We start from the raw sequence: 72,089 nt of genomic DNA on the forward strand, positions 1-72,089 counted from the left end.
AGTTATTGTGACTAGAGATGCAATAAGTGGATAAAAATATCACCCTAATATATTGATATCTTTCACTGTGATAAATACCGAGCAGTGGAATTGCCACAGTATAGTAGTTATATCATTTGTTTTATGAGACAACACAATACTATTTTCAAGAATGGCTATACAAATTCACATTCTCAGAAATGGTATATGACCATAACCAGCTGTTTGCATGGTCACCACCACCTGTTATTTGTCTTTTAGATGTTTGTTTTAAATGAACAACATTCCATTGTGGCTTGAAATTGCACTTCCTTGATGATTAGTGATGAAAATTTTTACATATACCTATTGGCAATTTATGCCTTCTTTTGATAAATATTTGCTCTAATAATGTATCCTCAAAAAATCAGATTATTTGCTTACCTTTTAATGATGTGAATATATATTCTTGTCCCTGTAAAAAAGTTATCCATTTTTTTCCCATTATGATTTGTCTTCACTATTTTCTTACCTCCATCATGCAGAGGCATTTTAGCTAGATGTAGGAACAAATGTCTATTTCTGATTTTGTTGCCTCTGCTTTTCAGAGCTTACCAAAAAATCTTTGCCTAAACAAATATCCAGAAGCATTTATATAAAGATTTTGTCTACCATTTTTATACTTTCAGACAGAAGTATTTAATCCATATTAATTTTATTTTTACATATGGTAAAAGATTCATTCTTCTGCATATGATTATCCAGTTTCCCAGCAAATTTCATTGAAAGCATTATTCTTTCCACAACATATATTTATGGTGATTTTAAAAAATGTGGTTGTTTTTGTAAATGTCTGGATTACTGAGCTCTTGATTTCATTCCATTGATCTACGTGTATATTATGCCAATATATTACATTGTGTTTACAATGACATTGTAATATCTTTTGAAACTGTCTACTCAATTTTAATTTTTTTCTATTTCTATGAAAAATGTCATTGGTTTTTAATACAAAAATAATGAATCTGCAAACTGCTTTAGGCAGTAATACTATTTTAATTATACTTACTTCAAAAGTTTGACTATTTGACTTTTTTGTAGAGATTCCAAATGAGATTGCTTTCTTGATTTCTTTTGAAGACTGTTCACTGTTGGCAAATGTAAATGCTACAAATTTCTGTATTGCTCCTTAGAATCCTGCAACATTATTTAACTTATTTTCATTTGGATGTCCATTATTTCACTTGTTTAATAGCTCTGGATAGAATGTTATGTGGCATAAAAGTGGGTATCCTAGCTTGTTCCAGATATTAGAGGAAGGAATTTCAATTGTTCTTCATCATATTAGCTGTAGACTTGTTATATATGAATTTTATACTTTTTTTATTCTGGATTTATCTACCACTAATTAGTTCACTTGTTTATAAAAATCATATAGGTTTAAATACTATGGGTACATGATAGTTGTATATATGTATATATATGGGACACATGATATTGGAATACAAGTGTGTCATGTGCAACAATCAAAACTAGATAATGAAGGTACACATTATCTCATTTCTCTGTGTTAGGAACAATCAACTACTATTGTAATAATTTTTGAATATACAATAATTACTTCCTATAGCTGTCTTATTTTTCTCCCACAAAACAGATGTTATTCCTACTTTCAAACGGCATTTTGTATTCCTTAACCATACTGTCCTTATTTCCTTTTCCTAATACATAAACCCATTACTGATAACTGTCATTCCACCCTCTGAATCCATAGGTTCTTTGTAGCTACCACGAATGAGTGAGAATACACAATCTTTCCATGCCTGATTTATTTTGTTCAATATTATGTCCAACTGTTTCATACATGTAGTTGCAAGTGACAGGATGTAATTCTTAAGTATGATTGAATATTCATTCTACTGTGTATACATATCACACTTTTTTTTTGAATCAATTCATCAACTGATGGACACACAGCATGACTCTATACACTGGTGATTGTAAATACTAACATAAACATATCAGTGCAACTATCTCTTCTGTATATTTACATCTTTTCTTTCGGATACATATCCCACAGGAGAAATGCTGAACAGTATGGTAGTTTACCAATTAGTTGTTTTAGAAAACAGTGAACATTGGCCAGGCACAGTGGCTCATGCCTGTAATCCCAGCACTTTGGGAGGCTGAGGTGGGTGGATCACCTGAGGTCAGGAATTTGAGACCAGCCTGGCCAACATGGTGAAACCCCGCCTCTACTAAAAATATAAAAATTAGCTGGATGTGGTGGCACGTCCCTGTAATCCCAGCTACTTGGGGATGCAGAGGTTGCAGTGAGCCAAGATCAGGCCACTGCATTCCAGCCTGGGCGACTGAACAAGACTCTTGTCACCAAAAAAAAAAAAAAAAAAAAAAAAAGAGAGAGAGAAGAGGAGGGGAGGGGAGGGGAGGAGAGGAGGAGGAGGAGAAGAAAATACAGAATATTGTTTTCCAAAAGGGCTGTACTATAATTTACCTTCTCCCAGCAGTATTATCAAAGATCCCTTTTGGCTTCTTGCTTGACAGCATTATTTGTCCTTTTGATAATAGCTATATTAACTGCAGTGAGAGGATCTTGCATTGTGGTTTTAATTTGCATTACACTGATTGATAATGTTAAGCATTTTTTTCAGTTACCTCTTGGTCATGCGTGTGTATTCTTTGGAGAAATGGCTACTCTATTTGCCCATTTACAAAATCATATAGTTTCTTTTCTTCTGATGATTTGACAGTGCTGCCACATACATGTTTTCAAAATAGTTTCTGTCCTTCCAAAGGTTTAAAAATCACTCTTTTGATGGTTTCCTTTAGTGTGCAGCTTTTTAGCTGGATGTAATCTCTTATCTGTTTATGCCTTTGTTCTTTCTGCTCCTGAGATTTTACTCTAAAATCTTCAGTTAGACCAATGGCCACAAGAATATTCACAGTGTTTTCATTTAGTACTTTCATATTTTCAGGTCTTAGATGTATGCATATCATCTATTCATGTTGCAAATGATCACAGGGGTCTAGGTTCGTTCTTCTGCAAATGATTAACTAATTTTCCAAGCACTATTGATTGAATACACTGTCCCTTCCCCAATCTACATTTACGGCACCTTTCTTGAGAATAAGTTGACAGTAAATGACTGAGTTTATTTCTGGGGTCTCTGCTCTGTTCCATTAATCATGTATCTCATTATGCCAATATCATGACACTCATTTTTTGATGGGAAGAGCATTCAATCTCTCTACCATTATAGTCAATATTTACACTTTAATAAAATTATACTTCAAATACATGAGCATGGAATACTTTCTCATCTCATTGTTTCCTATTCAATATCCTTCATCAGTCCTTTATTGTTTTCCTTGTAGGGAACTTTCATCTCTTTCATTATTTTACTACTTCACATTTTTTATAGATAGGAAATAAAATTGTTTCTTAATTTCTTTTGCAGTTTACTGTTGGCCTATGTAAATGCTACAGATTTTTGTAAGATTATTTGGTATTCTACATATACTTTAACTTCCTCATTTAATGTTCTTTATTTCATACTATTGTGTACTTACTCTGGCTAGAACAACTAGTCCTCCATGGAATAAGTGTACTTGTCTTGTTCCAGATATTAGTGGAAAATATTTCAGTTGTTCCTCATTCAGTATGATGTTAGCAAATTTACTGTTGTTTTCAATTTTACGCATACTCTATGAAGTTCATTTTAGTGAAAATGATGTATTTTTAATAGTTGTATGTATTATGTAATATATAATAGTTGCATATATGTACATATTTTGGGGACATATGATAGTTTGAAACAGATCAAACCAGGGTAATTGGAATAGCCATTACCTCAAAGATTTTCATTTCTCTGTGGAACAATAACTTCCACTGCATGGCTATATTGAAATGCCCAATAAGTAATTATCAACTGTACTTACCCTATTCTGCTCTGCCAAGACAGATCTTATTCCTACTATCAACCTCTACTTTGTACCCTTTGACCACATTTTCTTTGTCTCTCCATCCTCACTACACTTCCAAGCCACTGATAACCATTACCCTACTTTCTATCTTCCTTAAATCCAGAAAGGCATTTATTTTAGCAAACACAGGAGTGAGAACATATATTTGCTTTTCTGTCTGCCTTATTAAACTTAACATTATTTGAAACCACTTCCATCTATGTGGCTGCATATAACATGTCATTCTTATTTATGGCTGAAGTATATTGCATGGTACATATGACATTTTTCTACATCCATTCATCCACTGATGGACACTCAGGACGACTCCATATCCTAGCTACAGTGAATATTATTGCCAAAAATATGCCACTGCAGGTATGTCTTCAATAGGCTTATATTATTTCTTGTGGATGTACGCCCAACGAGAGAAAAGCTGGATAATATAGTTCAATGATTAGTTGTATTAGAAAACTCAATTATTACAGAAAGGCTGTACTAATTTACTTTCCCCCAACAGTGTATGAGAATTCCCTTTCACCTTCAATAGCACCAAAATCTGTAATTTTTCCTCCTCATGATATCCTTTTTTCCTTTTCATATTATCCATTTACATTGTGGTTTTGATTTTCAGGTCTCCAATGATTAGTGATGTTGAACCTTTTTTAACATTCATAATGGTCATTTTCATGTCTTCACTTGAGAAAGGTTTCTGCAAACTCTTTTTTCATTTCTAAATCCTATTGTGGTTTTGCATCCAAATTCAGTGGTTTGAGCTCCTTATGTATTCTTGATATTATCCTCTTCTTACAAGGGGTTTGTATTGATAGCTTATAAATATTTTATATCATTATGTATATAATCTTTACACACTCATCAGTTTCATTTGCTGTATAGAAGTATTTTAGTTTCATATATCCCATTTATTTATTTTGCTATCACTAACCATTCATTTGAAGTCCTATTCATAAAATGTTTTCCAGAGGAATACTTTGAAATATTTAGCCCTCACATTCTTCTATTAATGTCATTCAAGCCGCTAATATATTTAGGTATTTCCTCCATTTTGATGTAATACATGCAGAGCATGTAATGTGGTAGTCTAGATTCACTCCTCTACAGATAAATACCCAGTTTTCCCAGGACTATGTATTGAAGACAGTCCTTTGCAAATACCATGTTCTTAACATCCAGTCAAAAATGAGTTAAATTCAGAAAAAGAAGACTTCAGGTCAATATCCCTGATGAACATAGATTTGAAAATCCTCAATAAAATACTGGCAAACCAAATCCAGTAGCACATCAAAAAGCTTTTCCACCACAAACAAGTTGGCTTCATCCCTGGGATGCAAGGCTGGTTCAATGTACACAAATCAATAAACATAATCCATTACATAAACAGAACCAATGACAAATATCACATGGTTATCTCAGCAGATGCAGAAAAGGCCTTCAATAAAATTCAACACCCCTTCATGCTAAAAACTCTCAATAAACTAGGTATTGAAGGAACGTATCCCAAAATAATAAGAGCTATTTAATACAAATCCACAACCAGTATCATAGTGAATGGGCAAAAGCTGGAAGCATTTCCTTTGAAAACCAGCACAAGACAAGGATGCCCTCTCTCACCACTCCTAATCAACATAGTATTGGAGGTTCTGGCCAGGGCAATCAGGCAAGAGAAAAAAATAAAGGGTATTCAAATAGGAAGAGAGGAAGTCAAATTTCTCTATTTGCAGATGACATGATCGTATATTTTAAAAATTCCATCAGCTCAGCCCAAAATCTCCTTAAGCTGATAAGCAACTTTACTAAATTCTCAGGATACAAAATCAGTGTGAGAAAATCACCAGCATTCCTATATACCGATAATAGAGAGCCAAATCATGAGTGACCTCCCATTCACAACTGCTACAAAGAGAATAAAGTACCTAGAAATACAACTTAAAAGGGATATGAAGGACCTCTTCAAGGAGAGCTACAAACCACTGCTCAAGGAAATAACAGCAGACACAAACAAATGGAAAAATATTCTATGCTCATGGAGAGGAAGAATCAGTATCATGAAAATGGCCATACTACCCAAAGTAATTTATAAATTCAATGCTATCCCCATCAAACTACCATTGAGTTTCTTCACAGAATTAGAAAAAACTACTTTAAATTTCATATGGAACCAAAAGAGAGCCCATCTAGCCAAGAAAATCCTAAGCAAAAAGAACGAAGCTGGAGAGATGATGCTACCTGACATCAAACTATACTACAAGGCTACAGTAACCAAAACAGCATTGTACTGGCACTAAAACAGATATATAGACCAATGGAACAGAACAGAGGCATCAAAAATAACACCACACATCTACAACCATCTGATCTTTGACAAACATGACAAAAACAAGCAATAAGGAAAGGATTTCCTACTTAATAAATGATGTTGAGAAAACTGGATAGCCATATGCAGAAAACTGAAACTGGACCCCTTCCTTGCACCTTATACAAAAATTAACTCAAGATGGATTAAAGACTTAATGTAAGACCTAAACCATAAAAACCCTAAAAGAAAACATAGGCAATACCATTCAGGACATAGACATGAGCATAGGCAAAGACTTCATGACTAAAACACAAAAAGCAATGGCAATGAAAGCCAAAATTGACAAATGGGCCCTAATGAAACTAAAGAGCTTATGCACAGGAAACGAAACTATCATTAGAGTGAACAGGCAACATACAGAATGGGAGAAAATTTTTGCAGTCTATCCATCTGACAAAGGTCTAATAGCCAGAATCTACAGAGAACTTAAATTTACAAGAAGAAAACACACAACTCCATAAAAAAATGGGTGAAGAATATGAACAGACACTTCTCAAAAGAAGACATTTATGCAGCCAAGAAACATATGAAAAAAACCTAATCATCACTGGTCATTACAGAAATGCAAATCAAAACCACAATGAGATACCATCTAATGCCAGTTAGAATGGTGATGATTAAAGTCAGGAAACAACAGATGCTGGAGAGGATGTGGAGAAATAGGAATGCTTTTACACTGTTGGTGGGAGTGGAGATTAGTTCAACCATTGTGGAAGACAGTGTGGCAATTCTTCAAGGATCTAGAATGAGAAATATCATTTGACCCAGAAATCTCATTACTGGTTATATACCCAAAGGATTATAAATCATTCTACTATAAAGACACATGCACATGTATATTTATTGCAGCACTGTTCACAATAGCAAAGACTTGGAACCCACTCAAATGCCCATCAATGATAGACTAGATAAAGAAAACGTGGCACATATACACCATGGAATACTATGCAGCCATAAAAAGAGATGAGTTTATGTCCTTTTCAGGGACATGGATGAAACTGGAAACCATCATTCTCAGTAAACTAACACAAGAACAGAAAACCAAATGCTGCATGTTCTCACTCATAAGTGGGAGTTGAACAATCAGAACACATGGACACAGGAAGAGGAACATGACACACCAGGACTTGTCTGGGGGTGGGGGGCTAGGGGAGGGATAGCATTAGGAGAAATACCTCATGTAGCTGCTGGGTTGATGGGTGCAACAAACCATTTCTTTTCTTTAAGGTCTCATTTCAGGTTCAGGGTACACATCCCAGATTGCTATATAGCTAAATTGTATGTCACGGGGTTTGATGTAGAGATTATTTCATCACCCACATAAAAAGCATAATACCCAATAGGTTCTTTTTCGAATCTAATCCATCCTTTCACTCTCCACCCTCAAGTTAACCCCAGTATCTGCTGTTTCCCTTTGTGCCCATATACTCTCATTTATTTAAGAGAATATGTATTATTTGGTTTTCTATTCCTGGGTTAGTTTGTTTAGGATCATGGCCAACAGCAACAACCAAGGACATGATCTCATTCTTTTTTATGATGTTGTAGTGTACCATGGTGTATATGTATGTTTTCTTCATACAGTCAACCATTTGTGGGTATTAAGCTTCACTTCATATCTTCACTATTATCAGGAGTGACCCAATGGACATGCACATTCATGTGTCTTTATGGTACTAAAATCTATACTCCTTTTGGTATAAAACCAGTAATGGGAATCCGGCATCAAATGGTACTTCTGTTTGATATTTTTTGCAAAATCACCAAGCTGCTATCCACAATGGATGACATAATTTATAATTCAACAAGCAATCTTTAAGCATTCCCTTTTATCTGTAAACTCGACAACATACTATTTTTTACTTTTTAGTAATAGTCATTCTGGGTGGTGTAAGACAGAACTGCACTGTGGTTTTAATTATCATTTCTCTATGGATCAGTGATATTGAGCATTTTGACATATGAATCCTGGATGCATGTATGTCTTCCTTTGAAAAAATGTCTATGTACTTTTTCCTCTTTTCAATGTGGTTATTTTTCCCTGTTAATTTTAAGTAGCTTATAGATTCTGGATATTAGAACTTTCTCAGATGCATAATTTGCAGATATTTTTTCCCATTCTGTACATTTTGAGTTCACCATTGATAGATTCTCTTGCTGTGCAGAATCTCTGTAGTTTAATTAGGTTCAATTTGCCAATTTTTGTTTCTGCTGCCATCACATTTGGAATCTTCATCATAAAATTTTTTCAAAACCTATGCTCAGCATGGTATTTCCTAAATTATAGCTTAGCATTTTTATGGTATTATATTTTAGATTTAAGCCCTTACTCTATAGTTATTAAATGTAATGAAAGGAAGGGGTCCAGTGCCAACACCGAATATATAGCTAGTCAATTATACCAGCAGCATTTATTGAACAGGAAGTCCTGTCTACATTGCTTGTTTTGTCAACTTTGCTGAGAAGCAGATGACTGTTGCTGTACAGCTTTATGTTCTATATTCTGCTCCACAGGCCTCCATGTCTATTTTCATACCAGTATCATGCTGTTATGCTTACTGTAATCTTGTAGAATACTTTCAATTCAGGTAATGTTATGCATCCAAGTTTGTCTAGAAATTGTCTTGGCTATTTGTGCTTTTCCATTCCATAAGAATTTTTAAAGGTTTTGCTAATTCTGCAAAGAATGTCATTGGTAGTTTGAATAGCAATTAATATATAGATTGTTTTGGGGATTATGGCCATTTTAACAACATCATCATTTTAACAATGTCATTTCTTCCTATTTGTGTCAGCTATGATTTCCTTCAGTAGTGTTTTGTAATTCTTATTATACTGATATTTCACCTTCCTGGTTAAATGGATTCCTGGGTAATTTATGCTTTTTGTGGCTATTGTGAATGGGTTTGCATTCTTTATTCAACTCTGACCTTTGATGTTGGGGCTGTATTGGAAGTTTTGTATCTAATCTAGGAGCTTTGGGGCTTTGAGGTTTTCTATGTATAAAATCATGTTTTCTGCAGAGATTGTTTTATTTCTCTTCCTATTTGGATGCCTTTTCTTTCTATTCACTGATTGCTCTAGGTAGAACTTCCAGTAGTATGTTGAATAGGTGTGGTGAAAGCGGGCATCCTTGTCTTGCTCTGATCATAAAAAGAATGCTTCCAACTTCTGCCAGTTGATTATGAGACTGGCTGTGAGTTTGTAATAGATGGGTCATTATTTTGAGATGTTTCTTTAATGCCAAGTTTGTTGAGGGCTTATAACATGAAGTAATATTACGTAAATTGTATTAGACTTTTCTGCATCTATAGAGATTACCATGTGGTTTTGGTTTTAGCTCTGCTTATGTAATGAATCACATTTTTTCCCCAAAGTTTTGTATGTTGAACTAACCTTGCATCACAGAAATATAGGCTCCTTAATCACAGGGGATTTGCTTTCTGGTATGCAACTGGATTAGGTTTGCTGGTATTTTCTTGAGAATTTTTCCTTTTAAGTTCATCAGGGATATTGGCCTTAAGTTTTCTGTTTGTGTTGTGTCTTTGCCAAGTTTTGGTATCAGGATAATGCTGGCTTCATAAAATAGTTAAGGGAGGAGTCCTTCCTCCTTGATATTTTGGAATAGCTTCAGTAAAAATTTCACTAGCTTTTCTTTACATATCTGGTTGTATTCAGCCATAAATCCATCGGGTCCAGGGCTTTATCTTGTTGATAGTTTTTATTACTGAATCAATTTAAAAATTGGTTATCTTAGTTATTTCTTACCTGCTGCTAGCTTTGGAATTGGTTTACTTGTTTTTCAGTTCCTCTGGTTGTGATGTTAGTGTGTTAAATTCAGATACTGAACTTGTTAATTTCTGCCTTTTCATTATTTATACCAATATAATTAAGGATCAAGTTGTTTAATTTCCATGTAATTGTATAGTTTTAGGTAATTTTTTTTGTGTGTGTGTTGATTTCTGTTTTTATTGTGTTCTGGTCCAATGATCTGTTTAGCATGATTTTGCTGGTGAGGACTGTTTATGACCCACTGTGTGGTCGACTATAGAGTATGTGCCATGTGCAAATGAGAAGAATGTGCACTCTGTGGTTTTGGGTGGAGATTAATACAGATGTCTGATAGGTCCATTTGGTCAAGTGGGAGATTAATACAGATGTCTGATAGGTCCATTTGGTCAAGTGTCAAGTACAGAACCAAAATAAGTTAGACTTCAGCCTCAGTGACCTGATTAATAGTGTCAGTGGGGTGGTCAAGTTTCCCACTCGTCTGCTTATCTACATTTCTTCATAGGTCTGTAGGAACTTCTTTTACAAATGCACATAATCCTGTGTTCAGTGCATATATATATTTTGAATAGTTAGCTCTTCTTGTTGAGTTGAAGCCTTTATGATTATAAAATACCTTTGTCATTATTGATAATTGCTGTTTTAAAGTCTATTTTCTATGAAATTAGAATAGTAATCTGTCTCTCTTCCTTTTTTCTGTTTGCTTGGAAGAATTTTCTCCATGTCTTTACCTTGAATAAATGGGTGCCATTACTTCTGAAACTGGTTTCAGGAAGATAGTATATACAGTTGGGTCTTCTTTATCCAACTTGCCTCTCTTCATCATTTATTAGGACAGTAACCTATTTAGGTTCAAACTTAACACTGATATGTGCATATTTGATTCTATATTACTATTAGCTGGTTGCTGATTATTCTGCAGAGTTAATTGTGCATTTGGTTTATAGTGTAAGTGGTCTGTGTACTTAAATGTGTTTTTTGGTGGCCAGTAATGGTCATTCCTTTCCATATTAAGCACTCACTTAAGGATGTCTGGTAAGGCAGGTCTGGTAGTAATGAACTGCCTTGGCACTTGCTTGCCTGTAAAAGATCTTATTTCCCGTTCACCTATAAAGCTTAATTTGGCTGAATATGAAATTACTGGTTGGAATTACTTCTTATTAAAAACACTGAATATAGGTATCCATATCTTCTGGCATACAGGGAACCTACTGAAAGGTATGCTGTTAGCCTGATGGGCTTCCCTTTGTAGTTTACCCAGCCCTTCTCTATAGTTGATTTGGACATTTTCTTTCATTTCAATCTGATAGCTGTCTGGGAGACAGTATTTTACAGAGTTGTCAGAATTTCCTGAATTTAAATTTTGGTATGTCTAGCAAGGTTGCAGAAAAATTCACAGACAATAAACTAAAAAGTTGCTTGCTTTCTCTGCCTTTTTCGGGAATGTTAGTGACTCATAGGTTTGAATGCCATATTGCACAGAGATTTTGTTCAGTTTTTAAATTCTTTTTAAAAGATTTGACAAGTAATTCAACTAAACAGTCTTGGAGCTCTGAGACTCTCCTCAGCTTCATCTACTCTGTCAATACTCCCAATTATATTATGTAATTATGTAGTGTGCTTTTCAGCTCTACAAGATCAATTTGCCTCTTTGTTGAAATGGGCATTTCAGTTTCTAACATCTGTATTGTTATATTATTTTCCTTAGATTCTTTAGATTTGGTTTCAACTTTCTTCTGAATTTCAATGATCTTTATTCGCACCCATATTCTTAACCCTGTCATTTAACCCATCTCAGCCTGGTTAAGAACATCTGCCAGAGAGCTAGTGTGGTCCTTTGGAAGCCAGAGTTTGGAACTCTGGATTTTACAACTGCCAGAGTTCTGGAAGTACTTTCTTCTCACATATGTGGGCTCATATTCTTTCAATATTTGAGGATGCTGTGCTTTGTATGACGTTTTTCTTTCATCTTCAATGCCCTTGGGGTTTGAGGGGTGAAGTGGGTTCAGCTGAATGGCTTCATTTTTGGAAGATTTTAGGGGAACAAGGCTGACAGCAGGATTCCTGGGCAGCATGTTCGAACTTTGGGGAAGCAGGGTCAAGAAACTAGTCTGTTCTCTGGTCGTTCAAGGTTAGAAACCTACTGAACTGGAAGGGCTGATGTATTCCTGTTATAATGCCCACAGTATTCAAATAGAAGGGTGGCAGCCATAGTATATCATTGGGTTGGTGGCAGTGGAATCAATGCTCACTTGCTTATGTCAACAGTCTCAACAGCGTGGAAGTGTGCACATGTGTCAGATGGGAAGGGGCACTGGAAGAGGAGGGTTTAGCACTGTTCATGTTAGAACTCATGCCAGTGGCTGCAACAGATACAAGGCCCTGGAGGAGGCTAGTTGGTTGCCACCCATGTGCACATTTGCACTTGGGGAAGAATGGCAAGGGTGGAGTTGCTGGTGCTCATTTGCATCAGTAACAACATACAAAGGGTAAGGTTATCATTGTTCATGCACACTGGTGGTGGCCCTGTAGGGGCGGGATTACCAATGCCTATAAATAGATTTGTGCTGGCAGCATGTAAGCCTATGGAGCCTGGTCTGTTGGAGCTCTCTGATAAGCTAAGTTTAGTTTCAATACATGGATTTCTGGTTTGTAGATGGTACACTGCTGTGTATGTGTATGTATGCAAGTCACATTCAGATTTGGTTAGCGTTATATTGTCATATAACTTTAAGTCAGGTAATGTGATAATTCCAGATTTGTTCTTTCGGCTCAGGATTACTGTGTCTATTCTTTGTGTTGTTCCTATTTCTGTGAAAAAAATCACACTGTCATTTTCAAACTATAAATTGCTATACATAGTATGGGTTTTTAACAATACATCTTCTCCTACTAAATGAACATGCAGTATCTTTTGATTTACTAGTGTCCTCTTCATTTTCTATCAATAACTCATAGTTTTCCTTATAAATACATTTTACTTTATTGGTTAAGTTTCTTCCTATATATTTAATTTTATTTGTATCTATTGGGTTATTTATAATTCTCCTTTCTAATATGAGTGAATATTTCTTCCTCTTCTTTCTTACACTATTAAAGTATTCTATATTTGTCTGTGTACCTTTTTCTATGAGTTGTAAACATTCAGACATTTTCCTTTTGCTCATTAATGTCCTTATCATTCAGACTGAATTACACTTTTTAGCATTTCATGTAAGACAGGTCTGATGTTGACAAAAATTCCTCACCTGTTGTGTGCCTAGTAAAGCATTTTTTTCAAGTTTGAAGAATATTTTGCTGGATTTGATATTCTAATTTGGCAGGTTATTTCCTTCAACAATAAATATGTCATCATACTCCTAGACTGTAAACTCTTCACTACCAGATGTATCAGAGCTCCTTTATAATTTTGTCTTGTTGCAGTTTTTAGGACCGTTTAAATTTTCCTCTACCTCTGAACATTTGATTGTTACATTCCTTGACATAGTCTTATTTTAGTTGAATCTGCTTGTTTCTGTTTTATTTGTACTGTCTTGTACCTGGGTAATCACATATATTTCAGCTCACCGTAACTTCTACCTCCCAGGTTCAAGCGATTCTCGTGCCTCAGTCTCTGAAGTAGCTGGGACTACAGGCATAAGCTACCGTGCCCAGCTAATTTTTGTACTTTTAGTAAGAGATGGGGTTTCACTATGTTGGCCAGACTGGTCTCAAACTCCCGACCTCAGGTGATCTACCCACCTCAGACTGCTAAAGTGCTGGGATTATAGGTGTCAGCCACCACACCCAGCTTATTTCTCTAAACTTTCACCTCCAAACTCTCTCTCTTTAAGAATGGTAAACCTGACATTTCAAGATTATTTTCTTCACCTTGTAGGCATGCTTCATTCTTTTTTGTTCCTTTTGCTTTTTTCTCACTGTGCATTTTCATATAGCCTGTCTTTAACAATACTGATTCTTCTTTTGCTTGATCATTTCTGCTATTGAGATCTTATGGTGCATTTCTCCATTCAGTCACGGTTTCTCAGTTCCACTATTTCAGTTTGTTTCATCTATTATTTCAGTAGTTGTTAAATTTCTTTAATAAATTTCTGAATTGCTTTCCTGCAATATCATGGTGTTTGGTATTATCCCAAAATGTTTCTCCTGAATTATTACTCTGATATCACAACCATCACCATCTCATTAGGGTCCATCAGTGGCCACTTGTTCTGTATATCTGAGGAGGTCATGGTTCATAGTAATTCTGAATTTCCTGTATGAGAGGCAACTTAGCTACATCCCTCCAAAACTAGATCCAATAGTCCTTTTAAAGACGTCATGTCTCCTGGATGGTGTTGTGCTTGAGGAAGTTCTTCAGTGTCCAGGCATTTAAGAGTTAGGTATTTATAGAATCTTGCCTGTGGTTCCATAAAACAAACAGTAAGTGGTAATTTTCTCTTGTAAAGTGGCTTGAATCCCACAGGTAAAGCACAAGCAAGCAGGGTAATCAGAAGCCGCTCTGTTATTCTGGAAACTGCAGAGAAAGGGAACCCAGAAACCTGGTATGCCAGCAAAAAGGGACACAATAGGAGAAATTGGTTAATTCATCAAGGCTTTGACCGGAATGGCATGCTTCCTTTAAGGAATAAAAGTTGATTTGTACAGCCAATTAAACCCTGTTGGGGAATCTGGCTTCATACCTTGTCCCCACAGAGTCCCTGTACAAGGTTCCTGACCTGTGACCCTGCACTTGATGGATCAGCTGCCACCACCCAGATCAATAAACTGGCTCATCCGATCTTGTGACCCCCATCCAGGAACTGACTGAACACAAGAAGACATCTCTGACTCCCTATGATTTCATCTCTGACCGATCAGCACTCATGGCTCACTGACTTCCACCCACACATCAAGCTACCCTTAAAAAATCTGCTTCCCAAATGCTTGGAGAGACTGATTTCAATAATACTAAAACTCTGGAGACACACACACACACACACACACACACACACACACCACGAGTTAGGTATTTATTCCAATCTTTGCAGTCTGTGCTACTTTGCAGCTGCTCTTCACAGGGTGTTTAAAAAATGAAATGTGATTGTGTTGTTTCATCTAATAATGTAATCATTGCAGTCATTTCATCACTAGAGGGCGCCCTAGGACCAGGAACACAGACACACTTGAAGAATTCCCACATACACAGCACTGGTGGACTTGGGGAATACAAGGGTACAACTTCCTGGATTACTAGGCAAATACCCTCACTGTCTTATAGTTTGTTCCCCCAATTGGAATAAGCCTCTGTGCACTCAGTTGCCAAGATTTGAGGAAGGGTTACTAAAATTCCCACTATTATTGTATTGCAGTTTCTCTCACATTAGGTTGTTTGCACTTTGCTTTATATATTTTGATGTTCTGCTGCAGGGTGCATACATATTTACAATTTTTATAACGTCTTCCTGAACTGATCCTTCACAAGTATTATGTAGTAATTTTTTTTTTGTCTTTTTCACTTAATAGGTATTAAGTGAAAACTTTGTTATCTAAGTACAGCTACTGTTGCTATTTATTGGTTTCCATTTCTATCAAACACCTTTTTGCATCTCTTCACTTTTAGTCAATGTGTATCTATATAATTTTTTTTTACATGCAGCATATAGTTGGGTCTTGATTTTTTAAAATATCCATTGAGCCACTCTCTTTTATTTCTTTTGAGGGTGGGGGCCCTAGAACAATATTATTGATAAGTAAGAAATCACTATTGACGTTTTGTTTGGCACTTTTTCGTCGTTTTATCAATTATTTCTTCCTTCCTTCTCCCACTGTGGTTAAGTGATTTTCTTTGGTAGTATCTCATAAAAAGTATTTTGAAACAGATGATAATTTTCATCATAAGGAATATAAACAGCCAATCAATTTTATGCTTTAACTCAATCCCCCCACATTTTGACTTTCTCATGTCTATTTTTATATTGGTTATATTTTATGATGCTGCTATACTTTTCATAAACTTGCACCTTACTCGTATTATGGATATGAGAAGCTTACATATTCTTACGAGTATTGATTTCTTCTGAATTTGCCTATTTATTTGCATTGGCCACTGAGTTTTGTAACACCAACCTTTTTCTCTTTGGACATTAACACAATTTTCTTCACGATAAAGAATTTTACATTTCTTCAATGATGAGTCTAATGAATTCTCGCCATGTTTTCTTCCTTTCTGTAAACGATGTTATCTCTTAATCTTCCAAGGAAATCTTGTGTGGATACAGTATTGTTGGTTAAGTTTTTTTCCTTTAGTATTTTATGTCATTTTACCCTCCCCCCCACCCCGATATATACAATTTCTGATCAGAAGTCTGTTAACAAACTTATTGGAAGTACATAATTTTATTTGCTTTTCTCTTGCTCTTTTCAGTGTCCTTTCTCTTTGTAGTATGTTTTTGAGATTACATATAAGCCTTGGGGTATTCTTATTTAAACTGAATCTATTTGGTCTTCAACATTGTTGTACGTGAATATTTGTACCTTTCACTGCATTTGGAATGTATTCTGTTATTTCATTGAATAAGCTTTCCTACCCTTGCTATAACAAAACTACTACTTGAACACCAATGATGACTTAATTTGCTGTTTGGACATTATTCTCTATATCCTGTAGATATACTCTAGACCTTTCCATTCCATTTCTTTAATATCTACAGACTCTCCAATACCCTATCTTTAAGATCACTATTTTTCTATTCTTGATCCATTCTGCTAGACAGCCTCTAATAAATTTTTCAGTTCAAACAATTACTTCTCATTTGCAATACTTATTTGGTGTATTTTATTATTTCAATCACTTCATCAAGTTTCTAATAAATTCTTGGATTTTTTTTTCATTATACTGGGTTCTGCTACATTTCCTTAAAATTGCATTTATGAATTCTTGATTTTTGAGCTCAAACATTACCATATCATTATGGTTGGCAACTGGCTCCATGCTTTCTCTGTTCATGGTGGTCATGGTTCATGGCTTGCTGCTGTTTCTTGTAGACATATGCCTATAGTTTCACACTGAATAATTATGTACTTATTCCAGTCTCAGTGGTCTAGCTTCTTTTGGTCTTCCTAGAGTATGTTTTCTTAGATATTACTTGCAGTTTTTGAGACTACTTAATCTGTAAGTGCTGCCTATTTTAGATTTGACTCAGCTCTCACAAACATTTTGAGCATTGCCCATACTACATAGGGGTACCAAAGTCAATCCTCTGGCTGTACAGGAAGGTTGGATAGGCATTTGTGCAAAGAACTATGAACTCTACCTACTGCATTATAATACTGCTGAACAGCCACTCTGACTTGGAATCTACGTTGTCTGATGTAAAGTCAATTATTTTTCAGGCTAGAGTTGTGAATCTCAACTGGCCTGTCTTTCACTGCCATCATGGGATTTTCTCCCTACAAGCACACACAATATTTCCCGTGTGTTAAGCTATTAACAGTTTTTCAACAAGAGAAACCAAGATGATGAAGAAGCTGTCTGCGAAAATCTCACATTTATCCCATGTTGAATTGATGATTGTGGAGAAATTTTTCCACACATGATGGCAGGCAGATAAGAGTGTCAAAAATACAGAACAAACCCTTTACCATCTGGTCCATGTTTTTCACTTCTCTGTAGTCTCAGGAAATGTCTCAGCTTCAGATTTCAGTTCTGGGATATTACTTGTGATAATATGGGTGCTGAATATATTACTGATGTTCTATGGGGGTGAGTAAAACCAGAATGTTTTTACTCTGAGATTTTGGTGAAGCATTCTATTCTTGATTTCACACCTTACATATATTTATAATCACATATGCCAAAATTACTTGTTGTAGTTATTAATAGTTAATAGATGGACATGATGGCAGGTGTCAATAATACCATCAAATCAGAAGGCTGAGGAGGGAAAAGTGCTTGAACCCAGAAGTTTGACACCAGCCTGGACAACATAGAAACAGCCACCTAATTGAAAAAGTTTTGTGTATTAACCTTAACAATGAAGATATACATTATTTGTATGCCACCATTAAAGTACATCAGTATTGTGAATTTGAGTTTTTACTTACCTTTTACCAGTGAGTTTTATACATTCCTGATTTTGTATTATGCATGAGTTTTTTCTTTCAACTTGAAGAATCCCCTCTAACATTTCGTTTTAATGAATAGTAAGAAAAAAGAGGTGAAGTCTTCAATAATATTTGTGGATCCATTTCGATTTTCGGCTTATTTTGCAGATATATTAAAATTGTTTAGTTCCATCCAAATATTGGAATTTAGGAATTATCCCAGATAATTTTCCCTGTCCTTTATGTTTCTGTTCCATCCATCCATTGGTAAGTGTTCACATTATTTATCATTTTTCTTATTCTTCCGTATAAGCTGTTACTCTCCTGTATTAAAACCATTTTTCTAGGTGCTTGCATATTATGTTAAAATAAAGATTCACAAAATACTGCAAATACAGTACTGTTTACATATACCACTTACCTAATTTTCCCCAATGCTGACATTTTCCATTAATATAGTACAATATCACAAGCAGCACATTGACATTGGTGAAATGTGCACATTTACATATTTTATCACATATACACATTTTTTTAACCACTGCATGACTCAGAATACAGAACTCATCAGTCATTAAAAATGGATCACATCCACTAGTCTTACAATCCACATACAATCCCAACTTCTAGCATCCCTGACAGATGAAAACAATATTCTCTAACTATTAATTTTATCATGTAAAGATACATGAAAATAAGCATTATGTTAGAACTGGAAATTGGTTTTTCCTTCAGAATTGAGACTCATCTAGGGCTTATTGTATAGTAAGTTTATTCCTTTTAATTTTTCAGTTGCACTACACAATATGGAATTAACAGATGTATTTAACTGTTTACCTGGTGAATAGTTGTTTCCAGGTTCTGGCTATTACAAATGAAATTTCTGTGACCACTCAAGTACAGGTTTGCACAACACATAAATTTTGATTTCTATAAAATTGCCCATGACAGCAATTGTTCAGCCTAACTACATGTGTGTTTAGCTTTAAAAGAGATTGCCAAATAACTTTCCAATGTGGTATACGGTTTTATATTCCCATCAGCAATAAAGATTCAACTTTTTCTACATTATTCCCAGCCTTTAGAATCATTATGTTTTAACTATTTCAGCTATCAAAATAAATCTGCTGTAGGTCTGGTGAGGTGGCTCACCCATGTAATCCCAGCAATTTGGGAGGCCGAGGAGGGTGGATCATGAGGCCAGGAGATCACAACAAGCTAAGTCAACATGGTGAAACCCCGTCTGTACTAAAAATACAAAAAAAAAAAAAAAAAAATTACTGGGTGAAGTGGCAGCCAGCTGTAATCCTAGCTACTTGGGAGGCTGACGCAGGAGAATCGGTTGAACCAGGGAGGCTGAGGTTGTAGTGAGCCAAGATTGCACCACTGCCCTCCACCCTGGGTGACAGAGTGACTCCATCTCAAAAACAAAAAACCTCTGCTGTAATGTCCCATCATAGAATTAATTTCCATCATGTCCTTACTGAAGTTTCTGTATCTTTCATAAAATGTTCTTTCACATTTGCTCATTTTCTAATTTAAAGCTTTGGATTTTTAATATTGTCTATAGAGAATTATGTAAATATTCTAGCGATAATCCAGTGTTGAATATGAGATTTGCAAACGTTTTCCATATAGTATTTTCATATTATTTATGGTTACTATGCAAAGTAAAAGAAATAAGCTTTGATGTCCTTCCCTTTTTCAATTGATTTTTATTAATGAACTGTCCTTTTAATGCTTAAGTCTTCTTTTTTTTATTTGCCTGAACACTGCTGATTGTTTTTAAGTATATATTTTCATTATACTTTAAGTTCTGGGGTACATGTGCAGATCTTGCAGGATTGTTACATAGGTATACACATATCACGGTGGTTCGCTGCCTCCATACCCTCATCACCTACATTAAGTATTTCCCCCAATGTTTTCCCCCCAAATCTCCCCACACCTGCTATCCCTCCCCTAGCTCCCCATCTCCCAACAGACCCCAGTGTGTGCTGTTCCCCTCCCTGTGTCCATGTGTTCTCATTGTTCAAAACCCACTTATGAGTGAGAACATTCAGTGTTTGGTTTTCTGTTCTTGTGTTACTTTGCTGAGAATGATGGTTTCCAGATTCATCCACGTCCCTGCAAAGGACACAAACTAATCATTTTTCATGGCTGCATAGTATTCCATGGTGTATATGTGATGCATTTTCTTTATCCAGTCAACATTGATGGGCATTTGGGTCAGTTCCAGGTCTTTGCTATTGTAAACAGTGCCACAACAAACGTAAGTGAGCATGTGTCTTTATAATAGAATGACTTATAATCCTTTGGGTATAAAACCATTTATGGGATTGTTGGGTCAAATGGTACTATTTCTAGATCCATGAGAAATCGCCATACTGCCTTCCAAAATAGTTGGACTAATTTACACTCCCAACAAAAGTGTAAAAGCGTTCCTATTTCTCCACATCCTCTCCAGCTCTGCTGTCTCCAGATTTTTTGATGATCGTCATTCTAACTGACATAAGATGGTATCTCAACATGGTTTTGATTGGAATTTCCCTAATGATGAGTGATGATGAGTTTTTCCCCATTCAGTATGATATTTGCTGTGAGTTTTTCATAAAGAGCTTTTATTATTTTGAGATACATTCCATTGATACCTAGTTTATTAAGAGTTTTTAGAACAAAGGGCTGTAGAATTTTGTTGAAGGCCTTTTCTGCATCTATTGAGATAATCATGTAGTTTTTGTTTTTGGTTCTGTTTAGGTAATGGATTACATTTATAGATTTGCATATGTTGAAGCAGCCTTGCACCCTCGGGATGTAGCCTACTTGATTGTGATGGATACGCTTGTTGATGTGCTGTTGCATTTGGTTTGCCAGTATTTCATTGAATATATTTGCATTGATGTTCATCATGCATATTGGCCTGAAATTTTCCTTTTTAGTTGTATCTCTACCACGTTTTGGTATCAAGATGATGTTGGTATCATTAAATGAGTTAGGGAGGATTCCCTCTTTTTATAATGTTTGGAACAGTTTCAGAAGGAATAATATCAGGCCCTCTTTGTACCTCTGGTAGAATCTGGCTGTGAACTCATCTTGACCTGGACTTTTTTTGGTTACTAGGCTATTAATTGCTGCTTCAACTTCAGACCTTGTTATTGGTCTATTCAAGGATTCAACTTCTTCCTGGTCTAGTCTTAGGAGGGTGTAATTGTACAGGAATGTATCCATTTCTTCTACTGGTTTATGTGCAGAGTTGTTTGCAGTAATCTCTGATGGTAGCTTGTATTTCTGTGGAATCAGTGGTGATATTCCCTTTATCATTTTTTAATGCATCTATTCGATTCTTCTCTTTTCTATTAGTCTGTCAAGTGGTCTATTTTGTTGATCTTTTCAAAAAACCAACCCCTGGATTTGTTTTTTTGAAGGTTTTTTTGTGTCTCTATCTCCTTCAGTTCTCCTCTGATCTTAGTTATTTCTTGTTTTCTGCTAGCTTTTGAATTTGTTTGATCTTGCTCCTCTAGTTTAATTGTGATGACAGGGTGTCGATTTCAGATCTTAACTCATTCTCATGTGGGCATTTAGTACTACAAATTTCCCTCTAGACACTGCCTCAAATTTGTCCCACAGATTCTGGTACGTTGTGTCTTCGTTTTCATTGGTTTTGAAGGACATCTTCATTTCTGCCTTCATTTCATTATTTATCCAGTAGTCATTCAGAAGCAGGTTGTTCAGTTTCCATGTAGTTGTGCAGTTTTGAGTGAGTTTATCAATCCTGAATTCCAATTTGATTGCACTGTGGTCTGAGAGGCTGTTTGTTATGATTTCTGTTGTTTGGCATTTGCTGAGGAATGATTTACTTCCAATTATGTTGTCAATTTTAGAGTAAGTGTGATACGGTGCTGAGCAGAATATATATTCTGTGGATTTGGGGTGGAGAGTTCCGTAGATGTCTATTAGGTCCACTTGCTCCAGATCTGTGTTCAAGTCCTGAATAATATCCTTGTTATTTTCAGTCTCGTCATCTGTCTAATATTGACAGTGGAGTGTTAAAAGCCTACCACTATTATTGTGTGGGAGTCTAAGCCTCTTTGAAGGTCGTTAAGAACTTGCTTTGTGTATCTAGGTGCTCCTGTATTGGGTGCATAAATATTTAGGATACTTAGCTCTTCTTCTTGCATTGATACTTTTACCAATATGTAATGCCCTTCTTTGTCTCTTTTGATCTTCATTGGTTTAAAGTCCATTTTGTCAGAGACAAGGATTGCAACCCCTGCTTTCTCTTTATTTTTGCTCTCCATTTGCTTGGTAAATCTTCTTCCATCCCTTTATTTTGAGTTCTGTGTGTCTTGCACGTGAGATGGGTCTCCTGAATACAACACACCGATGGGGCTTGACTTTGTATCCAATTTGCCAGACTGTGTCTTTTGATTGGGGAATTTAGCCGATTTACATTTAAGGTTAATATTGTTATGTGTGAATTTGATCCTGTCATTTTGATACTAGCTGGTTGTTTTGTTCATTAGTTGACGCAGTTTCTTCATTGTGTCAGTGGTCTTTACAATATTGTATGTTTTTGCATGGAAAGGTACTGGTTGTTCCTTTTCATGTTTAGTGCTTCCTTTAGGAGCTCCTGTAAGGCAGGCTTGGTGGTGATGAAATCTCTCACCAATTGCTTGTCTGCAAATTATTTTATTTCTCCTTTACTTATGAAACTTAGTTTGGCTGGATATGAAATTCTAGGTTGAAAGTTCTTTTCTTTAAGGATATTGAATACTGGCCCCCCACTCTCTTCTGGCTTGTCAGGTTTCTGCCCAGAGATCCCCTGTGAGTCTGATGGGCTTCCCTTTGTGGGTAACCAACCATTCTCTCTGGCTGCCCTTAGCATTTTTTCCTTTATTTGAATCCTGGTGAATCTGATAATTATGTGCCTGGGGTTGCTCTTCTTGAGGAATATCTTTGTGGTGTTCTCTGTATTTCCTGGATTTGAATGTTGGCCTGCCTTGCTAGGTTGGGGAAGTTTTCCTGGATAATATCCTGAAGAGTATTTTCCAGCTTGGATGCATTCTCTTCGTCACATTCAGGTACACCTATCAAACGTAGATTAGGTCTTTTCACAAAATCCCATTATTTCTTGGAGGCTTTGTTCATTTCATTTCACTCTTTTTTCTCTAATATTACCTTCTCATTTTATTTTATTGAGTTGATCTTCACTCTCTGATATCCTTTCTTCTGCTTGATCGATACAGCTATTGAAACTTGTATATGGTTCGTGAAGTTCTTGTGCTGTTTTTTTCAGCTCCATCAAGTCGTTTATGTTCTTCTCTAAGCTGGTTATTCTAGTTAGCATTTCATGTAACCTTTTTACAAGGTTCTTAGTTTCTTTGCATTGGGTTAGAACATGTTTCTTTAGCTCAGAGAAGTTTGTTATTGCCCACCTTCTGAAGCCTGCTTCTGTCAATTCATCAAACTCATTCTCCATCCAGTTTTGTTCCCTTGCTGCTGGTGAGGAGTTGTGATCTCTGGGAGGAGGACAGGCGTTCTGGTTTTTGGTGATTTCATTCTTTTTGTGCTGGTTTCTTCTCATCATGGATTTGTCTACCTTTGATATTTGAAGTTGTTGACTTTTGGATGGGGTCTCTGAAGGAACATTCTGTCTGTTGATGTTGAAGCTATTTCTGTTTTTTAGTTTTCCTTCTAACAGTCAGACCCCTCTGCTACAGGACTGCTGGTAGTTCACTCCAGACCCTGCTTGCCTGGGAATCACCTGTGGGGGCTACAGAACAGCAAGGATTGCTGCCTGTTCTTTCCTCTGGTAGCTGCATTCCAGAAGGGTACTTGCCAGTTATCAGCCAGAGCTCTCCTGTAGGAGGTGTATTTTTGGATATACGGGTGTCAGGGAGCCACTTGAGGAGGCAGTCTGTCCCTTATTAAAGTTTAAGTGCTGCACTGGGAGCTTCATTGTTCCCTTTAGCACTGCTGGGTAGGGATGTTTAAGTTTGCTGCAGCGGAACTCACAACCACCCCTTTTCCCTGGTGCTCTGTACCAGGAAGGTGGGGTTTTATTTATAAGTCTTTGACAAGCTGCTGCCTTTTTTCAGAAATGCCCTGCCCCACAAATAGGGAGTCTAGTCACAGTCTGCCTGCAGAGGCACTGCTGAGCTGCCGTGTGTGGGCTCTGTTCAGCTGCTTTGTGAACTCCTTTGCACTTTTGTTTACATTGGTAAGGTTAAAACTGCCTCGGCAATGGCAGACGCCCTTCCCCCCACCGAGATCGGCCACCTTGGGTCAAGTTCAAACTGCTATGCTTGCTGTAAAACTCTCAAGCCAGAGGGCTTCAGTTTGCTGGTCTTTCTGGGGGCGGGACCCGCTGAGCCAGATCACTTGGATTCCTCCCTGCAGCTCCCCTTATTTCAGGTGAGTGGGAAGCTCTGTCTAGCAGGCATTCCAGGTGCCAGCCAAACGGCCACCCAGATTTGTGCGAAATATTCGAGGTGCCAGCTGAAATGGCTGCTCAGATCTGTGCTGGAATCCCGCAGCACCTGTCAGCCCTAGCAGAAATCTCCTGGTCTATGTGCTGTAGTGACCATGGGAGAAATGCAGGATCTGAACCGGAGTGCTGGAGTGGCTGGAAAAGTCCCCAATGGCCTCCACTGAGTAGGAAGGAGTCCTCCGGCTAGTTGCATTTCCCAGGTGAGGCAGCACCCCATCATGCTTTGGGTTGCCCTTTTTGGGCTACACTCACTGTCCAAAAAATCCCATTGAGATGAACCTGGTACCTCGGTTGGGAATGCGGAGATCACTCTCCTACATCGCTCTCATGGGGAACTGTGCTCGGCAGCTGTTCCTATTCAATGATCTTGGTGGACTCCCCCCAATGCTTAAGTCTTCTAAGCCACAAATATGAGATGCCTTTCCACTTACATATTCCTCAAGTCCTCTACACATATTTTGTGATATTCACATTTCTTTTTTTTTTTTTAGTAGTCAGTAGTGTAATGTTAAATCCAAGAAAGAAAAACAAATAGTCACCTCTGCAGCAGCTCATTAACCACTGGTAACACATAGAGGTCAATGTACCAGAACTTCAAAAAAAAGTGTTGATACAATTGAATACCCTTCCACTATAAATAGGATGGAGGATGGGTCACTGTATCCATATTACCAATGACAGTCACCCCAAGAAACACAAGCAGTCCCATCCACCCTCTTTCAGGGGGTAAAGCCACTATACTTCTCATGTAGATCAGCTACATTGTCACTGGAGACTCAGATCCAGCCATCCTCCCACAGGTGGTAGAGATTGACTGCACCTCCTGAGTAGGCATCTCTGCAGGTGGCTTGGTAGATGGCTTGATGGGCCAGATCATAGGGCTACTCCACTTCCAGGTCATAGGAATAGCCCTGATCCATGACCCATTCACATACACAGAGTGAGAACCTACAAAGAAGGTAGCCCCTGAGATCCAGTTCCCTTCACTGTCCACGTAGTAGAGGCAAGGTCTTCTCTTATCCCAGCCACAGATCATGGTGCCCATGGATAGCCCCATGCCTTTGTAATGATACACCATGTTGGCAAGCTGCTTGGAGGCAGCTGCTACATAGATGCATTCCTTATATCAAAGTTCATAGATTCAATATTGCTCAGCCAACAGCTGTTCCCAGAAGCTGTAATCCACTAAGTCCCCAGCCATGGTGCCTAGTAGGTAGGGGTTTATCTCTATAACCTTCTCCACCATCTGGGAGACAATGTAAGTGTAAGGCCGGTTGCCTCGCCAGGAGCTCGGACACACCCACCCATCTCTGCACCCAATACCTACGTCACATCCCTGCACCCGGAATCTACCTCACATCTCTGCATCCGGAACCTACCTCAGGAGCACATGCTCTCCTGGGAGGATCCAGATGATGTAAAATTCCCGCCCAATGATCTACCTACCAATAGCAGCTTGCCCCGTCTATGTCCCGCTTCCCCACAACCAATCAAAGCACCCTGCTCCCCCTCGCTCACTTTAGCTATAAAAACCCTATGCCTCAGGAAGTCAGTGCGACTTCTCTGGCCCCTCCTGTCGGACAGCAGAACCTCGCCCAGGAACTGATTAAATTTCTTTATTCCAATAACTGGCCTCAGTTGCCTCATTTAAACATTACGAGTGGTGCCGAAACCTGGGAGGAGTTGTAAGACCCCTCCTGGGGGAAACTGACTCCTCCACCCAAAGCCAGACCAGGGAGCTGCTCCGCCACAAGGTAAGACTTCTGCTGCCCATAGCCTCTCCCGCCACTTGCTCCTTGGACTCCCTACCCGTAATCGCGGCCGCATCAGGGACTCCTTCCCGCCATGGGCCCAGGGCCCCAGCTCCATTCCGAGGACCTGAGAGTAGAGGAGACATCCCTACACTCTTGTCTTCTCCCCATAAGGGGTTTCTCAGGGTCAGGAATCTGAGGGAGATGTCCCCACCTTCCTGAACCCTCCTGCAGCCTCCTGTGCTTGGTGTCACGGCCCGGGACACTGAGCCGCCCTTCTGATCATCTCTGCGGCGGCAGCCAAGGCTTGGGTAATCAGAAGGCCCATTTGCAAACCCAGGCCCTGCCCAGGAGCAGGACCAAACCCCCAGCCTGCCACTTTCAATTTCTCTTCCTAACCTCAGCACAAGTAAGTGGATGAGTAAGTAAATTCTAAGCAGCAAATCCAGATTTGGCTGTATTCTTGGCTCCTGTTTCTGCTCCTATCTTCTAACTCTCTGTCTCTCTATCTCTCTCTCCCTCTCTCAAGATGGCAGCCGTTTCCCACTCCTAACTCTCTCTCTCCCTCTCTCAAGATGGCGGCCGTTTCCTGCTTAATGGAGCAACTGTACCTTCAGTTTCTCTTCCTAACCCCGACGCGAGTGAGTGAGTGAGTGAGTGAGTTTATGTGTAGTCCCACGGCCTAATGGCTACAGGGCTTGTGTGGGCCTCAACCCGCGGTTCCATGGGGACGTTGTAAGGCATAACGGTGATTCACCTCATGACAGAGAGTTCTAAGGTGACCAGGCCCAGGGGTTATACGGGTACACCTTAGCCAAGACGCCCTGAAACATCCTTTTGGGGATGTGGCCAGGAAGGCATCAGACTGGTCTCCCATCTGGGGGGCACCCATCCTTTGTCCGTCAGTCCTGTATGCGGTTCTGTCTTTATTGTAAATTCGCCAGTTTTGTTAGTAAATCATGGGTAATCAGGAGTCCTGCCTAGACCCCAAGTTGCCATTGGGATGTCTAGTCCAAAATCTGCCCAAACTGGGCCTCTCCATAAAAAAGAAAAGGCTGCTCTTCCTCTCCACCATGGCCTGGCCACAGTACTCTCTGGACAACCAGTCTAAGTGGCCTCCAGAGGGCACACTCAACTTCAGTGTTCTGACAGATTTAGATAACTTTTGCCAAAAAAACGGCAAGTGGTCGGAAGTCCCCTATGTCCAGGCTTTCTGGTATCTGCGATCCTGACCCGCCCTCTGCTCTTCTTGTTCCTCTGCCCAGGTCCTGTTAGCCAAAACCCCGACTTTGCCCTCAGCCCCTCCTGGCTCTGCACTCTCCAAAAACCCAGAAGACCTGTCCTGCCCCGCCCGCTTTACCAACCCTCCTCATCTGGGGCCTCAACTCCCTCTTCCCTCTTCTCCTTCTCCTCCCCAAAGCCCTAACATGACCTCCCCCATCAGTGCTCATACCCACTCTCACGACCCCCCACTCCTCTGCCCTTTGCATGAGGTAGCCGGGGCCGAGGGAGTTATATGAGTCCATGTTCCGTTTTCTCTCTGTGACCTATTGGCTATCGAAAAGCGCCTAGGGTCTTTCTCCACTAACCCGACTGCCTACACCAAAGAATTCCGCTATCTTACCCAGGCATATGACCTAACCTGGCATAACATGTATGTAATCCTATCCTCCACCGTCACCCCAGACGAGCGGGAACGGATCCGTACAGCAGCCCGGGCATACGCTGATCAGGTACACCTAACTAACAATCAGATGCCGGTGGGGGCAGCAGCAGTCCCAAAGGCCGACCCAGACTGGAAGTATCAAACTGGTCAAGATGGCCGCCACCGCTGAGACCAAATGCTACAGCGCCTCCTAGCGGGCATGCAAGGCGCAGCCCAAAAGTCAGCGGCTGACATTAGAAAGAAACTTAAAAAGGCTGAGGAGGGCCCCCAAACTCCCATACAAGACCTGGTAAACATGGCATTTAAAGTTTTTAATGGCTGAGAGTAAAAGGCTGAGGCAACCCAACAGGCCTGCTTACAGCAAAAGGTAAGCCTCCAAACCCAAGCTCTTGTGGCAGCCCTGAGGCCGGCAGCCCACCAGGCACCTGGTGGGGGGGGGTCCATCGAAACCCAGCGCTCTGCCTGGGCACTGCTTCAAGTGTGGTCAGGAAGGACACTGGGTACATCAGTGTCCATGTCCCCGACCACCTACCAAGCCCTGCCCGGACTGCAAGCGGCTGGGACATTGGCGCAATGAGTGCCCATCCTGGATGACAGGCTCACCCCCCACACCTCTATGTGGAGGGCAGGCTGGTCCGCAGGAAGTGCTTGAACTCCTCGGCCTTCTGGACGACTAACGCAGCCTGGACTCGAGGACCCCCATCACCCTTGCCGAGCCCAGGGTAACGTTGCAGGTAGCAGGTAAGTCCATTTCCTTCTTAGTGAACACAGGGGCTACCTATTCTGTATTGCCTTCCTACTCAGGGCCTAGCATACCTCCCCAGGTTTCAGTCATGGGAATTGATGGAAAGCCTTCCTGTCCTAATCAAACCCATCCTTTAACCTGTGGCCTCAAGGGACACCCCTTTTCTGACTCCTTTTTAATCATACCCTCATGCCCAGTTCCCCTTTTAGGATGAGATGTTCTCCAGACTGTGGGGGCCACTCTCCAACTCACTGGACCCCCATACTCAAGCCCATCACCCACTCACCTCCTACTGCCCCTCCTAACCGACACCACACTCTGTCTTAACCCCTCACCTCAACCCCCATCCCTCCTGATGTAGTTAATCCCTTGGTATGGGATACCTCTAAGCCTGTAGTGGCCAGACCTCACATGCCAGTTAAGAAACTTCTCAAAAATCCTACCCACTTTCCCTCACGTCCTCAGTTTCCTATCTCAAAAGCCCACCGTCAAGGCCTAAAGCCTATCATCACCTGCCTGCTGGCTCATGGACTACTTATTCCCACCAGTTCCCCTTGTAACACTCCTGTCTTGCCAGTCCGAAAGCCGTCTGGTGGCTACCGCCTGGTTCAGGACCTGCGCCTCATCAACGAGGTGGTGATACCCCTCCACCCTGTAGTCCCCAATCCATACACCCTATTATCCAACATTCTCTCCACTACCTCTCATTTTACAGTTCTTGACCTCAAGGATGCCTTCTTTACCATTCCCCTTCACCCTGAGTCCTGCTTTCTCTTTGCCTTCACCTGGACCGATCCTGACACCAACCTGTCAAAACAGCTCACCTGGACGGTCCTGCCCCAGGGATTCAGAGACAGCCCTCACCTTTTCGGACAAGACTTAGCAACTGACCTTAGCTCCTGCCCCCTCCAGCCCAGTCTCCTTCTCCAGTAGGTGGATGACCTATTACTTTGTAGCTTCTCTCTCTCCCTGTCTCAACAGCATACTGCCACTCTCCTTAACTTTCTTGGATCTCAGGGATACTGGGTATCTCCCTCCAAAACACAGTTGTCGGTCACCTCGGTAGTCTACATGGGCATTCGCCTCACCCCAAAAACTAAAGGCCTAACAAAAGACCGCCAGAAGGTACTTGTTTCGCTGCAGCCCCCAGAGACTGCCGACCAGATTCTCTCCTTTTTAGAATTCGTAGGATTCTTCCACCACTGGATACCCAACTTTGCCACTCTAGCTAAACCTCTGTATGTGGCAGCTAAGGACACACCCACAGGACCCCTCTCCCATCCTGGGGTTGTGAAACAAGCTTTCAAAACCCTACAAACTGCTCTGTCCACAGCACTCCCACTTCAACTGCCGGACCTTAACCGTCCCTTCCACTTGTTCACTGATGAAAAACAGGGTATTGCTGTTGGGGTCTTAACCCAACCCCTGGGTCCTGTATACCGTCCTGTAGCCTACTTATCAAAACAACTTGACCCCACAGTCAGGGGATGGCAGCCTTGTCCGCGGGCCCTGGGAGCAGCAACAGAACTTACCAAGGAATCCCTAAAACTTACCCTGGGCCAGCCCATCTCAGTGTTCTCTCCTCATCGGCTAACCGACCTCCTCTCCCACAAATCTCTCGCTCACCTGGGGCCCTCTTGCCTACAGGAGTTCCATCTACTCTTTATTGAAAATCCTTCAGTTAGCCTGCATCCCACTTCTCCACTCAACCCAGCTACCTTACTTCCCCTTCCATCCCTTTCCCCCTCTCCAGCCCACTCCTGCCCTGAGCTAATAGATGCATTTGCCAAACCTCGGGAAGGCTTGTCCGACCTTACCCTACCTAACCCAGACCTTACCTTCTATGTGGATGGAAGTTCAATAATGACAGCTGAAGGGCGACGAAAGGCAGCCTATGCCGTAGTCACAGATTCAGCCACCCTCGAGGCATATCGCCTTCCCGATGGAACCACCTCACAAAAGGTGGAGCTCATTGCCCTAACCCAGGCTCTCACCCTAGCACAGGGAAAGTGGGCAAATATTTATACTGATTCAAAGTATGCTTTTCTTATTACCCACTGCCACTCTGCCCTCTGGAAAGAGCAGAGATTCCTTACCACAAAGGGGTCCCCCATAATCAATGCTACCCAAATCTCTAATCTCCTGCAGGCCCTGTCGCTGCCCAAAGAAGTTGCTGTCATTCACTGCCGAGGGCACCAGGCCCAGCAGGATGCCGTTTCCCGGGGCAATGCAAGGGCAGATGTGGCAGCAAAATCCTTAACCAATACCAGACTAGCCCACACTCTGATCCTTTTCCTAACCACAGCTACGCTGCCGGTTTACTCGCCATCAGAAAAACAGGCCCTCATATTAAAAGGGGGAACCGAGTCTGGTCAGGGCTGGATCTTCCTGAACAACAGGATCGCCCTTCCCCTGGAACAGGCCCCAAAAATTATTGCTGAAGTCCACCAATCCTTACATGTAGGGCCCAAGGCGTTGCACCGCTTTGTGCAGCCCCTTTTTTTCTCACCAGGTCTACAACAGACGATTGAGCAGGTACACAAGGCATGCGTTACTTGCTCTAAGATCTCGTCTCAGGGAGGCTTAAGGCCACAGTTTCCTACCCACCAAATGTGTGGCAACCTGCCAGCCCAAGACTGGCAAATTGATTTTACTCATATGTCCACTCACAAGAATCTCCGCTACCTCCTAACCTTTGCAGATACCTTTTCTGGACGGATTGAAGCCTTTCCCACCTCCAGGGAAACCGCAGATATGGTGGCCTCCCTCTTAGTTCAAGAAATCATCCCTTGTTTCAGCTTGCCTGCAACCATCCGGTCAGACAACAGTCCAGCATTTACAGCCCAGGTGGTCCAGCTGGTCGCCAAGTCTCTCAACATCTCCTGGAAACTACACATCCTCTACCACCCTCAGTCATCGGGTAAAGTTGAACGGGCCCAAGGCATCCTCAAAGACCATTTGGCCAAACTTACCATCAAGGTAAAACTCTTGGCCCACACTCCTACCTCTTGCTCTAGCCCGGGTCTGAGCCACCCCACGGGGGCCAACGGGCCTCAGCCCCTTCGAATTGCTGTACGGCTGGCCTTTCCTGGTTTCCCATAAGCTCCCTGTAAAACCCCCCCGGTGTCATCCTACCTTCCCTTCCTCTCTCTCCTCCACCACTTGCTTAGGGAGCACGTGGACTGCACCCTCCCTGTTGTTCCAGGGCCAGAAGACCCTCACCCAGCAACACCTCTTCAACCAGGCGACAGCATTCTCCTCTGAGAACTCAAACCAGGATCTCTACAGCCCAGGTGGTTGGGACCTCACATTGTTATCCTAACCACCCCCACAGTGGCCAAACTCCTGGGTCACACCCCGTGGTACCATGTGTCCTGCCTCAAGCTGGCCCCCCAACATGAACAGTGGAAATCTGAACCCCTGGGTCCCACCCACCTTCGCCTCACCCGTTGCCCCAACCCATAAACCCCTAGCCCTCCAAAGCCTTCTCCTGATAGTTCTCTTCATATCCCCTCTTAAAGCCAACTTGCATGTTTGGTGCTTCTATATCCAGGAATCCTGGGTTGAGGGTCCCACTACCAGGACTCACTATCTTGCCCAAGCAGACTGCCAACCTGCCGGCTGCCAGTCAGAGGTAGTAATTGAAATCCAAAAACAAAAAAACCAAAACCTTACAACTCGGGTTCTCTGCTCATGGCCTGTGCTTTCTTTATGACCAATACTATGACTATTGCCATTGGTGGAACACCACCTATGGGGGGTGCCCATATAATTCCTGCATCATCCACAAGCCGGAAGAATGTGGCCAGCACGGAGATGAAACCAACTGCAAGACTGGGAACAAGGTACTAAAGTCCAACCTCAGGGGTAAGTTGTTTCTCACTATCCACGACCCATGGAATGATCGCTGGGTGAAGGGAGTCAATGGAAAAATCTACAATTGGTGGCAAAACAGCCACCCTCAGGGAACATGGCTGATATTCCGGTCCCATACCCACATTATCCCTTAAGTTATAGAACAACTTAGCTCTGTAAGCCATACAATCCTGCAAAATAAAGCCACCCTAACCGACCAATTCAAGCCCTCAGATAGCACCTCCCAACCTTTCTCCTGGTTAACTCTAGTACAGCAGGGAGCCAACATGTTAAATGTAACCAAAGCCATAAATATCACCAACTGCTTTTTATGTGCCTCTCTCAGCAACCCTCCCTTGGCTGCAGTTCCCCTCAGATCCAGGTTCAATCTGTCACAAACACCTATGGGGCCTGACACCATCCTAACCGATATCCCCTTGTTCAAAGTACACTCTCAAAATTTTCTCTCTGCTACAAGACAGCCAGCAGCTTCAGTCTCAACTTTAACACCACGCATCCTCTCTGGTGGCAGCCAGGATGGGTAGCGGCGCTCTAGGCTATAGCGTCACTTCAGCCATTCAACTGGAGGACAAGCTCCGTGTAGCTATTGAAGCGTCAGATGCCTCCCTGGCCTCCCTCCAGCGACAAATCACGTCACTGGCCCAGGTAACTCTCCAAAACCGACGGGCCCTTGACCTGCTGACAACAGAAAAGGGAGGTATCTGTCTGTTTCTTCAGGAACAGTGCTGCTACTATATCAATGAAACAGGCCTTGTAGAAGAGAACGTCAACGCTCTCTATCGCCTCCAAGAAGACCTCCGAAAAAAACAGAATGCACCAGCTTCACCTCTTAACTGGTGGCCATCTCCCGTGCTTACCTGGCTAACCCATATTATCACCCCCATCATTGTCGTTTGCCTTCTGTTAATGTTAGCCCTTTTGTTCCTCAGGTTTTTACAGGCCCACATAAGGGAAATTTCCAGGGTGGCCGTAAAACAAATGCTGCTTCACCCCTACGTCTGACTCCCAACCGAGGCACCAGCCAACTGACCCCTCCCCCTTACTCTGCCCCTATTCAGCAGGAAGTACCCAGAAAGAAGCGGCATCTTATATCATCAAAAGGGTAGGAATGTAAGGCCGGTTGCCTCGCCAGGAGCTCGGACACACCCACCCATCTCTGCGCCCGATACCTACGTCACATCTCTGCGCCCGGAACCTACCTCACATCTCTGCGTCCGGAACCTACCTCACATCTCTGCATCCGGAACCTACCTCACATCTCTGCGTCCGGAACCTACCTCAGGAGCACATGCTCTCCTGGGAGGATCCAGATGATGTAAAAATCCCGCCCAACGATCTACCTACCAATAGCAGCTTGCCCTGTCTATGTCCCACTCCCCCATAACCAATCAAAGCATCCTGCTCCCCCTCGCTCACTTTAGCTATAAAAACCCTATGCCTCAGGAAGTCAGTGCGACTTCTCTGACCCCTCCTGTTGGACTGCAGAATCTCGCCAAGGAGCTGATTAAATTTCTTTATTCCAATAACTGGCCTTAGTTGCCTTATTTAAACCTTACAATAAGCACCCACTATACCTCTGGAGTCGGCAGCACTATGACTCCATGGAGGAACATGAAGGCCAAGGCGGTTGTTCCATGAAGCATTTCGATTCCTGGCTCCTCTGGGACACCCCAGCCAGTCACAGCCAGGGTCAGCCTATCACTGGGACTCCCTGATTCATCAGATCTGCACGACCCTCGAGTCTGAAAAACCGACACTGGTTCACTTATACTGGTCTCTCCAACACACGGGCCAGTGCCATGTCTAGTGTGGGCCGATATTCACATTTCATGCTAAATTTCACTTTATCTCACAGTATTTTGTCTCAATATTACTGTAAATAAAAATGTTGCAATGATTTCACTTTTGAATTATTCTTTAATAATGTATAGAAATACAAGTGATTTTTGGATTGTAATCTTAAATCACAAAAACTTGCTGAGTGATCTTGTTATTGGAATCCAATTTTATTGGATCCACTGGGGTTGTATATGTACAAAACCATGTAATCTGCAAAAGGTTTTGCTGCTTCCTATTTTAAAAATTTTTCTGTTTCCATATGCAATGCAATTGATGTCACAGAACCTCCAGTACACTGCTGAACAGAACTGGCAAGAGTGTTTTATTCTATCCTTGTTCCTCAACTTACAGAGAAAGCATCCTTTTTTTTTCTTTTTCCTTTTTTTTTTTTAGACAGAGTCTTACTCTGTTGCCCAGGCTGGAGTGCAATGGCATGATCTCAGCTCACTGCAACCTCCACCTCCCAGGTTCAAGCATTTCTCCTGCCTCAGCTTCCCGAATAGCTGGGATTACAAGTGCCTGCCAACACACCCAGCTAAGTTTTGTGTGTGTGTGTATATATATATATACATATATATATATATATTTTTTTATGTAGAGACAGAGTTTCACCATGCTGGCCAGGCTGGTCTCAAACGCCCAACCTCAGATGATCCACCCACCTCGGCCTCCCAAAATGCTGGGAATACAAGTGTGAGCCACCACACCCGGCTGAAAAGCACTCATTAAAACTATGTAAAAGATTAGTTGTGAGGGTTTTCTTTACTTTTTAGAGACAGGGTCTCACTCTGTTTTTCACTCTGGAGTAGTGTCATGATCATACCTCATTGTAACCACAAACCTCAGCCTCCCAAGTATTAAGTCCTATAGGCATGTGTCATCATATCTGGATTTTTTTTTTTTTTAAGATATAGAGTATCCTTATATTTCCTAGGCTGATCTCAGACTTCTGGCCTCAAGTAATCCTCTTGCTTTGGCTTCCTCAAGTGCTGGGATTACAGCCACGGCAGCAGGCTCTAGTTGTGGATTCTTAAAATATGCCCTTTATTAGGTTGTGGTTTACTTTTTAGTTTACCAAATACTTTTCCATAATCTATTTTTCATTTTTTCAAGTGTCACCCAGGCTGGAGTTCAGTGACACAATCTCTGCTAAATGCAACCTCCACTTCCTGGGTTCAAGTGATTCTCCTGCCTCAGCCTCCCAAGTAGCTGAGATTACCAGTGACTACCACCACACCCAGTATATTTTTAGTAGAGATGGGGTTTCACCATGTTAGCCAGGCTGGCCTCAAACTCCTGACCTCAAGTGATCTGCCTGCCTCAGTCTCCCAAAGTGCTAGGATTACAGGCGTGAGCCACTGTGCCCTGCCCATGGCTATTATAAAAAATTTAAAAAAGTAAACAGTTTCTGGTGAAGTTACAGAGAAAAAAAGCATGTTTATCCACCAATGGTTGGAAGTGCTAGGATTACAGGCGTGAGCCACCACCCCTGGCCTTCCACAATCTATTTAGATGACCATGTTTTGTTCCTTCAGTCTATTGACTGCTGTAATGCACTAATGATTTCCAGCTGATAAAATAATATTACATTCCAGGGATATATTGTACTGGGTACTGGTGTATATTCCTGTTTATATGTTACTATATTTGCTTTGCAAAATTTACTAAAAAATTTTACAGATCCACTCATAAGCGATATTATCACAGTTTTCTTTGCTTATGATGTTTCACTTTGCCTTCTTTTTTTTTTTCTTTTAACTTCCTGTTGATTCCTAGATGTTTCACTTTGGTATCTAGGTAACAATAGCATCAGAGAACCAGTAAAAAATATTACTTTCTCTTCCAGGCTTTTAAAATGTTTTTAACGAGTTGGTAATTCTTTGCACATGTTTGGTATAATATACAAAAAAATAATAATAATAATAATAATCCATTTGAATTGGGGATTTACCTGTGTGTCAGGGGCAGGGGTGAGAGTTTTTAAATTGCCAATTTATTGTCTTCACTTTGTTTTTTTCTTGAATGAGTTGTGGCAGTGTCTTTCTAGGAATTTGTCTACTCCCACAAAGATATTGTTAAAATACTAATCCCTTATATGGAATAAGGTAATTAGGAACATCAGTTTTGACATTCCTCATTTTAATAAAGTTTTATTTTATGAATAAGTCAATACAGTGTACTTTTCCTAGTATTTTCACCTTCTCAAAGAATCAAATGTTAGTTGTGCTTCTCAATTATTTTTAATTCTCTATTTCCATACTAACATTTTTTAATGTCCTTTCTGCTTTGATTTTAATTTGCTCTTCTTTTACTCTATTTTCTAAAGTTGGAAATTAGGTCAGTAATTTGAAATACTTCTCATTTCATTAAAATGTTCATAGCTATTAATGTCACTGTAAGCATTGCTTTACACATCTCACAGAATTTGATATGTTGTTTGTTTTCATTCACCTTCCAGCTTTTTTGAAATTGCTCCTTAGATATTTCTATTTATATTCTATTTCTTTCAACACTTCTGTATTTCATAAACTGCCTACAACAGATGCCTTATAGTATGATTGTTTTTTAAATATCCATTTGATCAATCAGACTTGTTTGGATTGCTTGATCCATCAGTATATACCTGGATTTAAATTTTCCATTATACTTTTAAAATTCTAGGTATATCTTATTTTACAGAATTCCTCCTATACTACTTTTGATAAGTTAATATTTTCTAATGTAAGGCATTATTAATGATTATTCCCTTTATTATATGAAAATACTTTTCAGTGGTTGCTATAGGGCTTCTCTTTTTTATAACTGACAATGAATGATTGTATATAATTCAAGGGAATAATGTGTTTTGCTATGTATACATAGTGTAACAATTAAGCCAAGCATATTAACATATCCATAACTTCACCTACTTTTGTGGTGACAACTTTAATATCTACTTATAAAAATTTAAAACATACACTCAGTGACAATGGTCACCATGCTTTGAAACAGATGTCTAAAACTTACTCCTCCTAATAGAAACTTCGTACTCTTTGACCAACATCTTCCCTTTCCCCATCTCTCCAACACCCACATCCTGGAAACCATTAAGATCCCACCTTTTACTTCTTAGCTGTATTTAGATTCCAAATACAAACATCATGCCGTATTTGTCTCTCTGTGCCTGTCTTATGCCACTTAGCATAGTACACTACAGATTCATCCATGTTGTCACAAATAATTATCCTTCTTTCCAAAGGCTAAAAAATATTCCAGCATGTATATACAACACACTTCCTTTGTCCATTCATCTGTTATGAAAACTTGAGTCTTTTCAATATATTAGCTTTGCAAATAATTACAAAATAAGGGAGTGCAAGATCTCTTCAACATACTGCTACAATTCCTTTGGATATATATCTAAATAGAGATTGGTAGATCACATATTTCTACTTTCAGTTTCTTAAGGAACCACCATATAGTTTCCTAAAATGGCTATATTAATTTATATTCCCACTAACAGAATGTTGGGGTTTCCTTTTTTCCACATCTTTGCCAGCACCTTTCATCCTTTTTATAATAGCCACGCTAAAAGGTGTAAGGTAATATCTTCCAGTTTTGATTTGCAACTCACTAATGATTAGAAATGTTGAACATTTTTTTCACATATCAATTGACCACTTATATCTTCCTCAGAAAAATTTAAGTTCAGGTCCTTTTCTGATTTTTAAAGAAAGTTGTTTTCTTGCTATTGAGCTTGGGTTCCTTACATATCTTGGATATTACCCCTCATCAGACATATGATTTGAAAATTGTTTCAAAAAACCCGTGACTTCACTATAAACTGTATCCTTTACAGTTAAGATGCTTTTTAGTTTGATGCAACTCAAGTTGCCTAGCTATGTTTTTGCTGCCCATCCTTTTAAGGATTTATCCAATAAATCACTGCCCAGAACCACATCATAGACCTTTTCCCCTATATTTTCTACTAGTAGTTTTACAGTTTCAAAGGCAACATTTCAGGCTTTAATCCATTTTCAGTTGATTTTTCTATATGCTGACAAAATGGTCTAATTTCAGAAAAATAGATATACAGATATTGCAAAACAATTTATTCAAGAGACTATCCTCTCCCAATTCTCTGTGCCACTTTTATCAAAAATCAATTGGATGAAAATGCATGGATTATGTCTGGGCTATCCTGTTCCACTGGTCAGTGACTGTTTTTATGCTGGTACCATAGTATTTTTTTAATGACATTGGATTATAAAATCAGGTAGTATGATGCCTCCAGCTGTGTTCTTGTTACCCAAGATTACTTTATTTAATGTCTTTTGTAGTTCCATACAACTTTTAGAAATTTTTTTTTGTATTTCTATAAAAAAAAAAATTGGAAATACTGCTAAGAGATTACACAGAATCTGTATCTTTCTTTTAGCAGTATGAAAATTATAACAATAAATTTCCCAATCCATGAACAAAGAACAATTTCTATTTATGTAATCTTCAATTCATTTCATCAGTGTTTTACAGTTTTCAGTTTACAGCTTTTTAACCTACTTGGTTAAATTCATTCGTAAGTTTATTTACTAAGTAAACAGTGTAAATGTGATTAGTTTCTTGATTACGTTTTTGGATAGTCTGTTGTTAGTGTATAAAAATGCTACAGACTTGTCAATTTTGTATGCAGCACTTTACGGAATTAATTTCATTAGTTCTCTATTTTTTTTTTTAATGGAGTCTTTAGGGTTTTCTAGCTATAAGATAATCAGGAGAGACAAGTTCTTTTCTTCTTTTCCTACTTAGATGTCTTTTATTTCTCTTTCCTAAATGCTCTTGCTATGACTTCCAGTATAAAACTGAATAGAAGGAAAAAAATTGGCATCCATGTCTTGTTCCTGATCTTAGAGAATAAGCCTTCAACTCTTCACTGTTGATTATAATTTCAGCTCTGGGAATGTCATATCTAGCCTTACATGTGCTGACACATTTTCTTTTTATACCTGAGTTGTTCAGATTTATCATGCAAAGATGTTAAATATTGGGCTAGGGCAGTGGCTCACAACTGTAATCCCAGCACTTTGGGAAGCCATAGAGGGCGGCTCATCTGAGGTTAAGGGTTTCAGACCAGCCTGGCCAACATGAGGAAATCTTGTCTCAACTAAAAATGCAAAAGTAAGCTGGGTGTGATGGTGGGTGCCTGTAATACTAGCTGCTCAGTGTTATAGTGAACCCCAAGTTTCTCTTCAATTCTTTGACCTAGGTCACCCCTGGCTATCTGCTCTGACCCACCCATAAACATCCTTCCCGCCAAAACACCCACCCTGCCACTCCAGCTCAGATCCCTGCTCTCTTTAAAATACCCAAATGGGATTAGTCTAGTTTGTGCTGTCTAATCCTAGCCAATAGGGGAATGACAAAGAGTAGGGACAACCCCCATCAGGCATAAGTACCCCTTCCCCTACTTGCCCAAACGAGCAGCCACTATTGTTCCATCCATGAGCTGCACCCTTCTACAGAAGTAAACTGCCTTGCTAAGAGGATTTATCTTCAAGTGCTATTTATTTTGTGGCATTGAAATCTTACTTATAACAACTCTAGGGGCTCGTCCAGGATTCACCATTCTCCTCTGGGCAGTCTCGGGCCCTCTCTCGTGAGGAGATGCGTCCTGCTGCTTCATTGCAGCAGCCTGAGAAGTAAGGGATCGAGACCTATCTGATGTGATGAACAAGACAACCTTTAAAAACTGCAAGAGGAATCTTCTAAAAGCAGACCCTGAGGAAAAAAAAAAAAAACTGCAAGTAAAAAAAAAAAGGCCTATGAATACCACAGCAACTAAGCAACGCTGTGCACAGACGAAGAAAAAGATGCCGCCGGTAAAGTATTTCCTGGTGGTCAGGAGCAAGACAAGAAAAACCGTTGGGGAGGGGGAGCAGTAAACTATTCCTTAGTCAGAATATGCCAAGGCAAGGAAAGGTGAGGGGGTGGGGAGGGGTGAAGGATTCCTTGGGCAGGTGGCTTGGACATTAAAAAGAGGTGAGACATCTCCATTGGGGGGTACTGAACCTCCCACAAATCTCCAATAGTAGGGGAGGCAAGAAATTCCCAGTAAGGAAAATTGAGCCTAACCCCAAAAGGCAAGACATTTCCAGTAAGAGAAATTGAGCCTCATCCCAAAAGGCCAAGACATTTCTGGTAAAGGAATTGAGCCTCACCCCAAAAGGTGAGATACTTCCGGTAAGGGAAATTGAGTCTTACCTCAAAAATGAAAAATACCCCAAGTAGGGTAGAAACAATAATATTTCCCCTAATAATTCCCTGGGTTAATGTTAAAATATTAGAATAATAATGAAGGGACCAAAAACAAACAAGCAGCTGCTGTCCCAGACCCTTCTATCCTTCTTGTCCCCTCCTTATAACCCTGCCTCTTGGCAATCATCCCAAGAGCCCACTCACTACCAGCCTGAGTACCCTTCCCTATAAGGACTTCAACGCGAGATAGAGGAATGTTTAAAAAAAAAAAAAAAGATATTCAGAACTTCCCTTTCCCGTCTTCTGAGGGAAGACAGAGGTATGCTCTGTAGAGCTGCTATGGGAGCCTAGGAATGTGAACAAGCCCCACCCCCCCAAAATGTTCCTACAGCAGATCAAAAATTTCCTGCCTAAGACCCCTGGAGGGACAATAACAACACAGTACAATCCACCGAGAAAACATGCAGGAAAATATGGTGCTCTAGGTCTTGAGGATTCTCTTGGGAAGGGAATGTTAGAACTTCATTTTGTCACTAACAATTGGCCAAAGATTAACGAGAAAAGGGAGGGAGGGAGGGAAGGAAGGAGGGAAGGAAACTAGAAAGATGAACCTGTAAAAGAGCTTCTAAAAGAGAGAGAGACAGAAAAAAAGAAATCCTAGAGGAGACTGACAGAGGGAACAGAGGAAGTCAGAGAGAGAGAGAGACGAAGAGTCAGAGAGAGAGAGAGAGAGAGAAAGGAATGTGTCCTATTCTTTTACAAGCCAGGGTAAATTTAAAACTTGTAATTGATAATTGAAGGTCTTCTCCTCAATGGGATTCTTAAACCCTGTTGTTCCCAATCCTATTACTATTACAATCACCAGTAGTTTACATTAATAGGTTTAAAAGATGCCTTCTGAGCTTGTCCATTGGCAGAAGACAGCCGAGATCTACTTGCCTTTGAGTGAGAAGACCCTCACTCCAGTCGAAAATAGCAATACCAATGGACAGTCTTACCCCAAGGGTTTTCGGAGTCTCCGTCTATGGAGACTCTTACACCCTAAAAATAAAGCCCTTATACAAAAAGCTCACGCAAGACAGGCTAAACTCCCTGATTTGGCAATTACCAGAAATCCAACAAGTGGAAAGGTTACCTCCTTAAGCAGGCATTCCATCTTTTTCTGAGTGTAAACAAGGGCGTAGGCTTAGAAATACTTGCCCAAAGACACGGAGGCCACTGGCAACTGGTGGCCATCCTATCAAAAATCCTTAACCCAGTAACCTGCGGATGGCCCAAATGCATCAGGGGACAACATTTACTTACAAACTTTGCTAAAAGTTAGCATTGTAACATGTATTATCCTAACTTCTAATCTTGTGGCTTTAGGCAGTCTAGTCCACAGGCAAAAAGAAGTTTGATTTGGAAAAGAACAGTTATCATCTTTGGGGGAAAAAAAAAAAGACTATGTAAAAAGAATCTTACACAGTAAATTCTTGTCCTAAAATAAATTAACTGGCTGTTTAAAGGAGAATTTATGCGAGAAATGTATACTGTTTACAAGTCAGAAAGTTGAAAATTGTGAAAGTTGTGAAAAATGTTATAAAAGGGAATTTATGCAAGAAATACTGTATAATTTAAAAGTAATTAGACCTACTAAATGTAAAACTATTAAACAGTTTCTGTGTAAGACATGTAAGGAAAATAAAATATACTTTTGGTAAAAGGATTATAAGGAGGCATAAGAATGTAGATTTCTACCTACATTTCAAAAAAGGTAAATATATATGTGTGTATGTGTGTGTGTGTGTGTGTGTGTGTGTATATATATATATATATATATATATTTTTTTTTCCCCCTGAAGGTTTAAGCAAGTTTTAAAATGTTAATTATAAAGGAAATTCTGTGTGTAAACATACTGGCCAATGTTAAAAAAGTATCAAAATCACAACAGTTTTTTTTTTTTTTTTTTTTTTTTTTTTAAAGCACTAACCTGCCCTTTAACAAAAATTATACAGGGCTAAAAAGAGTCTATAAAAATCGTACCTTATGGTCACACATTAAAATTGGACAAATATGTCTAAAAGGTTTCATTAAAATTGAGTTTAACATTAACAGCACACTAATGTAAAGGTGAAACTTAGCTTATCTGGTATAAAATACAAAAAGCACTGTCAATTATAAAATGGTGTTTGCTTTCTTTGGCCATAAAACTAAGTGCTAAAGAAAATTCAGAAGGAAAATGGATATGGCCAGACCAGAGAGAAATGTAATCCAAATATCTTATGAGGGGAATCTGCTTCCAACTCTATCTAGAGACCCACTGGGGACCCTAAGCCATGTGTGATGCAGTCCTCAGAGTTTATGGGTGCATAGGAATTTATACCCTGGCCAAACGGGTTACAGACAGCTTCTTAGTATGTAAGAAAACTAATACACAATAAAAAAAAGAAAAATTACCCCTCGGGGGAAGGAATCCAGGTTTAGGGCCATTCCAAAGTATCCAGATTAATTACACAAAGATGCCTCCAATTGATCACCTAAAGTATTTATTGATTCAGATAGGACTCATTTTACTGCACGTCACTGGGAAATTAGCCCAGGTACTGGATATAAAATGAAAATATCATACTCCCTGACACCCACCTGCATTAGAGAAAGTAGGAAGGCTTATTACCTTGTTAAGAGTCTGAACTGCTCCCCAAAAAGACATTCTACTACTGATCTCCCTATATTTGAAACAAAAAAATCAGTTTATATACTTGATTTATCTTCCACTTTCCCTTCCCTCAGAACCAAAGGTCTTTTAGCGCAGGTGCCACCCCTGGAGTTTTCAGCACACCAGCATTAGCTTGGGTACCATGTCCTTGTCAAAAGTTGGAGAGAAGGAAAAGCTCAAACTGGCCTAGGAAAGACCTTGCCTGGTGTTGCTAACTACTGAGACTGCAGTACAGACAGGAGAAAAAGGATGAATTCATCACAACCAAGTCAAAAAGGCATCGCCTCCCCGCTCTGATATCAGGGGCCATATTCCCAGGGGAAAGACCTACCAAACTAAAGCTAAAAAAATTTAACTCTCTTTCATTTATTCTATTACTTTCTTCTTTCCTTGTTCTGTTGCTGACCATCTAGTTATTAATGTAACAAAGTCAATTTTGACTCAAGTTATTACATTTGATGCTTGCCTTGTTATACCCTGTGGGGACTGACCAAGTCAGACAGCTCTCTACTTCAGAAAAATACCTGTTTTTCCTGGTTCTCCTCAGACTGGACATTAGTGAATTAGGACCATTTAGTCTGGGAAGATTTCAGTAAAGACCCCATTGTCAACCTCAAGTCTTGCCCCCTTGATACAGAGCTTTTATGCTGTAGTTGGTCCAATGTTCTGTGGACCACTAAAGAGCAAGGATGAACCGCCCCAACTAGTACTTGCAATTTCTTAAAATTATATATTTATTTTACTAGTTACCGCTCCCCATTGTAAGACAGATTACTGTCTCTGTTCTCTAGAGTTCTTCCCCTTCATTAAGCCGTTTCTATGGTATAGAAGCATAAGTCTCAGCAAAGGACCCTATAGATTCGTTTAAAATGTGCTTTATTGCCCCCTCACCTCCTGCACCCCTTCTCCCTCTCCTCCTGCACCCCTTCTCCCTCTCCTAAGTTTTCTGCTAACAAAACATTTCGCCATCTACCCAAGGATAAAACCAAAGTAATTGTAGAGGTTAAAGATTTAAAACAAACTATGGCAATTGAAACAGGGTATCAGGACACAAATGCTTGGCTGGAATGGATTAGATATTCTGTTTCCAAGCTAAATGAGTGAATATTACACTTGTGCAACAAGCAGGCTAGAAACCCAGATTGTCCCCTTTCCACTTGGGTAGACCTCTCATGGACTGGGAATGAGCTGTATGGTAGCTCTCTTCCAGAACCCCACAGCCTGGAGCGGGGAGTCATGCAAGACTCTTTCACTGTTGTGTCCTGAGGTTAAGAGCCCTGCGGGTCAGTCCCCAAGGGCCATCTGGCCTCCAGCCTCTGATGTACCTCGTGACTTTCACTACGGGGTGGGGGGGAGTTGACATTCCTTGAAGACTTAACAGGGGGTAGTAAAACCAAGCCTTTTCAAGAGCTTGTCAATCAATCTGCCCTTGTTCATCCCCAAGCAAATATGTGGTGGCATTGTAGGTGACTATTGCTGGGTACTCTGCCAAGTAATTAGAGCAGCATCTGTGCTCTAGTCTACCTGGCCATCCTTTTCACCCTAGCATTCCGTCAACACGATAATTAAAAAAAAGAAAAGAAAAACCGTAGAAAAAAAGAAGTACCTCACATGGGTCCTTTAACCCCCATGTTTACATAAACACTATTGAAGTTACCAAATACATTTAAAACCTGAGATCAAATAGCTGCAGGATTTAAGTCAGTATTTTCAAAGGTAACAATTAATAAAAATGTAAATTAAATAAATTACATTTATTATGATCAGCAGCGGTTTATTAATTACACCAGGGATGCTGTCAACTGGATAGCAAAACAACTAAGCCAAGACATGTTAAGGAAGTTTGAAGAGAAAAAAAAAAAACTGTAAAAATTTAAGATGGGGGATTGTTAGTGAACCCCAAGTTTCTCTTCAAAAAATCAGTATGTATGTTCAGCTTTCTTATTCTTTAATTCTCTACTTTAAAGTTTAACTTCCTTGTAATTCCAGTCAACAACCTTCTCCACCTGTTCTAATCAGTAGTTCACATCTGTTTCCCCAGCCCCGGCTCCGTCCTGACTCATCCAGGTCACCTGTTCCGGTCACCTTCTTTGACCTAGGTCACCCTTGGCTACCTGCTCTGACCCACCCATAACCTTCCTTGCCGCCAAAACACCCACCCCGCCACTCCAGGTCGGACCCCTGCTCTCTTTAAAATAGCCAATTGGGATTAGTCTAGTTTGAGCGGTCTAATCCTAGCCAATAGGGGAATGACACAGCAGTAGGGAGGACCCCTGTCAGGCATAGTACCCATTCCCCCCCTTGTCCAAACGTGCCGCCACCATTGCTCCATCCGTGAGCCACACCCTTCTATGGAAGTAAACTGCCTGGCTGAGAGGATTTATCTTCAAGTGCTATTTCTTTTGCAGCATCGAAATTTTACTTATAACATCAGAAGGCTGAGGCAGGAAAACCTGGGAGGGGGAGGTTGGAGTGAGTCGAGATTGTGCCACTGCACTGTAGCCTGGGTGACAGAGACTCTGTCTCAAAGAAAAAAGCAAGTTGTTAAATACTGTCAATTATTTTCTGGAATTATTGAGACATCATGTAGTTTTTGATGTTCATTTTAATGTGATGTATCAAATTTACTGATTTGTGTATGTTTAACCATCCTTAAATGCAAAAGGTTATCTCCCCACGTGATCATGGAAAAATTCTCTTTAATTTGTCGTTGAATTCAGTTTCCTGCTATTTTGTTGGGGGTTTCTGCATCTATGTTCATCAGGGATTGGCCTGTAATTTTGTATTCTTCTAGTATCCTCATCTGACTTTGGTATCAGATTAATGTTGGCCTCATAAAATATGATTGGAACTTATTCCCTCCTCTTCGACTTTTACATACAGTGTGAAAACAACTGGTATTAGCTTTTCTTTAATCTTTTTCTCATTTAGGGAAAAAAAGGGCAGCCCGATGCCAGCACTTATTTTACATAAACATGTTCTTTGAGGCTGACACAAATCTCACTGATTTTCAATGTGAAAATAAAATGCACAAACTATTCTTGGTGTTATTTCTAAACAGAACATCAGAATCATCTGAATCATCAGAATTGTCTATTTTCGAAGAAAATCAATTTATCTTTGGACAACAACTGTTCAAGAATGATATTAACATTATGCATAGGAATGCTACATTTTCTAGAATTTGACATTTTCAGTGATTGAAAATTATTATACTTTGTAAATGGAAATACCACTACTATAAATAGAAAGATGTGTTTTGCTTCCAAACTCAATATACTAGAGCAATGTAAAAATAATGAAAGCAAGATATTTCGTAGCAAAGTTATCTCAGGGTAAATGCAGGCAAGTTTGGGGCAAATGAGAAAAGGGTTAAATGTTTGGTAGAACTCAGAAGGGAATCTGTAAGTTCCTGGTTTTCTTTCATGAGAAACTTTCAATTATTGATTCAGCCTTCTTACTCACTGTCTGTCTTTTTATTTATTGTCATTGCTGAATTTTATTTGTTTATAAAAATATTACCTGTTTTGTTAGTACTATTATTTTTCTAGTCTCATTTATATATACTATAATCTTTGTTATTATCTTCTTTTGGTTCTCTTAGGTGTACCATTAAACTGTTTTGAGATATTCTTCTTTGTACTTGTAGGCATTTACTGCTAAACCTTCACTCCTAGAATTGCTTTTTTTTTTTTTTTTGCATGAGTTTTAGTACTTTGTTTTCATTTTTTTCTGATAACTTTTAATTTCTTCCTTGAACCACTGATTGACAAGTAATATGTTATTTAATTTCCATGTGCTTGTGAATATTCTGAAATTCCTCATATAATTGATTTCTAGTTTCATACCATTATGGGCAGAAAAGATACTCAATATGATGTCAATCTTTTAAAATTTCTTAAGACTTGTTTTGTGACCTAAGATATGATTTTCTCTGGGGAATATTCTGTGTGCACTTTTGAAAAATGTGTATTTCACTGCTGTTGAACAGAAGGCCGCATAAATGTCTTCTGGGTCCATTTGGTCAACTTTGGTTTTCAACTGTGGTTTAAGTCTGATGTCTCTTTATCGATGTTCTGGCTGAATAATCTCACCATTGCTTAAAGAGGTGTGCTGAAGGCCCCACCAATTACTGTATTATTGTATTTCAGTCTATATTTTCCTTCAAAGCTTTTAATATTGGCTTTATATATTTAGGTGTTGTAATGTTGAGTGCATATATATTTATGACATTTATATCCCATGAACAGACCACTTTATCATTATATAATGACTCTGTCTCTGTTTAAAATTTTTTACTTTATTTCATCTGATGTAAATATTAATATATCTTCCTCTGCTCTCTGTTGGTTTCCATTTACATGGCATATCTTTGTCCAACCTTTCCCTTTCAATTTACATGTGTACTTAAACTGTCTTGAAGGCAACATAGCAACACATAGATGGGACTTTTCAAAATCTATTAATCCACTTTATGTACTTTGATTAGAGAATTTAATCCATTTACATTGAAAGTACTTATTGATAGGTAAAGAATTTCTACTGTCATTTTGCAATTTACTTTCTAGTTGATTACAAATCTTTGCTTTTCTCTTCTTCTCTTGCTGTTTATGTGACTCAATGTTTTTCTGTAGTGGTATGCTTTCAACCTTTTCTTTTTATATTCTGCAGAACTAGTAAGAGTTTTTTGCAAACCTTGTGGCTACAATGAACCTTACACAAAGCCTCTTACACTTATGAGACTATTTTAAATTAATACAACTAAAATTAGATCAATTACTCAAATGCTATGCTTTTACTTCCATCCACCCCCACATTATGTTCCTGATGACACAATTTATATCATTTTATAATTTGCATAATTTGTTGCTATAATTTTGTCTTAACTTTCATAATTTGTTTCCACACCACCATCATAGTATTCACATATTCTCAGTTTGACTATGTACTTTTTTTTTTTTTAGAGACAGAGTCTCACTCTGTCACCCAGGCTGCAGTACAGTGGCATGATCTTGGCTTACTATAACCTCCACCTCCTGGGTTCAAGTGATTCTCCTGCCTCAGCCTCCAAGTAGCTGGGATTACAGGCACACACCACCACACCCAGCTAATTTTTGTATTTCTAGTATAGATGGGGTTTCACCATGTTGACCAGGCTGGTCTCAAACTCCTGGAATCAGGTGATCCACCGCCTCGGCCTCCCAAACTGCTAGGATTACAGGCGTGAGTCACCACACCCAGCAGAGTATATACTTACTTTTACCAGTGAGTTTTATACTCAAATGTTTTCATGCTTCTAATTAGCATCCTTTTACTACAGCTTGAAGGACTCCCTTTAGCAATTCTTCCAGTGCAAGTCTAGTGGTGGTAAATTCTCACATCTTTTGTTTGAGAACTTTATATTTCTCCTTCATTTTTGAAACACGGGATTGCTGCAGACAGTATTCCTAGATGGCAGTGATTTCCTTTCAGCTTTTTCTATGTATCACCCACTACCTTCTGGCCTGAAAGTTTTCTGGTGAAGTCTGCTGACAGTCTTCCATGGATCATTTTGTATGTAAAAAGAGACTATTCCCTTGCTGCTTTGAAGATTCTTTTACCTTTGACTATTACAATATGTTTTGGTCTCAGTCTCCTTGGATTCATCCTACCTCATGTTGAGATTCCTAGATCTAAATTTCTATTTCCTTCCCAGACTTACAAGGTTTTCGGACATTATTTCTTCAAATACGTTTTCTGTCCTTTCCCTCTTATCTTCTCCATCTGGCAATTTATAAATTATTCCCCTTTGAAGGTGTTCCAAAAGTCTCTTAAACTAACTTCAGTCTTTTTTCTCTTTTCTCCTCAGATTAAATGATTTCCAATGGCCTATGTGTAAGTTTGATAGTACTTTCTTCTGCTTCATCTATTCTGCTGTTGGACACATGCATTAAATTTTTGAATCCAGTTACTGTGTTCTTCAACTTTATACTTTTTGATGTCTTTTCTTTATGAAAATTCTCAGTTTGTTCATGCATTGCTCCCAAGACCTCAGTGAGCCTCTTTATGACTGCTCTTTTTAATTTTCTGTCAGGTTAACCACATATCTTCATTTCATCATGGTTGATTTCTGAAGACTTATTTTCTTTTATTTAGAACCTGTTTCCCTATTTCTTCATTTTTCTTGACTCAATGTGTTGGTTTCTGTGAATTACATAAGATAACCTCCTCCACCAGTCTTGTTAAACTAACCTTGAGAAGGAGATATTTCTCCCCAAATAACCCAGTGATATTCTAGATGCCTCTTAACTCTTTGTTCTTCTATAACCCACTTTTACTGGCCTCCAGAGGTGAGCATGAACTAAGTCATAATTTTGCCTTGAGGCAGGTACTGGTCTCTTAGAATGCAGTTGGAAGGGTTAGTGTTATAGGTGTGTTTCAGTTCCTTCTTTCCTTTGAAGAAGTTGAGAGACAAAGTTTACTTCCTACCGATTTTGCACCACGCCAAGTAGAGCATTTATGGTAGATGCTTGTTATCTCTCTGAGACTACTCAATCTGAAACTAAGGAGATAACTTCTGAGTGTTTCCAAGTTTGAAAATCACCTATTCTCAGTGGTACAGGAGACTCAGGAATGAAGAGCAATTTCAACTTCCAGAGCTGGGTGATATAGGAGCCAGTACCTTGAATGAGGGATGTAAAATATGGGGTAGTCAATATGTGTACAAATTACCCCCAGGGAAAGTCTGTAGAAACGAATTTATCACCAGAGGAAGCCAGATAAGAAAGCACAGGAAGTATGCAGTCTCACAATCAGGCACAATGAAGTCACACAACCTCCTGCTAGTAAGGATTTGAAAGCCTGGACATATTGCTGGAGCAATCTTAAGAAGAAATTGCAAAGAACATTCATCTCCCTTTAAGGCTTCCTGAAGTCTCACAAACTCACTCTACACAGAATCTCCAGGCCAATATATCATTGGAACAAGGTTGGTACATAAGAAGGCAGGTAAAGTGCAGTTCCTCACATACAAGGTAAGAGGTCTGTCTCCCAGTCTCCTTCCAGGGAGAGATTGCAAGGTTATACATATCTGGAGCAAGCTGGGAAGAAGACATGGTGAATTTTGACCATTCCAGTTTTGCTCATTGAGGTCTCAAATCTCTTTCAAAGGAGACTATAGGCCTGGATTCATCACTGGAGCAATCCAAGGAAGAAGATGTAGGGAGTGCCATCCTTCCCATTAACGCTTGAGGAGGTTTATTCTTCATTTGCTACCGGGCTCCTAGATGCAGGCATGATAGAAGACACAAACATAAGATGCCAGAAATGTGCAGCCAAATTGTTTCCAGTGAGAAGCTAGAGGGTGTGCTGATCCCAGGAGATACAGCTGTTGACGGTGCTCCTGCAGTTCAATCCCCCACCCATTCTACTGTTCTTCAAGGAAATGCTCTAGTGCCAAGTCCTTGTGCTCCTCATATACCGTGATTTAAGGGAAAAGCCCTCGGCTAGAGAATGTAATAATTGGGACATTATATGTGTGCTATCAACCCATCACCCCTCAGGAAGAGGGGGTGAGTTGAGGATTCTTTCCCAATTGTATAGCCTGTGCTCAGGGTGAGCTTTATCCACGCATATACCTCAGTTTATCCTTCCCATTTTGTTGTAGATTATTTTCTCAATCATCCAGCGTGTGAACATCTTTCAACTACATTTTGGCTTTCTCTTGGATAGAATTGATCCACATGTATGTACATACTTGGTGTATCCATGAGAAGAGGGACAAAACACACACCTCCAACTCTATCATGTTGCTGACATCTCTCTCTAGGACTTTTCTTTCACAACCTAAAGACCTCTACTTCATATCTGTACTAACATGAGTATAAAAATATTACCTCTATACACCTCTATAACTTCTCCCTTTTGAGTCATTATTATTATACAATAAAATCCTCCAAATTCTATACTTATATAATTTTATATACTCAGGTCAGAGAAGAACGGTTAGAATTTTTTTTTTTTTAGAATTTTATTATCCTTATTTTGTCTGGTTCTTTTATATTACCCCTGTGGATCTGAGTTACCACCAAGAATCATTTCCTTATTAAAACATAGTTTTGTTCTCAACCACATCCTTTGTAATATTAAATAGATCTCATTTCTGTATGTTGTAAGCTCCCAAATACAAATATGAAAATGACTGCATAAAATACACATATATGAATATTTATAAGTATATAGTATATAGGCATATATGACAGCTAATACATAAAAAATATGCATTTATACTAGCCTCTATAATTATTACATAATTACAACTGGCACTCTGATTTTTCATAGGAAGTTCAATTACAGTTTAGAGTCAGTATTCTTTAGTCTCAAAAATTCGCTTTTGTCATGAGGTGGTTCTGCTAAAAACAAATTCCCAGTTTTTGTTTATCTAGCAATGTCTTTACCTTGATTTAAGAATGTCAGTCGTGCTTCAGGTAAAATTTTGAATTTACTTCTTCTACACTATTAATATGTCATATTCCATCACTGTGGCATTGATTATTCCTGTACTATTTGCGTTTCTTTGTACATCAGTTATTATTCTCTTCATGCTTCCAAGAATTTTCGCTTTTATTTTCATAATTTTACTTTGATGTGTCTAAGGAGGAATCTATTTACAATTATTATATTTGGAATTCTTTACACTTCTTGGATATTTAATTTTTTTCATGATATAGAAAATGTTCAGGTATTATTTCTTTAAATATTTTTTTCTATCAGCTTGTTATCCTCATGTTCTGGCACTACCATTGCACATATGTTGGTACTCTCAATGGCTTCTGGCATTTCTCTAAAACTGCATTTTACTTACTTCTTTATTCTGTATCATTTAAACTGGATGATTTCTATCAATCTATCTTCAAATTCAATGATTGTTTATTCTACCAGTTAAAATCTAATGTTAAACCTCTCTAATAAATTGTAATTTTTGTTACTATACTTTAAAACTCCAGATTTCCATATGGTTCTTTTCCATAATTCTTATCTATTTATATTCTCTAGTTGTAAAATTATTATAATTTTATCACTGCCTCCTGAGGAATGCTATCCTCTAGTTCTTTTAAGATATTTATAATGACCAATTTGAAATATTTGTCTGCTTACTAAAACATCTTAGGCCTTCAAAGGTGAGTTTTTTTTTTTTTTTTTTTTGCCAGTCTTCTTCCCCATAAGGTCATATTTTCTTTTCTTTATGTCTCAATTATTTTTGTTGTTGAAAATTAAACATTGTCAGTAATATATGGTAGTAATACTGACTACTATCACTCTAGGACAAGGTGTTACTATTTGTTGTTTTATTTTTACTAGTTGGCTGTAATATTTTAGTAAAGTCTATTTCTCCAATGTAAAACCTATTATGTCACTCCTCAGAAAGCACAACCCTGGAAATGTGCACAGTTAAAATGGGACGAGAGTGGTTTAGCAGGACTCATTTTTTTCTCTTCTATTATATTGAGCTATTACATAGTCGGTATTAACTGCTGGCTGATCTTTCTGTTGTTCAAGCAATTCCCTGAGGAATATAATTCTATATAGTCTTATACAATTCTGAGACCTTTGCAGCGGTATTTTCTGAGACCAATCTTTGTTTCGACACCAGGAGTTTTGTCTTAGTTCCTGTTTCTCTGTGGAAAGTTAGCTGGACTGCAGTTTAGCTGTTTACTCTCATGAATCTGTCAGCTTCCTAACTGCTTACTATAAAAATAGCTACGATTTTTTTTTTTGGGCACTGCCATTAAGCTTGATCTTCCCCAACCCTGTTTTAAATAAAGTTAGTTTCTCTGGAGAGCTCTGTAGAGCTCTGTTCTTATGTCCTGCCTATGTGTCCCACTTGGCAAAAATTTTACAGTCATAGCCACTAAGCAGGAAGACAAATCTGTAACTACCTTCCCTCAAAGTGACAATCAAACTTTACAAGCTGGGAACTGGAAGTCTGCCTATTTTTCTTTCAACTTAGTCAGTATAGAATTTCACTGGTACAAGGAATAAGGAGGATTAAGAGCTCTGTATTCTAAGCACATTGGCCTTAAGAAGAGATTCTTCTCTACGAGAGAGTTGGGTTAAGGACGGTAGTCCTCTGACAACTGCAACTGCCTGTTAAGTTAGCTTCTACAACAGTGAGGTAGGGAACATAGGAAATGAAAGCACTGTGCCATTCCTGACTTTCAACCTCCACTGTCGGCTAAAAGAGAGCAAAGCTCTCTATGCTTGGCTGCACACACCTGGAGTTCATGTAACAAAGAATCTTCAACTTACAAATTTTTAGTAAATTCTTCCTACATTTCTTCATTTACTGTATGTCCTTAGGAAAATTTCCAGAGATGTTAAGTGATTAGGGTTGTCTACAATCTCCACCACTTATATTTGCTTCACTGAAAAGTGGATGCACAGAACTCCTCAGGCTGACATTCCAAAAATGCAACCACCTCAGTTTCACAAGGCTTGATGCTTGTCTCTCATTGTCAATTTCCTGATACATTATACTTCAATACAGCTTTTCTCTTTCCCCAAGGAAGGAGTCAAAGAACCATTTCAAAGTTTAGGGGAAGTCATTAAAAGTAGATGTTTCAGATTCCAAAACTAAAGATCAATTGTTTAGGTAAGGCAGTTCTTTTTTTCTTACTTGGTTGCAGACTCCATATTACTGAATTCTATTATACTGCTGACTTTTACATTTATTTTTATTATGTACTTTTTCCTCATTTGTTAACAAAGAAGGTACATTTAATAAAAGGTGTGGATTATCATTAAAATCTCACCAATCTGGGGGAAAAAAACAACCCTTCTAAACTAAACAAGTTAGCTACCAAAAATTTTTAACAATAAAACAAAGAATACAGAGAATTTTCACATTTATGAACACAGGTAAATTTAGACACAATTTGATACACTGCATTTTTTCTGCATAATAATGAATATGTGATCTACATAGCCACTTTAATTCACATTACTATTACAATGACAAAACATTTTATTTTTCAGTTGTCCTGTACTTATACTAGTATTTATACTCAATGATACTTTCTCTACATATCTTACATTTGTATAACTTATTACATAGAGAACATTTCCACCACATTAATACATTTATTTCCATATTTGAATTACTACTGGTCATTCATATAAATACATATTAAGATAAATCATCAAATACATGAAGTACTTGTTAAGGAAAACATATAAAACATGTTAAAGGTACAAGAGGATTTCACCTAATGTAACCTTGTGTAACCAACTTAAAACATAAGGAAAATCATCTAAGTGCCTCAAAAGGGTTCCTTTAAAAAAAGCAATGGGAAAATGTGTGAGTCCACTTTTGGGAATGACTGTGGAATGTACAAAACAAAGGGTGAGGATTCTCAGTATTGGGATCTTACTTAAATGCAGATTTTCAAGGACACATATTACAAAATATGACACATGGAAGAGAGTATAAATTTCATGTATATTTAAAGAATTAAACAAACTTTAGGCAGAAAACATTACAAGTATCTTTAACATGCCCATGTATGTTTCTGTAATTGTATCTTATGCCATTATCCTGACTTTTGTCGAATCTACTCTGCTGCTGTGGTGAACACTTAGATTCATAATATAGTTGTAGTTAATTCACTTTCATTACTGTGTAATATTTCACATACAAAAAAAACACACCACAATTAATTATCTATTATGTGACAATCTTATAAATTTTTTCCAGTTTGGAACTACTATAAATAGTAATGATACAAACATTTGCACATATGTTTTTAAGTAAACATAAATGTATCCCTGTGGACATATACCTAGAAGTGAAATTTCTTAGTCATGGGATATATAGATGTTCACCTTTATGACATACTGTCAAAAAGTTACCCAAAGTTGCTTTCTTCAATTTCACTACCATCACCAATAAATAAAAGATGGTGGTGAGCTATGATATCCTCATTGATAGCTGACCTCCTCAATCCTTTCCATTTTAGCCATTCTGGAGAATATACAGTGTTATTTGAGCTTTTCTTTTGTTATTTGTGTCATGTGACAAATGAATAGCTATAGTTGTGTCCCAGAAGAAGTTCATGTCTCTGCCAATCACCTGTGGGATTGATGCAATGTCATATTGAATCCAATGACTTGCTGATAAATTTTTGAAATGAGGCCTTTGCGACAAGTGACAAATACCTATAATATTCTGAGTCATATCTTGAGACTGTCTCATAAAAAAATTAAAAACTGGCTATAAAATGTCTACTGAAATACAATCCTGATTACATAAGAACAAGTCAGCAAACTATAGTCTGGCATACAAATCTAGTCCACCATCTTTTTACGTTTTTTTAAATCTTAATTATTTTTTATTGAGGTAAAATTTAAGTATCATAAAATTTATGATTTTAGGCCGGACGTGGTCCTCACGCCTGTAATCCTAGCACGTTAGGAGGCGGAGGCAGGCGGATCACGAGGTCAGGTGTTCAAGACCAGCATGGCCAATATGGTGACACCCCATCTCTACTAAAAAATACAAAAATTAGCAGGGTATGGTGGCATGTGCCTGTAGTCCCCCAGCTAGCTACTCAGGAGGCTGAGGCAGGAGAATTGCTTGAACCCGGGAGGGGGAGGTTGCAGTGAGCTGAGATCGCACCACTGCACTCCAGCCTGGACAACAGAGTGAGACTCTGTCTCCAAAAAAAAAAAAAAAAAATTTACCATTTTAAGTAGATACTACAATTCAGTGGCTTTCAGTACATTCAAATTTAATGCAACTATCATCATGCTCAAGTTCCATAACATTTCAACACCCAGTAGAAAACCCAAGACTGATTAAACAGTCACTCCCCATTATCTCTATGCATAGCGACTGGCAAGCACTAATCTACTTTATCTTTACAGATTTATTCTTCATATTTCATGTAAATGGAATAATACATGTAACCTCATGTGTATGACATCTTTCACTTAGCATAATTACTTGTAGACACATCCATGTTGTATGCATCAGTACTGCATTCCCATGTATAATGGAATAATACTGCATTATATGGACATTTGTTTATTCAGTCACCAAATGATGTACATTGGAGTATTTTCCACCCTTTGACTATTGTGAATCCTGCTGCTACAAATATTTGCATACATGTTTTCATTTGAAGACACGTAGACAATTAAGAATGTATTGAGATGTAGAATTTCTGGGTCACAGAAATTCTATGTTTAATTTTTTGAGGAACCAACAAACTGTTTAACACAGTGGCTTCACAGTTTTGGGGTTTTTATTTTGTTTTGACACAGAGTTTCTCTATCGCTGTCCAGGCTGGAGTGCAATGACACAATCTTGGCTCACTGCAAACTCCACCTCCTTGGTTCCAGCGATCATCCTGCCTCAGCCTCCCAAGTAGCTGGGATGACAGGGGCCTACCACCACACCCGGCTGTTTGTATTTTTGGTAGAGATGGGGTTTCACCACCATGGCCAGGCTGGTCTTGAACTTCTGACCAGCCAGCCTCAGCCTCCCAAAGTGCTGGGATTATAGGTGTAAGCCATCACGCCTGGCCAATTTCACAGTTTTAAATCACCAAGAGCAAAGTACAAGTGTTCCAATTTCTCTACTTTCTTGCCAACATTTTATATTTTCCCTTTGTCCTATCATAGCCATCCTAGTGGGTATGAAGTGGTAACTAATGATGCTTTGGATTTGCATTTCCCAAATAGTGAATAATGTTATTACATGTCCTTATTCACTACTTATATATCCACTTTTATGAAATGCCTTAGGTTTTTTGTGAACTTATAAATTGGGTTTCCTCTCTTTCAGCTTTTCAGACGAAAGAGTTTTTTATATATTTTGAATGCTAGTATCTTCTCAGATATATCATTTGCAAACATTTTCGCCCATTCTGTGGGTTTTCTGTTTTCTTAAATAGTGTGCTTGGAGCAAAAGTTTGGAAGACAATAATTTGAATGTTTCTAACATAAAGGCAAATATTTAAGGTTATGGATATCCTAAGTACACATATTTGATCTTTATAAATTATAAGAACGCAATAAATTACCACATGTACCCTGAAAATACATATATATATAATGTATCAATTAAATAAAAAATTATTAAAGGGGAATTAAAAACTTGAAAGACTTACACAGTGAAATATCAAAACCTATTATAAAGCAATAGAAATTAGGACAGTGTGGCATGGAGAAAGAATATAGTTTTCCTCATTTAATTTTTAAAATATACTTTTTAATTTACATAAAATAAAATTTATACATTCTGGTGTGTAGGCATTTGAGTATGAATTCTTTCACTGATGAAAACTCATTTAAGGGTCATCTACATTTTCATATATATCAATAATTCATTATGCAAAACTGCTCCGTAATATTACATTATATGAATGTAGCATACTTTTCATCCAATACTCTGTTTAGGGACAGTCAGGCTTCTTCTAGTTTACAAAAAAAAAACCTGCTATATAACCTGAGCACGATGGTGTATTTCTACAGTCCTAGCACCTCCCTGAAGCAGAAGGATCACTTGAACCCAGGAGTTCAATGCTAGCCTGGGCAAGATAGTGAGGTCCTGTCTCAAAAAAGCAAAAACTAAATAAAAAACAAACATTATCAGTCACACAGATTGAATTATTATTTTTCGAGTACTACACCAAAAATGACAGAATATACTATTTTTAATTGTACAAGTTAAGTTTATTAGGATGGACAACATTCTCAACTATACAACAGTCTCAATATAACTAAAAACACTGAAATCATAAAGATTATGTTCTCTAATCACAATAGAACTAAATTAAAAAACAGGTACGATAACCAGGAAGACTACAAATATTTGGAAACTACACGTACTTTTAAATAATCACTAGGTCCATTATAAAAATTGCAAGAGAAAATAGGTAACATTTTAAGCTGATTTATAATGAAAATATATAATCTGTGGGATGTAGCTAAAGAGAGAAATTTATAACTTTAAATGTCTATGACAGAAAACTCTTGGTATATAATGTTTTATCAGAACACAGTCATGTCCATTAATTTAGATATTAGCTATTGCTTCTTTTTTGTTACAATGGCAGAGCTGAACAGTTGTGAAAAACCATACGGTCCATAAAGCTAACATATTTACAATGTTGCCCTATAATAATAAGTTTGCCTATACCTGACCTAAGCATTTTCACAAAAGGAGAAAAGGAAAACAAATTCAATGCAAGCAAAAGGAAATTATAAAAAGCAGAAATTACTGAAATAAATTTAAAAATAGAGAGAATATATTTTTAAAAATCAAATAAAACAATTTTCTAGACAGATTGAGAAAAAAAACAAACATGCAAGATCAGAAATTAAGGGATTACAAGAAAATGAGGCAATATTATGGACTGATATTTATTGATTTCCAAGAGATAGTATTAAGTGAAAAAAGCAGAATGCTAAAGAACATAGCATACTACCTTTTAAATAAGAAGAAAAAATAAGGCCAGGCGCAGTGGCTCATGCCTGTAAATCCCAGCACTTTGGGGGCCAAGGCAGGCGGATCACGAGGTCAGGAGACTGAGACCATCCTGGCCAACATGGTGAAACCCCGTCTCTTAAAAAAAATAAAAAAAGAGAAGAAGAAAAAATAAGACGACATATATGCCTGTCACAAGGATAAACCAGCTACTAGGGAGGCTGAGGCAGGAGAATCACTTGAACCCGGGAGGCGGAGGTTGAAGTGAGCCGAGATAGCTTCATTGCACCCCAGCTGGGACAACAGGAGCGAAACTCTGTCTCAAAAAAAAAAAAGAAAAGGTAGGAATATAAGTCCCTCATGGTAATAAACAAATCAGGGAGAAGGGAGGTCTTGTGCTTACAGTATTATGCTAAGGCCTGACTAGTAAATCAAGCAGGCGTACTAGAGTTGCAAAGTAACCATGGCAAAGAATGAGCAAGGAAAAGGGTAATCAATGAATGCCAAATCCAGGGGGACATTTTGATAAGGAACAGGATATTTTCAAGAGCTTAAAATGTCTCACTACCTTATCATGAAACCATTCTGTATCTATACTGTAACAGTGTGAATAGTCTGGTTGGGAACTACAGTTTTATAAGGCTGTGGAAACACTATAGAAGATAAACGGGTAAAAACACATGAAAACTGAATGCAATACCTGCTTCTAGACTGGATCCAGTATTAAAGAGGTTGAAAATGCTATTTAAAAAAACATTTTTATAAAACATGGAAGGTAGTTTAGACAAAATTTAAATAGTAAATTTATGAGGTTGACAAATGTACTGTGGTTATACGGTTATAAGGGTGCTCAGGAAGCACCCACGGAAAGTATATTTCAAAATAGCTAAAAGATGTAGAATATTACCAATACAAAGAAACGATAAATGTTTGAGGTGATGTATATACCAATTACACATTGTATGTATCAAAATATCACATGTGCCCCATAAATATGGGTAAATATTATGTATCAATTAAAAAAAAAAATTGTCTCCAGACATCTTCACAAACGCCCTCTAGGGGGCCAAAACCACCCCTAGTTGAGGACAACAGGACTAAATACACAGACATTTGATCCTACCTGAGTTCTGTGAAGGTTAAAAAAAAGAGATGACATGAAGGATAATTTACCTTGACTTTTACTGAATTTGCTAGAAAACAAAGAGCATCTGAATGATTGAATAAGGAAGAAAATATGAATCTCATAAAATCACTATACCCCTCTACCTATTCCCTAGAGATGAAAAAAAAACATACTGACAAAGATCGATCTAAGATGGCGACTGTCGAACTGGAAACCACCCCTACTCCTAATCCCCCCGCTACAGAAGAGGAAAAACCAGAATCTAATCAGGAGGTCGCTAATCCAGAACACTATATTAAACATCCTCTGCAGAACAGATGGGCACTCTGTTTTTTTAAAAATGATAAAAGCAAAACTTGGCAAGCAAACCTACAGGTGATCTCTAAGTTTGATACCACTGAAGACTTTTGGGCTCTGTACAACCATATCCAGTTGTCTAGTAATTTAATGCCTGGCTGTGACTACTCACTTTTTAAGGATGGTATTGAGCCTATGTGGGAAGATGAGAAAAACAAACGGGGAGGACGATGGCTAATTACATTGAACAAACAGCAAAGACGAAGTGACCTCGATCGCTTTTGGCTAGAGACACTGCTATGCCTTACTGGAGAATCTTTTGATGACTACAGTGACGATGTATGTGACACTGTTGTTAATGTTAGAGCTAAAGGAGATAAGATAGCAATATAGACTACTTAATGTGAAAACAGAGAAGCTGTTACACATATAGGGAGGGTATACAAAGAAAGATTAGGACTTCCTCCAAAGATAGTGATTGGTTATCAGTCCCACACAGACACAGCTACTAAGAGCAGCTCCACCACTAAAAATAGGTTTGTTGTTTAAGAAGACACCTTCTGAGTATTCTCATAGGAGACTGCGTCAAGCAATCGAGATTTAGGAGCTGAACCAAAGCCTCTTCCAAAAGCAGAGTGGACTGCATTTAAATTTGATTTCCATCTAAATGTTGCTGAGATATAAGAGAAGTCTCATTTGCTTTTGTCTTGTACTTCTGTGTTCATATATATATACTTTTTTTTTTGGCTAGAATGTCCACTATCCCAATCAAAGAATTACAGTACACATCCCCAGAATCCATAAATGTGTTCCTGGCCCACTCTGTAATAGTTCAGTAGAATTACCATTAATTACATACACATTTTACCTATCCACAATATTCAAAAAACAACTTCGCATTTCTCTACTTTACAGGAGAAAAACGCTGTTGATGTTCTATTGTAGGTAGGAGCATATTTTGCTGGTTTGAAAGATTATGATGCATACAGTTTTCTAGCAATTTTGTTTCTTTTTACAGCATTGTCTTTGCTGTACTCTTGCTGATGGCTGCTAGATTTTAATTTGTTTCCCTACGTGATAATATTAGTGATTCTGATTTCAGTTTTTCATTTGTTTTGCTTTTTTTTTTTTTCCTCATGTAACATTGGTGAAAGATCCAGGAATATGACACAAAGGTGGAATAAACATTTTGTGCATTCTTTGGTAATTTTTTTGTTTTTTTGTAACTACAAAGCTTTGCTACAAATTTATGCATTTCATTAAAATCAGTGATAATTGTGGATTATAAAAAATGTAACATCATAATTACATTCCTAACTAGAATTAGTATGTCTGTTGTATCTTTATGCTGTATTTTAACACTATGTATTACTTAGGTTATTTTGCTTTGGTTAAAAATGGCTCAAGTAGAAAAGCAATCCCATTCATATTAAGACAGTGTATAAAACTGTAAATAAAATGTGTACAGTGAATTGTCTATTAGACAACTAGATTTGTCCTTTTATTTCATCTCTATAGAAGGAATTTGTACTTCTTATTGCAAGGCAGTCTCTATATTGTGTCTTCTTTTGTGGTGTCTTCCATGTGAACAGTATAAGTTTGGAGCACTAGTTTGATTATTATGTTTATTACAATTTTTAATAAATTGAAGCTCTTTCCCTAAGCGGCCTGAGGTAATCTGTGAAAATGGTTCGCTATTCACTTGATCCGGAGAACCCCACAAAGTCATGCAAATCAAGAAGTTCCAATCTTCGTGTTCACTTTAAGAACCCACGTGAAACTACCCAGGCCATCAAGGGTATGCATATACGAAAAGCCACAAAGTATCTGAAAGATGTCACTTTACAGAAACAGTGCGTACCATTCTGATGTTACAATGGTGGAGTTGGCAGGTGTGCCCAGGCCAAGCAGTGTGGCTGGACACAAAGTCAGTTGCCCAAAAAGAGTGCTGAATTTTTGCTGCACATGCTTAAAAATGCAGAGAGCAATGCTGAACTTAAGGGTTTAGATGTAGATTCTCCGGTCATTGAGCATATTCAAGTGAACAAAGCACCCAAGATGCACTGCCGGACCTACAGAGCTCATGGTCGAATTAACCCATACATGAGTTCTCCCTGCCACATTGAGATGATCCTTACTGAAAAGGAACAGATTGTTCCTAAACCAGAAGAGGAGGTTGCCCAGAAGAAGATATCCCAGAAGAAACTCAAGAAACAGAAACTTACGGCACGGGAGTAAATTCAGCCTTAAAATAAATGCAACTAAAAGGAAAAAAATAAATAAATTGAATAGGTAGTATCAAATATATAGAATTAAAAAAAAAAAACATACTGACAAGACAATCCCTTTCTTATAATGTAACTAGTATACAGATGCTAAACAGAATATGCTCTACAACGTAGGAGTAAAAGTAATAGATCTGGAGTTAGGAGGCATGAATTCTCACTAAATAGCTTCATTTCAATTGGGCTTCAGCTTAATGATCTATAAAATGGAGGTGTCATGAGAAGGCAGTAGAGAGGGCTGTAAATAGATTTCTTAATTTTTTTAATTCAATAAACGATGGCTTATATTCTAGGTACAATAGTCAGAGCTAGTATATAAATGATGAAAGACAGATCTCCTTCAAGGAGATTACAGTCTATCAGAATAACAGACAAAATCAAAATACAACTACACTAATACATGTAAGCATTATAATAGAAGCATGTACAAAGAGCAGCATAACCACAAAATGTAACCCAAATCTGCTTAAGGAAATCAGGAAAACCTTTACAAGTAATTAGCATTTGAGCTAAAACTTAAAAGAAGAATAAGAATTTTGTGAGAACAAAATAAGAGTAAGAAGGGGAAAGGTATTCCAGTTACAAAGGCAACTACACTGAGATTTGATTCTTTTTCATAAAGAATAGCATATTTAAGGAACTATACGCATTTCAGTGGAGCTAGAAGATAAATGGAAAAGAGGTGAAAAGAGATCAAGCTGACTATCTAGACTAAATCATGAAGCTTGTATGCCAAGAAAACTGTTTTACTATTGTAGATGCCAATTGAAAAATTATGTGGTAAACAGATCACCCTTGTAGTAGTGTAGAAAATAAGATTGGAGGGGAACAACCTGAGAGACCAATCAAGTGACTACTGCAATAGTCCACATTAAGGTAGTAAAGGCCTACAAAAGGACAATGGTTATGTGGACAGGAATGGAGAATACTGAGGAAAGACAATGGGCAGAACTTAAGTCTGAATGTTGGAGGAATTATAACCAATATTTATTGAGAATTTTGCTGAGTATCTTTTTTTTGTAATACTTCATTTAATCCTTGTAATACCCCTAATGGGGATGGAAAGCAGTCCAATGTGCTAGAAGCTACTTTGCCAAAGAATCAGTTTGCCATTATTTACCAAATATTTGTTTCAGGGAATAGTCATCCTGGATATATTTAAGAAATGTATCCTTGGCTAACTTAAAGAAGAAAGAAAAAAGGACACTGGCTGTAAATAACTACTGTGGTTATACCACTTCCAAACTTTCGGAATATCCCATAAGTCAAAAATTATAATGAGCGAAAAAAAAAAACAAGTTACAGAATAAGTAAAATATAGATAGCATTTTTTAAAACTTTAATAACATGGAGAATGTCACCTTGTTATTTATTAGTATATACCTATACACTAAAAGTATTTAAAAAATGCATGGTGCCTGGCCGCGGTGGTTCACATCTGTAATCCCAGCACTTTGGGAGGCCGAGGCGGGCAGATCACCTGAAGTCAGGAGTTCAAGTCCAGCCTGGCCAACATGGCAAAACCCCATTTCTAAAAGAAAAAGAAAAAAAGAAAAAGAAAAAAAAATGCATGGTAAGGATATATAACTTCAGAATAGGACTTAATTGTGGTATGAGATGGAAAGGTACAAAGAGAGCTTCAATTGTATCTATGATGTCTTAATCTCTTCAAATCTGAAACAAATACAGTGAAGTATAAGATCTGTTAAAGCAGGGAAGTGGTAGTAAGTGTTCAGTGTGTCATTCTATGTATTTTCAGTTTGAAATATTTCATTTAAAAAACTCATTTGAAAATGTAAATGAGGCCGGGCATGATGACTCCTGCCTGTAATCCCAGCACTTTGGGAGGCCAAGGCAGGCGTATCACAGGTCAGGAGTTTGAGACCAGCCTGGCTAACATGCTGAAACTCTGTCTCTATTAAAATTACAAAAATTAGCTGTGTGTGGTAGTGGGTGCCTGTAATCCCAGCTACTTGGGAGGCTGAGGCAGGAGAATCATTTGAGCCTGGGAGGCAGAGGCTGCAGTGAGCTGAGATCACACTATTGCACTCCAGCCTGGGTGACAGGGTGAGACTCTGTCTCTAAAAACAAAAAAACAAAAAACCTGAAATGAGTTTTTTGGCCGGGCACAGTAGCTCACACCTGTAATCCCAATACTTTGAGAGGCTGAGGTAGGCAGATCACGAGGTCAGGAGTTCAAGACCAGCCTGGCCAGCATGATGAAACCCCGTCTCTACTAAAAATACAAAAATTGGCCAAGCATTGTGGCATGTGCCTATAATCCAAGCTACTCGGGAGGCTGAGGCAGAATGGCTTGACCCTAGGAGGCAGAGGTTGCAGTTAGCCAGGATTGCACCACTTCATTCCAGCCTAGGTGGAGTGAGACTCCATCTCAAAAACAAACAGAAAAACACCAAACAGACAAAGAAAACAAAAGCTTTCGATGCTAAGCTTCATATTTTACACAGAATAAAGTCCAAGTTACCAAGGAAGGTACTCTAAGGTTCTGTACACTCTAGAATCAAACTGCTTTTCCTTTCACATCACCTACTGCTCTCCACCTAACATAACCCACATGTCACAGACAAAGTCAATATACCATTCTGGGCCAGGTGCAGTACCTTGCACCTGTAATCCTAGCACTTTGGAAGGCGAAAGTGTGTGGATCACCTGAGACTGGAGTTCGAGACCAGCCTGGCCAACATGAAAAAGCCCATCTCTACTAAACATTTAAAAATTAGCTGGGGCTGATGGCACATGCTTATAATCCCAGCTACTCCGGAGGCTGAGGCACCAGAACTGCTTGAACAGGTAGGCAGAGGTTACAGTGAGCCAAGATCGCACCACTGCACTACAGCGAGACTCTGTCTCAAAAAATTAAAAATACCATCGTAAATATGCCATAAGCCCGAAAAAAATTATTTTGCTCTTATTGTCTCTCAGAATATTCTTTTTACCAATCTATTTCAGGAAAAATTTATACTAATTCTTGAAAGCCAAACACAAATTTGACCACCTCTCTGAAACCAGCTTTGATAACCAAATTCAGAATGAGCCTTTCTCTATGTTCCACAGCACATAGTTTATTCCTTTACTATTACAACATGTCACATTGTCAGTTTCTTGTTCACTGAAGATAAGGGTTTATTACTGTTGTTGATCTTGCCAAAGAATCTCTATTATCTGTTTGTTTTCCACCTCATTGATTTCTACTCCATTATTTCCTTACTTGTACTTACTCTAAGGTTTACTTTGATATTCTTTTTCTAGCTTCCTAAGGTAGAAACTTTGGTTATTGACATTTATAGACTTTTCTTCCTTTACAACAAAAGCATTTAAACTACAATTTGCCCTCCAAGCACTGCTTTAGCTATATTCCATGTATTATGACATTACATTATCATTACCATTTGGTTAAAAATATTTTCTAACTGTGATTTCCCTTTGACTCATGGATCATTTAAAATTGTGTTGTGTAATTTCCAAATATGTGGAACATTTCTAGATATCTTATTTTAATAATTGCTATTTTAATTTTACTTGCATTGTGGTGAGAGAACATATATACATTTCAATCATTTAAAATTTATCAGCTGGGCACAGTGGCTCACACCTGTAATCCCAGCACTTTGGGAGGCTGAAGCAGGCGCATCACCAGAGGTCAGGAGTTCGAGACCAGCCTGGCCAAGAAGGTGAAACCATCTCTACTAAAAATACAAAAATTAGCCAGGCGGTGGCACATGCCCGTAATCCCAGCTACTCGGGAGGTTGAGGCACGAGAACAGCTTGAATCCAGGGGGCAGAGGTGGCGAGATTGCACCATTGCCCTCCAGCCTGAGTGACAGAACGAACGAGACTCTGTCTCAAAAAATAAATCTATCAAGACACACACAAAAAATTTATCAAGGCATATTTCATGGTCTATCATTTGGACTATGTTGGTGAATATATGATGTACACTCACTTAATAAGAATGTCTACTTCACCATTTGAGGAAGTTGTGCTCAATAATTATCAATTATATTGAGGTGGTTTGTAGTATTCCTCAGATCATCTATGTCTTTACTAGTAATTATTTTTTTTTTGCTAGAAATTCTATCACTTGCTCAGAGTAGGGTGGTAAAAATCTTCAGCACTAATTGTAAAAGTATCTTTTTCCTCTTAATTTTGTCAATTTTTGTCCTCTCTCTACATATATATATATATATATATATATATTATTTTTTTTTTTTTGAGACAGAGTTTCCCCCTTTCGCCCAGGCTAAAGTGGTGTGATCTTTGCTCACTGCAACCTCTGCCCCCCGGGGTTCAGGCGATTCTCCTGCCTCAGCCTCCCCAGTAGCTGGGATTATAGGCGCCAGCCACCACGCCCAGCTAATTTTTGTATTTTTAGTAGAGACGGGATTTTGCTATGTTGGCCAGGCTGGTCTCAGACTCCTGACATCAGGTGATCCACCCACCTTGGCCTCCTAAAGTGCTGGGATTACAGGTGTGAGCCACTGCACCTGGCTGCTTTATATATTTTTAACTTCCTACTGGCATGAATTTATGATTGCTACAGCTTTCTGACAAATTGATCCATTTAACATTATGAAAAGTCCCTCCTTATTTCTGATAATACTCTGTCTTATGGTCTAGTTTGTATGATACTAATAGCACCATCCAATCCCCAGCTTATCTGTCTGTACTTTTTTTTTTTTTTTTTGAGACGGAGTTGCGCTCTCACCAAGGGTGGAGTTAAGTGGCGCGATTCTGGCTGAATGCAGCCCCCCACTCCCTGGGTTCAAGTGGTTCTCCTGCCTCAGCCTCCTGAGTAGCTGGGATTACAGCATGCACCACCACACCCGGCTAATTTTTGTATGTTTAGTAGAGACGGGGTTTCTCCATGTTGGCCAGACTGGTCTTGAACTCCCAACCGCAGGTGATCCACCTGCCTCAGCCTCCCAAAGTTCTGGGATTGCAGGTGTGAGCTACCACACCCGGCCAGAAAAACATTTTATTGTGCAATCTTAACTCCCTCAGTTGCTCTTCTAGTTCAATACTTACATGGATTCAATGCTCAGCACGAGCCCACTGTCACAGCTCCTCTATTCCAGTGTTCTTTATTTTCGTTTACTTCTTGGTTAACTATATTTGACTGTTAAATACCTTGATCAAGAAGGGCTTATAGATACTAATGCCATGAGTTATTTTATATTTTATTAACATCGGACTGTCTCCTTAATACTTGCAAGACAACTTGTCTGGTTACAAAAAAGAAATTGTGATGTGCTCCAGTTATTATGGTGAACTTAAATGCTATGGAAAACCTCACCCGAAGCAACACAAAGTAGAAATTCTGAGTAAAACAAAATAAAAAAATAACAATATATAAGAAATACCAAAAGGATCAAAAGAAATTCCTCGGGTACCAGAAACAGGGCAGAACTCAAAGCCACTGTTGTAAAGTCTGAGTAACAAATGTGGCCTCCAAGCATGAAGAGGTGCTTAAGGCAGGAGCTCCCTCAAGGCCAAAGAACTACCTATCTAAAAAAGAAAGTGACAATTAACAGTTCCACAAGCAACATATAAAAGTGACCTTTCCTCATCACTGCCAATAGCAGTTGCATCCAGTTAATTTATCCCAATAAAGTAGATGCAAATTGTACTAATACTACAATTTGCATTTCCTTCAGTGTCTTTTTTCTGTCTTTCATTGATCTGGATAAGCATTGCCACTGAATTACCTATTCATATCTTTTACCCATTAACCTATGATTTTTCTTACTAATTCCTTGAAATGGAATAAATAGCAAGCCTTTCCTTTTTTTTTTTGGAACAGGATGGTACTCTGTCACCCAGGCTAGAAATGGTGCGATCTCAGCTCACTGCAACCTCCGCCTCCCTGGCTCTCAAGGGATCCTCCTGCCTCAGCCTCTTGAGTAGCTGGGACTACAGGCACGTGCTACCGTGCCCAGCTAATTTTTGTATTTTTGGTCGAGATGGGGTTTTGCCATGTTGCCCAGGCTAGTCTCAAACTCCTGAGCTCAAGTGATCGTCTCGGCCCCCTGTGAGCCACCATACCCAGCCAAGCCTTTATTTATCTTTCATACACGAAGCAAGTTAGGTATCTTTTGAATTCTGTTTCTGGCATATTTTATCATAAAACTTTTTATCTCTAAACTTTATATATTTAAGTCTAATCTTATTTTTAAAACTCTTATTTTATTTGAAAGCTATTATTTTCAAAACTGAAAAAAGTTAATTTTCAGAAATATTAAAATGTTTTAAGACTTCACAGTTTTAGCACTCTCCTACATCATCTATTACTAAAAAATTGATGCAAGTCTTAACAGTCTGAACAAATTTATTATCAACAATCACTTGGAGTATATTTTAAATTATTTTTCCAAGTTTACTTTTCTTTATGGCTTAATTCGCTATAGACCAAAGATCCCTTGGGCAGACAAAGCAGATTTCTGACCAAAGAATACTACCACCAATGAAGACCTTTTCATAATGACAAGTTAAAAAAGGCTTAGCAGTGTTAAAAGTCTATGTAGAGTTTCAAAATAACTTAGGCAAAAATTAATAGAATTTCAAGGAAAAACAATTCACAATTAGATTGAAAGACTTCAATATATCTTTCCCCATAAATGATAGAAGTGGATAGAAAAATCACTTAAGGATATAAAAGACTTGAAAACTCAAGACTTATTTGACCTAGCTGATATTTTATAACTCTTCAGCCAACAATGGCAGAACACACATCTTTTAAAGAACACACTGAACATTTACCAAGACATATCATATTCTGGGCCATAAAACAATCCTGAACCAATTTTTAAAAAACGAAATTCATACAAACTATATTCTTTGACCATATGAGAATCAAAATAGGTAACAACCACAGAAAGATCTCTGGAATATCCCTAAATATATATAAATACAGCACATTCCAGGACCAAAAAGAAATCAAGAGGGAAATTAGGAAGTATTTTGAACAGAATCAAAATGAAAATGTCAAAATTTGTGGGGTGGCACCAAAAAATCTATATAGAAAAAACAGCACAAAATGCCGATTTGAAAAAAAAAAAAAAAAAAAACTCAGTTCAGTGACTTGGAGTTAAGAAACTAGAAAAAGAAGAACAAATTAAACAAAAAGCAAGCAGAAAAAAGAAAATAATAAACACCAAACCAAAAATCAATGAAATAACTTCTTTAATATCTTTTTTAATCTTCCTTGTATCTTTTAATTCCTTAAAAGATACAAATTACCAAAGAATATAGAGGCTGGGTATGGTGGCTCATGCCTGTAACCCTAGCACTTTCGGAGGCAGAGGCAGGTGGATCATTTGAGGTCTGGAGTTCAAGAGCAGCCTGGCCAACATAGCAAAACCCCGTCTATACTAAAAACACAAAAATTAGCTGGGAGCAGTGGCACAAGCCTGTAATCCCAGCTACTTGGGAGGCTGAGGTTGCAGAATCACTTGAGCCTGGGAGGCAATGTTGGCGGTGAGAGGAGATCGCACCACTGCACTCCGATCTGAGCGACAGAGTGAGACCCTGTCTCAAAAAAAAAAAAAAAAAAAAAAAAAAAAGTCCAGGCGTGTTGGCTCATGCCTGTAATCCCAGCACTTTGGAAGGCCAAAGCGGGTGGATCACCTGAGGTCAGGAGTTGGAGACCAGCCTAATATGGTGAAACCCCATCTCTACTAAAAGTACAAATAATAGCCAGGCAGAGTGGTGGGAGCCTGTAGTCACAGCTACTGGAGAGCATAAGACAGGAAAATTGCTTAAACCTGGGAGGCAGAGGTTGCAATGAGCTGAGATCATGCCACTGTACTCCAGCCTGAGCAAGAATGAGATTCCATCTCAAAAAAACAACTACCAAAGCTCAAAAAATACATAACCTGGCTGGGCACAGTAGTTCACACCTGTAACCCCTGTACTTTGGGAGGCCGAGGTGGGTGGTCAGGAGTTCGAGATCAGCCTAGCCAACATGGTGAAACCCCGTCTCTACTAAAAATACAAATATCAGGCAGGCATGGTGGCGCATGCCTATAGTCCCGGGTACCTTGGAGGCTGAGACACGAGAATAGCTTGAACCTGGGAGGCGGAGGTTGCAATGAGCCGAGATCACGCCATTGCACATTGCACTCCAGGTGGGGCAACAGATTGAGACTGTATCCAAATATATGTATATTTATGCCACCTGAATATTCACATATCTATTAAAGACATTGAATTAGTAATTTAAAAGCTTCCATAAAGAAAACAGACCAAGTTGTTTCACTGATAAATTCACAAGTGCATTCTACCAAAACATTAAAGGATTAAAAAATACGGATTCGGCCAGGCGCGGTGGCTCATGCCTGTAATCCCAGCACTTTGGGAGGCCGAGGTGGGTGGATCACGAGGTCAAGAGATCGAGACCATCCTGGCCAACATGGTGAAATCCCGTCTCTAATAAAAATACAAAAATCAGCCAGGTGTGGTGGCACGTGCCTGTGGTCCCAGCTACTCGGGAGGCTGAGGCAGAAGAATCACTTGAACCCGGGAGGCAGAGGTTGCAGTGAGCCGAGATTGCGCCACTGCACTCCAGCCTGGCTGCAGAGCAAGACTCCGTCTCAAAAAAAAAAAAATATATATATATATATGGATTCTGGGGAGGGTGCGCCAAGATGGCCGAGAGGAGGCAACACAGGAATGCAGCTCCCAGCAAATGAGACTTAGAAGGCTAGAGGACTTCATGATTCCAAGCGAGGTGGCGGTTTTGGTGGGACTCGTAGGACACTGAAAATAATAGCCCGGAGAAGGAGTAGAAGCAGGGAGAGAGCCACCCAGGGAGGATGAACCAAGACAGGGCAGGGCACATCCCCACCTGGAATGTGCAGCCAGTTCGGAGGATCGGGGACTTCACCCTCCTCGGTGCTCCGATTTGGATCCTGTGCTTACCTCATCCCTCCTGCAACTCACGGTCCATGAGAGCCCCGCCAGACTGAGGGGCGCCATGCGTTGTCAATTCATATCTGCACTACTGCTCCTGCCTGGTGCCCCACTTGTTGTCAAAGGGATCTGGGCAGAAGTTTGGACCAAGGCCAGTGGGACGGACCATCCAACAGAAAGAGGCAGAGTTGAAAGCAGAGAAACAGGACATAAGGCCTGGCAGGTCCCACCCCCACAAAACTCAAACTGAAGCCCGTAAGCTACAGAGCTTGCAGCGAATACACCAGTTTGACCCCAACCAGGAAGATCAAGCTCGGGGAAGGCGAGATGCCACTGGGAAGGCGAGATGCCATTGGGAAGGCCAGGTTAATCTAACCTGCAAACAAACCAAAGGGGAGGACCACCCGCCCAGCAGCCTGACTGAATCTGAGGCAGCCCAGCAGCGCCTCTACAGGCCAAAAAAGATATAGTTCCAACTCAACAGAAATGAAGTCCAC

The 72,089-nt window shown here is 39.0% G+C and overlaps 1 protein-coding gene and 2 pseudogenes across 1 annotated transcript; 2 read left to right on the plus strand and 1 right to left on the minus strand.

Annotated features, from left to right (window-relative positions):
• Positions 1–23,199: 23,199 nt before the first annotated feature.
• LOC110567835 (uncharacterized) lies at positions 23,200–40,347 on the minus strand (annotated as a pseudogene).
• A 19,927-nt stretch (positions 40,348–60,274) lies between these two features.
• Positions 60,275–61,110, plus strand: LOC105732933 (eukaryotic translation initiation factor 4E-like). Its single transcript, XM_064363036.1, is given in 1 exon segment — positions 60,275–61,110. A coding segment is annotated over 1 exon segment (654 nt). The 3' UTR covers positions 60,929–61,110.
• A 926-nt stretch (positions 61,111–62,036) lies between these two features.
• On the plus strand, positions 62,037–62,649 carry LOC105732934 (large ribosomal subunit protein uL22-like; annotated as a pseudogene).
• The last annotated feature ends 9,440 nt before the right edge of the window (positions 62,650–72,089 follow it).

Source organism: Aotus nancymaae, unplaced genomic scaffold (genome assembly GCF_030222135.1).
Source record: "Aotus nancymaae isolate 86718 unplaced genomic scaffold, 86718_ANA_hifiasm-v0.15.2.pri h1tg000004l, whole genome shotgun sequence".
NCBI lineage: Eukaryota > Metazoa > Chordata > Mammalia > Primates > Aotidae > Aotus > Aotus nancymaae.